Source organism: Lagenorhynchus albirostris, chromosome X (genome assembly GCF_949774975.1).
Source record: "Lagenorhynchus albirostris chromosome X, mLagAlb1.1, whole genome shotgun sequence".
NCBI lineage: Eukaryota > Metazoa > Chordata > Mammalia > Artiodactyla > Delphinidae > Lagenorhynchus > Lagenorhynchus albirostris.
In genome coordinates, this window is record NC_083116.1 from 63,063,747 (window position 1) to 63,135,835 (window position 72,089).

The 72,089-nt window shown below is 35.6% G+C and overlaps 1 protein-coding gene across 1 annotated transcript; it reads right to left on the bottom strand.

Moving 5' to 3' along the window:
• Window positions 1-29,634: 29,634 nt before the first annotated feature.
• On the bottom strand, window positions 29,635-55,961 carry LOC132513112 (sodium/hydrogen exchanger 2-like). Its single transcript, XM_060137305.1, is given in 5 exon segments — window positions 29,635-29,709; window positions 32,557-32,643; window positions 51,502-51,756; window positions 52,277-52,740; window positions 55,787-55,961. Coding segments are annotated over 5 exon segments (1,056 nt in total).
• Window positions 55,962-72,089: the final 16,128 nt, after the last annotated feature.

A 72,089-nucleotide genomic window follows, 5' to 3' on the forward strand; every position in this document is an offset into this window, starting at 1 on the left:
GACATTCCATCTAAAAACAATGGAATACACATTCTTCTCAAGAGTTCATGAAACATTCTCCAGGATAGATCATATCTGGGTCACAAATCAATCCTCGGTAAATTTAAGAAAATTGAAATCATATCAAGTATCTTTTCTGACCACAATGCTATGAGACTAGACATCAATTAGAGGAAAAGATCTGTAAAAAATAAAAACACATGGAGGCTAAACAATACACTACTTAATAACCAAGTGATCACTGAAGAAATCAGAGAAGAAATCAAAAAATACCTAGAAAAAAATGACAATGGAGACACAACGACCCAAAACCTATGGGATGCAGAAAAAGCAGGTCTAAGAGGGAAGTTTATAGCAATACAATCCTACCTTAAGAAACAGGAATTATCCCAAATAAACAATGTAACTTTACACCTAGAGCAACTAGAGAAAGAAGAACAAAAAACCACAAAATTGGGCTTTCCCTGTGGCGCAGTGCTTGAGAGTCCGCCTGCCGATCCAGGGGACACTGGTTTGTGCTCTGGTCTGGGAAGATCCAACATTCCATAGAGCGTTTGGGCCCGTGAGCCATGGCCAATGAGCCTTTGCCTCTGGAGCCTCTGCTCTGCAATAAGAGAGGCCACAACAGCGAGAGGCCCATGTACCAGAAAAAAAAATAACTAAAAAAGAAGAAGGATAGAAATCATAAAAATCAGATTAGAAATAAATGAAAAAGAAATGAAGGAAATGATAGCAAATATCAATGAAACTAAAAGCTTGTTCTTTGAGAAGATAAACAAAATTGATAAACCATTAGCCAGACTCATCAAGAAATAAAGGGAGAAGACTCAAATCAATGGAATTAGAAATGAAAAAGGAGAAGTAACAACTTACACTGCAGAAACACAAAGGATCATGAGAGATTACTTCAAGCAACTCTATGCCAATAAAATGGACAACCTGGAAGAAATGGGCAGATTCTTAAAAATACACAACCTGCCAAGACTGAACCAGGAAGAAATGGAAAATATGAACAGACCAATCACAAACACTGAAATTGAAACTGTGATAAAAATCATGCAAGAAACAAAAGCCCAGGACCAGATGGCTTCACAGGCAAATTCTTTCACACATCTAGAGAAGAGCTAACACCTATATTCACACATCTAGAGAAGAGCTAACACCTATATTTCTCAAATTCTTCCAAAAAATATCAGAGGGAGGAACACTCCCAAATGCATTGTATGAGACCACCATCACCCTGATACCAAAACAAGACACAGATGTCACAAAGAAAGGAATCAACAGGCCAGTATCACTGATGAACATAGATGCAAAAATCCGCAACAAAATACTAGCAAACAGAATCCAACAGCAGATTAAAAGGATCATACACCATGATCAAGTGGGGTTTATTCCAGGAATGCAAGGATTCTCAATATACATAATTCAATCAGTGTGATACACCATATTAACAAATTGAAGGAGAAAACCATATGATCATCATAATCGATTCAGAGAAATCGTCCAACAAAATTCTACACCCATTTATGTGAAAAACACAGCAGAAACTAGGCATAGAGGGAACTTTCCTCAACATAATAAAGGCCATATATGACAAATCCACAGCCAATATCGTCCTCTGTGGTGAAAAACTGAAACCATTTCCACTAATATCAGGAACAAGACAAGCCTCCCACTCTTAACATTATTATTCAACATAGTTTTGGAAGTTTAGTCATGGCAATCGGAGAAGAAACAGAAATAAAAGGAATCCAAATCAGAAAAGAAGTAAAGCTGTCACTGTTTGCAGATGACATGATAGTATACATAGAGCATCCTAAAGATGCTACCAGAAAACTACTAGAGCTAATCAATGAATTTGGTAAAGTAGCAGGATACAAAATTAATGCACAGAAATCTCTGGCATTCCTATACACTAATGATGTAAAATCTGAGACTGAAATGAAGAAAACACTCCCATTTACCACTGCAACAAAAAGAATAAAATATACAGGAATAAACCTACCTAAGGAGACAAAAGACCTGTATGCAGAAAATTATAAGACACTGATGAAAGAAATTAAAGATGATACAAATAGCTGGAGAGATATACCATGTTCTTGGATTGGAAGAATCAACATTGTGAAAATGACTCTACTACCCAAAGCAATCTACATATTCAATGCAATCCCTATCAAACCACCACTGGCATTTTTCACAGAAGTAGAACAAAAAATGTCACAATTTGTATGGAAACACAAAAGACCCCGAATAGCCAAAGCAATCTTGAGAATGAAAAACAGAGCTGGAGGAATCAGGCTCCCTGACTTCAGACTATACTACAAAGTGACAGTAATCAAGACAGTATGGTACTGGCACAAAAACAGAAAGATAGATCAATGGAACAGGATAGAAAGCCCAGAGATAAACCCATGCACATATGGTCACCTTATCCTTGATAAAGGAAACAGGAATGTACAGTGGAGAAAGGACAGACTCTTCAGTAAGTGGTGTTGTGAAAACTGGATAGGTACATGTAAAAGTATGATATTAGATCACTCCCTAACACCATACACAAAAATAAGCTGAAAATGGATTAAAGACCTAAAGATAAGGCCAGAAACTATCAAACTCTTAGAGGAAAACATAGGCAGAACACTCTATGACATAAATCACAGCAAGATACTTTTTGACCCACCTCCTAGAGAAATGGAAACAAAAATAAAAATAAACAAATGGGACCTAATGAAACTTCAAAGCTTTTGCACAGCAAAGGAAACCATAAACAAGACCAAAAGACAACCCTCAGAATGGGAGAAAGTATTTGCACATGAAACAACTGACAAAGGATTATTCTCCAAAATTTTAAGCAGCTCACGCAGCTCAATAACAAAAAAACAAAGAACCCAATCCAAAAATGGGCCAAAGACCTATATAGACATTTCTCCAAAGAAGATATACAGACTTCCAACAAACACATGAAATAATGCTCAACATAATTAATCATTAGAGAAATGCAAATCAAAACTACAATGAGATATCATCTCACACCAGTCAGAATGGCCATCATCAAAAAATCTAGAAAAAATAAATGCTGGAGAGGGTGTGGAGAAAAGGGAACACTCTTGCACTGCTGGTAGGAATGTGAATTGTTTGAGCCACTATGGAGAACAGTATGGAGGTTTCTTAAAAATCTACAAATAGAACTACCATATGACCCAGCAATCCCACTACTGGGCATATACCCTGAGAAAACCATAATTCAAAAAGAGTCATGTACCAAAATGTTCATTGCAGCTCTATTTACAATAGCCCAGAGATGGAAACAACCTAAGTGTCCATCATCAGATGAATGGATAAAGAAGATGTGGCAAATATATACAATGGAATAGTACTCAGCCATAAAAAGAAATGAAATAGAGCTATTTGTAATGAGGTGGATAGACCTAGAGTCTGTCATACAGAGTGAAGTAAGTCAGAAAGAGAGAGACAGATACCGTATGCTAACACATATATATGGAATTTAAGAAAAGAAAATGTCATGAAAAACCTAGGGGTGAAACAGGAATAAAGACACAGACTTACTAGAGAATGGACTTGAGGCTATGGGGAGGGGGAAGGGTAAACTGTGACAAAGCGAGAGAGAGGCATGGACATTTATACACTACCAAACATAAGGTAGATAGCTAATGGGAAGCGGCCGCATAGCACAGGGAGATCAGCTCGGTGCTTTGTGACCGCCTGGAGGGGTGGGATAGGGAGAATGGGAGGGAGGGAGACTCAAGAGGGAAGAGATATGGGAACATATGTATATGTATAACTGATTCACTTTGTTGTGAAGCTGAAGCTAACATACAATTGTAAAGCAATTATACTCCAATAAAGATGTTAAAATGAAAAAAAATCTAGAAACAATAAATGCTGGAGAGGGTGTGGAGAAAAGGGAGCACTGTTGCACTGCTGGTGGGAATGTGAATTGATACAGCCACTATGGAGAACAGTATGGGGGTTCCTTAAAAACTACAAATGGAACTACCATATGACCCAGCAATCCCACTACTGGGCATATACCCTGAGAAAACCATAATTCAAAAAGAGTCATGTACCAAAACATTCACTGCAGCGCTATCTACAATAGCCCAGAGATGGAAACAACCTAAGTGTCCATCATCAGATGAATGGATAAAGAAGATGTGGTACCTATATACAATGGAATATTACTCAGCCATAAAAACAAACGAAATTGAGCTATTTGTAATGAGGTGGATAGACCTAGAGTCTGTCATATAGAGTGAAGTAAGTCAGAAAGAGAAAGACAGATACCATATGCTAACACATATCTATGGAATTTAAGAAAAAAATGTCATGAAAAACCTAGGGGTAAGACAGGAATAAAGACAGAGACCTACTAGAGAATAGACTTGAGGATATGGGGAGTTGGAAGGGTAAACTGTGACAAAGCGAGAGAGAGGCATGGACATATATACACTAACAAACATAAGGTATATAGCTAATGGGAAGCAGCCGCATAGCACAGGGAGATCAGCTCGGTGCTTTGTGACCGCCTGGATGGGTGGGATAGGGAGAATGTGAGGGAGGGAGACTCAAGAGGGAAGAGATATGGGAACATATGTATATGTATAACTGATTCACTTTGTTATAAAGCAGAAACTAACAAGCCATTGTAAACCAATTATACTCCAATAAAGATGTAAAACCAAAAAATAATTGGGTAGTTGAAGAAAAAGAAAGTGAGCCAAAGCAATCTTGTGAAAGAAAAATGGAATTGGAGGAATCAGGCTCCCTGACTTCAGACTATACTACAAAGCTATAGCAATCAAGACAGCATCGTACTGGCAAAAAAACAGAAATATAGATCAATGGAACAAAATAGAAAGCCCAGAGATAAATCCATGCACATATGATCAACTTATCTTTGATAAAGGAGGCAAGAATATACAGTGGAGAAAAGGCAGACCCTTCAATAAGTGGTGCTGGGAAAACTGGAAAGGTACATGTAAAAGTATGAATCTAGAACACTCTCTAATGCCATACACAAAAATAAACTCAAAATGGATTAAAGATCTAAGTGTTAGGCCAGACACTATCAAACTCTTGGAGGAAAACATAGGCAGAACACTCTATGACATAAGTCACAGCAATATCCATTTTGACCCACCTCCTAGAAAAATGGAAATAAAAAAAATAAATAAACAAATGGGACCTAATGAAACTTAAAAGCATTTGCACAGCAAAGGAAACTATAAAGAAGACTGAAAAACAACCCTCAGAATGGGAGAAAATGTTTGTAAATGAAGCAGCTGAGGAAGGATTAGTCTCCAAAATTTACAAGCATCTCATGCAGCTCAATAACAAAAAAACAAACAACCTATCCAAAATGGGCAGAAGACCTAAACAGACATTTCTCCAAAGAAGATTTACAGATTGTCAAAAGACACGTGAAGAAATGCTCAACATCTTTAATCATTAGAGAAATGCAAATGAAAACTACAATGAGATATCATGTCACACCAGTCAGAATGGCTGTCATCAAAAAATGTAGAAACAATAAATGCTAGAGAGGGTGTGGAGAAAAAGGAACACTCTTGCACTGTTGGTGGGAATGTAAATTTATACAGCCACTATGGAGAACAGTATGGAGGTTCCTTAAAAATCTAAAAATAGAACTACCTTATGACCCAGCAATCCCATTACTGGGCATATACCCTGAGAAAATCATAATTCAAAAAGAGTTATGCTCCAAAATGTTCATTGCAGCTCTGTTTACAACAGCCAGGAATTGGAAGCAACCTAAGTGTCCATCAACAGACAAATCGATAAAGAAGATGTGGCACATATATACAGTGGAATATTACTCAGCCATAAAATGAAACAAAATTGAGTTATTTGTAGTGAGGTTGTTGGACCTAGAGTCTGTAGTCCAGAGTGAAGTAAGTAAGAAAGAGAAAAACAAGTACTGTATGCTAACACATATATATGGAATCTAAGAGAAAATTTTAAAAAGGTCATAAAGAACCTAGTGGCAAGACAGGAATAAAGACACAGATGTACTTGTGAATGGACTTGTGGATATGGGGAGGGTGAAGAGTAAGCTGTGACAAAGTGAGAGAGTGGCGTGGACATATATGCACTACCAAACGTAAAATAGATAGCTAGTGGGAAACAGCCGCATAGCACAGGGAGATCAGCTCAGTGCTTTGTGACCACCTAGAGGGTTGGGATAGGGAGGGTGGGAGGGAGGGAGACGCAAGAGGGAAGAGTTATGGGAACATATGTATATGTATAACTGATTCACTTTGTTATAAAGCAGAATCTAACACACCAATTTAAAGCAATTATACTCCTATAAAGATGTTAAAAAGAAAAAAAAAAGAAAAAGACCTAATCTAAGACTGGACACTATAAAACTGTTATAGGAAAAACAATCTTTGACATACATCTTAGCAAGATCTTTTTTTGACTCAGGCAAAATAGACTCTAATTTAAAGACTGTAACAACAGACAAAGAAGGATACTACATAATGATCATGCGATCAATGCAAGAAGAAGTTATAACGATTGTAAATATATATGCACCCAACATAGGAGCAACTCAATATGTAAGGCAAATACTAACAGCCATAAAAGGAGAAATCAACAGTAACACAATAATAGTGTGGGACTTTAAAACACCACTTTCATCAAAGTAAAGTTGATCCAGAGAGAAAATCAATAATGTAACACAGGCCTTAATGACACATTAGTCCAGATGGACTAATTGATATTTATAGAGCATTCCATCCAAAACCAGCACAATACGCATTCTTACCAAGTGCACATGGATCATTCTCCATGATAGATCACATGCTGGGCCACAAACAGAGCCTCAGTGAATTCAAGAAAATTGAAATCATATCAAGCATCTTTTCCGACCACAATACTATGAGATTAGAAATCAACTACAAGAAAAAAACTGTAACAAACACAAACACATGGAAGCTAAACAATATGTTGCTAAACAACTAATGGATCACTGAAGAAATCAAAAAGGAAATCAAGAAATACCTAGAAACAAATGACAATGAAAATATGATGACCCAAAACCTATTGGATGTAGTAAAAGCAGTTCTAAGAGGGAAGTTTGTAGCAATACACTGGTATCTCAAGAAACAAGAAAAATCTCAAATAAACAACCTAACCTTACACCTAAAGCAACTAGAGAAAAAAACAAACAAAATCCAAAGTGAGTAGAAGGAAAGAAATCCTAAAGATCAGAGCAGAAATAAATGAAATAAAAATGAAGAAAAGAGTAGGAAAGATCAATGAAACTAAAAGCTGGTTCTTTGAGAAGATAAACAAATCTGATAAACCTTTAGCCAGACTCATCAAGAAGAAAAGGTAGTGTACTCAAATGAACAAAATTAGAAATTAAAAAGGAGAAGTTACAACTGACACCGCAGAAATACAAAGGATCATAAGAGAGTAATACAAGCAACTATTTGACAATAAAATGGACAACCTGGAAGAAATGGACAAATTCTTAGAAAAGTACAACCTTCCAAGATTGAACCAGGAAGAAATAGAAAATATGAACAGACCAATCACCAGTAATGAAGTTGAAACTGTGATTAAAATCTTTCAGCAAACAAAAGTCCAGGACAGATGGCTTCAGAGGCAAATTCTATCAAACAATTGGAGAAGAGCTAACACCTATCCCTCTCAAACTCTTCAAATAAATTTCAGCAAGAGGAACACTTTCAAGTTCATTCTACAAGGCTACCATCACCCTGAAACCAAAACAAGACAGAGATATCACACAAAAAGAAAATTATAGGCTAATATCACTGATGAAACTAGATGCAAATATCCTCAACAAAATACTAGCAAACAATATCCAGCAACGTACTGAAAGGATCATACACCATGATCAAGTGTATTTATCCTAGGGATGCAAGGATTCTTCAATATATGCAACTCAATCAATGTGATACACCATATTAACAAATTGAAGAATAAAAACCATATGATCTTCTCAATAGATTCAGAAAAAGCCTTTGACAAAATTCAAGACCGATTTATGATAAAATCTCTCCAGAAAGTGGGCATAGAGGGAACCTACCTCAACATAATAAAGGTCATATATGACAAAAATACAGCTAACACCATACTCAACTGAAAACATTTCCTCTAAGATCAGAAACAAGACAAGGATGTCCACTCTTGCCACTTTTATTCAACATAGTTTTGGAAGTCTTAACCATAGCAATCAGAGAAGAAACAGAAATAAAAGAAATTGAAGCTGGAAAAGAAGAAATAAAACTGTCTCTGCAGATGTCATGATACTATAAATAAGAAATCTTAAAAATGCTACCTCCAAACTAGTAGAACTCACCAATGAATTCAGTAAAGTTGAAGGATATGAAATTAATACAAATAAATCTGTTGCATTTCAATAGACTAAGAACAAAAGATTAGAAAGAGAAATTAAAGAAACAATTCCATTTACCAGCACATTAAGAAGAATAAAATACCTAGGAATAAACCTACCTAAGGAGACAGAAGACCTGTACTCTTAAAGCGATAAGAAGCTGTTGAAAGAAATCAAAGATGAAACAAAGAGATGGAAAGATATACCATGTTCTTTGATTGGAAGAGTCAACGTTTTGAGTCAAGTTACTACCCAAGGCAATCTACAGATTCAATGCAATCCCTGTCAAATTGCCAATGACATTTTTCACAGAACTAGAAGAAAAACTCTCAGTTTGTATGGAGACACAAAAGACCCTGAATAGCCAAACAATCTTGAGAAAGAAAAACGGAGCTGGTGTAATCAGGCTCCCTGACTTCAGACTATGATCCAAATCTACAGTCATCAAAACAGTATGGGTACAGGCACAAAAACAGAAATATAGATCAATGGAGCAGGATAGAGAGCCCAGAAATAAACCCACACACCTATGGTAAATTAATCTACAACAAATGAAGTAAGAGTATACAATGGAGAAAATACATTTTCTGCAATAAGTGGTGCTGGCAAAACTGGAGAGCTAAATGCAAAAAAGTGAAATTAGAACTTTCCTTAACAGCATACACAAAAATAGACTCAAAATGAATTAAAGACCTAAATGTAAGACCAGATACTATAAAACTTTTAGAGCAAAACATAGGCAGAACACTCTTTGACATAAGTTGCAGCAATACAGCAATATCTTTGGATCTGTCTCCTAAAGTAATGAAAATGAAAACAAAAATAACAAATGAGACCTAATTAAACTCAAAATCTTTTACACAGCAAAGGAAACCATAAACAAGGCAAAAAGACAACCCACAGAATGGGAGAAAATATTTGCCAATAATTTGACTGACAAGGGATTAGTCTCCAAAATATACAAACAGCTCATGCAGCTCAATATCAAAAACAAACAAACAAATAAACAAACAACACAATCAAAAAATGAGCAGAACACCTAAACAGACATTTCTCAAAAACAGACATACAGATGGTCAAGAGGCAAATGAAGAGATGCTCAACATCAGTAATTATTAGAGAATTGCAAGTCAAAACTAATACAATGAGATAACCCCTCACACCAGTCAGAATTGATATTAACAAAAATGTACGAACAATAAATTCTAGAGAGGGTGTAGAGAAAAGGGGACACTCCTACACTGTTCATGGGAATGTAAATTGGTACAGCCACAAAGGAGAACAGTATGTAGTTCCTTTAAAATACTAAAAATAGAGCTACTATATGATCCAGCAATCCCACTCCTGGGCATGTATCTGTAGGAAAACATAGTTTGAAAGGAAATATGCACCCCAGTGTTCATTTCAGCACTGTTTACAATAGCCAAGACATAGAAGAAACCTACTTAAATGTCCATCAACAGATGAATGGATAAAGAAGAAGTGGGACATATATACAATGGAATATTACTCAGCCATTAAAAAGAATGAAATAATGCCATTTGCAGCAACATGGATGAACCTGGAGATTATCATACTAAGTGAAGTGTTTCAGAGGAAGTCAAATATATGATATTGCTTATATTTGGAATCTAAAAAAATAAAAGTGATACAATGAATTTAGTTACAAAAGAGAAACAGACTCACAGACTTAGAGAATGAATTTATGGTTACCATCAGGGAAGGGCAGCAGTGGATGGATAGGTTGGGAGTTTAGGTTTGACATGTACACACTGCTATTTTTAAAATAGGTAGCCAACAAGGACCTATTGTATAGCACAGGGAACTCTGTTCAATATTCTGTAATAACCTAAATAAGAAAAGAATTTGAAAAAGTATAGATACATGTATATGTATAACAGAATCAGTTTGATGTACACCTGAAACTAACACATTATTAATCAATCAAAATCATAATCATCTAAAATAAAATTTTAATAAATACATAAATAAAATAATAAATAATAAAATGCATAAACTTTAAAAATTGATTTCTAGAAATCAAGCAAATATGTGTTAATTTTTCAGACTCTGGGTACACAGTGATAATAATAATATTAATAAAAATAATACTAATCATGTTAAGATTGTATTGAGCACTGGTGTATCAGACACTAAGCACTTCACATACATTATCATATTTAATCCTCAAAACAATAACAGTAGTCCAAGTAAAATTATTTTTTCTATTTTTCAGATAAATGAACTGAGATTTAAAGTATGAAAATAAATTGCCCAAATTCACAAAACCAGTACCTGAGAGAACTAGGATTTAAATTTAAGTGATCTGAACCTAGGCTCTATGTTGTGAACTACTGTTTAGTATTGACATTTAATTAACTCTTGGATCAGGAGTTGGTTCAAAAGATGCCTATTTTTCCCCTATATTCCATGGCCAGACCCAAATATGTGCATCTGCTACCATTATTTTTATGCAGTCATATAATAACTTCACTCTTGACCCCCCCATCTTGGAACTAAATTATAATAGAGCTCGGTGTTCACTGTTTACATCTACTCATGTCTGAGAATCTCAGAGTGGGCAAATTATAAACTATGGTAGTTCTATCTGTAAGACAGACTACATTTGTTGTAGGCGTTCCATCTGGGCAATATCATTCCTACTGCTCTAATACCACCTAATCCACTAAGGAAGAAACTGGACAACAAATGTCTCCTGTTCTCTCATTGCAACCTAAGCTTCAGTTCCATGGCAAAGGAAACAACTGACCTTTGTCCCAAGGATGGCAAGTTCACACCCTGGTATATTCAGGGATATCAGATAGTTCTATAAATCAAGTCCAGCTTTAGCATGACCAGTAGCTCACATTACTCACTCCTGGTATAGAGTGTAACCTAGTAAATCAATTCATTCATGCACAAATGCATGTTTTCATCACAGAATTTGAGCACCTACAGTGAATGCATTTGAATTCTGATTCTTGGATCAGTTATCCACTTTTCCTTACTCATCAGTTTCTTCATTTGTAAAATGGGCATAATGATAGTTACATCAAAGGGAATTGTGAAGATTACATGAGATAATATAAAATGTTTTAAATGGTTACTGAATAGATAGTAAAAATTTAGTTAATGTTACTTATGATGTCAACACCACTATTAGTCATTGCTACATGCTAGGCACTATTGCCACGTGCTGGAGACAGAGTTGTAAACAAGAAAATCATAGCCCACTATTTTATGAAATTTAGAATCTAGCCCACAAAGACTACATACATTGAAGCCAATCACAAACTGCCTAACTTTTTCCCCAATTTTTACCTCTACTAGCTGGATTACTACTTAGAAAATCCAAACCTTAGACTTCACCACCAAGTTTTGCCACTAGCATTGCCTGGGGGACTACAGGACTCCCTTTCTATCTATCTTCCTCCCCTATGTCCATCCTAAATTAATATGGTAGCAACAGGTAGTGTTTCTAAATAAGGAGATAGAAAATATAGCCCTATACCAAGAGTATTAATGAATTGTTTATTTGGGACCCAGATCCCAAGGCCCTGCTATATGGTCATATTTAATTCCAATATTCAAACTGAGGTCTTCCAGAACTGTATCAATAATAATTTGTGACAAGAGTAAATCAGACCTTTCACTTCCTCTGTTAAGGCCTGACTACAAAGAAGCTGTTAGAAAAAGTTCAGGTAATCCTGTTTCTAGTACAGGGGACGGAAGATGCCAAATAAGAACTAATTACAACAGAACAGCTAGAAGAAAGAGAAAACAACTTTATATATACCTCCTTTTGAAACTGATTAGAGTCACTTTGAGAAAGACTTGGTTTCAGACTCTTGTGTCGGTGAATGAGGATTTCCTTTCCTTGTTCTGCTGTTTCTGCTTCTCCCAGAAGGGTATACCTGTTATATTTTGGATACTGGTTAAAATATACAACACAGAGGTTCCAGAATTAAAGTTCCAAGAATATGATTATTAATAAATAAACACAATCTATACATAAATAAAATTATTATAACTTAATGTGTGAAGGGCATTAGAATTCATCAAAGAAGTTCAAGAAAATATGAAACTTCTTTTTACCCTTTTTTATAAGTCTCCACTGAGCTAAGGAGTGAGGCATATTTCTCAAGCTAAAAATATTCAGAATGTCTTCAGTTAAAAGAGCTCAAAAAATGTAACAGAACAAAAACTTACATTTAACAACATTTAAACCATATTTATTTTATAACCATATTGCACCTTTAGAGATTTTGAGTGATACTTTTGAAACTGAGTATATATCCCAATTTTGATAACAGAATTAGATCACCATTAAAAAATAATTTGATTCTTTTTTCAAGAAGAAAAAATGGAATTACAAACCACCAACTAATTAAAAACTCATTATATTTAGGTGGAAGGAAAAAACAGTGTAGGAGGAGATAGCGATGAAAGCTAGACTTATCTGAATGTATCCTGCACTATACATTCAACTGTAGAACCAAGTAAATGTTTTACATAATTTTTTAAAAATATTAAAAAGGGAAAATAATTGAAAACAAACTGGGTTACAGCCAAGATGAAGTAATAGAGATCAGATTTAAATTCTCCCCTGAAACAAACAAATAAAAAACTATAGGAAACAAGGATGTGCAAAATGCTGTAAATCAAGCAATGTAGGAGAGTGAAGCCAGAAAAATGGGCAGCTAAAGAGATAAGCCATGAAATTGTCTCAGGTAATTGCCTTGAGAGAGCCCCCATGCTCTGATGCAGGGTGAGGAAGCCTGGAATAAAATGCATCAATTAACAATGATAAAGCAGTCCATCCTGGAGTGACATCAGCAAAGATGGCAGAATAGGAAGTGCCCATCCCTTGACCTCTACAGAAACACTGATTATTAGCTATCCATAGATGAGAATGCCTTTTGAGTGTTCCAAACTCCAGGAGAGAGATGACAGCACTCTAGTAGAACACTAAAAAATGAGAAAAATGCATCCAAAGAGGTTAAGAAAAAAGATTTACTTTTTTCACATTGTTCTTCCCCCAAATCAGCACAGTACGTCTAAGGATATATACAGTTTGCAATTTCTCTGTGGAGCAAAAGATAGACTGAAGTGGACACTGAACTTTGCCAGCATTTGGGAAAATGCCTCTGAGGTCCATTACTGTGGCACCTCATGTAGAACGCTGAAGTAATTAGTACAGGTAGACTACCTGGGGACACCTAGATAAAAACTAAAAGGGGCAGGGGCCCTCAGGAGTAAACATGCACAGATCTTAGAAGTAGCCCTGCAATCCCTGACAGCTGGGTGGCAAGATCTTGCCTCCTTCACTTAACTCTCCCCTCCCCCCACCTTCTTCCCCTCTGGCAACCACCACCTTGTTTTCTGTATCTATGACTGTTTCTGCTTGGTAATGTTTGTTCATTTGTTTTGTTTTTTAGATTCCACATATAAGTAAAATCATACACTGTTTGTCTTTCTTCATCTGTCTTATTTCTCTTAGCCTAATACACTCTAGGTTCGTCCATGTTGCCACAAATGACAAGATTTTATTCTTTTTAATGGATAAGCAATATTCCATTATATATATATATATTCCATTGTATATAATGCTGCAATATATATATATATTATTGTATATAATGCTGCAATGAACATTGGTGTGCATATATCTTTTTGTATTCGTGTTTTATTTTTCAGATAAATATCCAGAAGTGGAATTTCTGGATCATATGGTTGTTCTATTTTTAATATTTTTTAGGAATCTCCATACTGTATTTCATAGTGGCTGCACCAATTTACAGTCCCACCATCAGTGCTAAAGGATTTCCTTTTCTCCATATCATCAGCAACACTTGTTATTTGTTGTCTTTTTGATAATAGCCATTCTGACAGGTGTGAGGTGATATCTCATTGAAGTTTTGATTTAGATTTCCCTGATGATTAGTGATGTTGAGCACCTTTATCATGGGCCTATTGGCCATCTGTTTGTCTTTGGAAAAATGTCTATTCAGGTCCTCTGCCCATTTTTTTAATTGGGTTGTTTGTTTTTATGATGCTGACTTGCATGAGTTCTTTGCATATTTTGGATATTAACCCCTTGTCAGATATACCATTTTGTTTGGTATAGTCCAATTTATTTTGTTATAATCTTCTAGTTTTATTTCCTTGTTGTCAGAAAAGACACTTGAAAATGAATTCCATGTTCTTAAATTTGTTGACATGTTTTTTTTTATCTAGCATGTGATCTATCCTTGAGAATATTTTATGGGCACTTGAAAAGAAGTTGTATTCTACTACTCTTGTGTGGGATGTTCTGTATATATTTGTTAGGGCCATTTGATCTATAGTATTTTTCAAGTCTGCTGTTTAGTTATTGATTTTCTGTCTCAGTGATCTGTCCATTATTGTAAGTATTGAATTGAAGTTTCCTACTTTTCTTGTATTGCTGTCACTCTCTCTCTTCAGGTGTGTCACTGTTTGCTATATATATATATGTGCTTTGATGTTGAGTACATATATATTTATAATTGTCATATCTTCTTGTTGAATTGACCCTTTTGTCACTATGTAATAAACTTCTTTGTATCTGTGACAGTTTTTTACTTAATGTCTATATTTGCTGATATAAGTAAAACCACCCCATATCTCTTTTGGTTAAGAGTTGCAATATATATTTCCATCCTTCCACTTTCAGCCTATATGTGTCCTTAAATCTAAGGTGGGTCTTTTATAGACAACATATAGTTTGGTCTTTTTTTTACACATTGAGCCACTCTATGTCTTTTGATTGGTGAGTTTAACCCATTTACATTTAAAATAATTATTGATAGTTAAGGACTTACTATTGACATTTTGTTAATTATTTTCCATCTGCTTTGTAATTCTCTTATTCTTCTCTTCTTCTTTTGCTGTCTTTATTTGTGGTTTGACAATTTTTTGTAGTGATATGATTTGATTCTCTTCTCTTTGTCTTTTGTGTATTTGTTATAGTATATTTTCTTCGTTGTCACCATGAAACTTGCGCCAAACATCTTATAGTTATAATAGACTATTTTACGCTCATAACAACTCACCTTCAATTACCATAGAAAGCTCTACACATTTGCTCTTGTCCCCACACTCCGTATTACTGATGTTAGAGTTTAATTATTTTTATATAGTGTATCCATTAACAAATTTTTGTGGTTATAGTTATTCTTAATACTCTTGTATTTTAATTTTGTACTAGTAATAAAAGTGATTTACATACAGCCATACTCTCAAAAGGAGTGATTTTATCCTTTCCTAACAGTGCTCCATGATATGTCAGGGTTGTTGGCAGGATTATGCTGTCACTCAGGGACTGGAAGCAGGACTTCAGAGTTAGGTGAGTTGGCTGCATGGGCTTCCTGGTCACGTGTGGCCACTAATAGAGCTCCATGAATGGGTAGGTAATTATGGATGGGAAGAGCCTACTGGCTGGTTTCTGTAGTCAAGTGGGGATTGTTGGGCTTTACAGTTGCATGGGGTAACTGGCAGGGTCTGTGGTTTTGTGATGCCACTGGTGGGGCTCCATGGTCAGGCAGGTGTGGTAGGCTTGGTTCCAAATTTGGGTGTAGCTGACTGGCTTGTCTCTACGGTTTCGTGGGTCGCTCTACAGGGACCACTGTTGCATAAAGCTGCTGGTGGTGATCCAGTGTTGGGATATGCTACTGGGAGCCTCCGCTTTTGGGCAGGTCTATGTGGCACTGTTCTGTGGTTAGGTGAGGTTGTTGTTAGAAGTCAACATCTGACCACAGATCTCAGTAACAGGCCCAGCCCATCTGCACAAACTGGCAGCCGTTCTCAGCTACTAGCAGACCCTGGAAGAATGCACTGCCTGCCTATGGACAGAGCCAGTTGGCCTTCTCAGAATCCAAGTCTCTGCTGATTAATAACTATCTTGTTCTGCTGAAGTCAGCCTGTTAGACTAGAAGAGGTGACCACATCTTCAAATGTTCAAATGTCAACTCAAGTATGCAAGGATCACAAAGAATCAGGGAAACATGATATTGCCAAAGGAAACTAATAAAGCTCCAACAAATAATCCTACAGAAATGGAGATCAATGAACAACCTGAAAAATAATTCAAAATAGTCAACTTAAATAAGTTTAGTGAACGAAAAGAGAACACCGGAAAAACAACACATGAACAAAATGAAAATTTCTACAAAGAAAAGAAAGCATGGGGAAAAACCCCACAGAAATCCAAGAGCTGAATAATATAATTACTGAAGAGAAGAATTCAATACCAAGCTTCAATATCAAATTCATTACAAATAGCTCAATTTCGTTTCTTTTTATGGCTGAGTAATATTCCATTGTATATATGTGCCACATCTTCTTTATCCATTCATCCGATGATGGACACTTAGGTTGTTTCCATGCCCGGGCTATTGTAAATAGAGCTGCAGTGAACATTTTGGTACATGACTCTTTTTGAATTATGGTTTTCTCAGGGTATATGCCCAGTAGTGGGATTGCTGGGTCATATTGTAGATCTATTTGTAGTTTTTTAAGGAACCTCCATACTGTTCTCCATAGTGGCTGTACCAATGCACATTCCCACCAGCAGTGCAAGAGTGTTCCCTTTTCTGCACACCCTCTCCAGCATTTATTGTTTCTAGAATTTTTGATGATGGCCATTCTGACTGGTGTGAGATGATATCTCATTGTAGTTTTTTTTTTTTTTGTGGTATGCGGGCCTCCCACCGCTGCACCCCCCCCACCACCATGGAGCACAGGCTCCAGATGTGCAGGCCCAGTGGCCATGGCACACGGGCCCAGCCACCCCATGGCACGCGGGATCTTCCAGGACCGGGGCATGAACCCGTGCCCCCTGCATCGGCAGGCAAACTCCCAACCACTGCGCCACCAGGGAAGCCCTCATTGTAGTTTTGATTTGCATTTCTCTAATGATTAATGATGTTGAGCATTCTTTCAGGTGTTTGTTGGCAGTCTGTATGTTGTCTTTGGAGAAATGTCTATTTAGGTCTTCTGCTCATTTTTGGATTGGGTTGTTTGTTTTTTGTTATTGAGCTGCATGAGCTGCTTATAAATTTTGGAGAGTAATCCTTTGTCAGTTGCTTCATTTGCAAATATTTTCTCCCATTCTGATAAAGAAGATGTGGCACATATATACAATGGAATATTACTCAGCCATAAAAAGAAACGAAATTGAGCTATTTGTAATGAGGTGGATGGACCTAGATTCTGTCATACAGAGTGAAGTAAGTCAGAAAGAGAAAGACAAATACCATATGCTAACACATATATATGGAATTTAAGGGAAAAAAATTCATGAAGAACCTAGAGGTAAAACATGAATAAAGACACAGACCTACTAGAGAATGGACTTGAGGATATGGGGCGGGGGAAGGATAAGCTGTGACAAAGCGAGAGAGTGGCATGGACATATATACACTACCAAATGTAAGATAGATAGCTAGTGGGAAGCAGCTGCATAGCACAGGGAGATCAGCTCGGTTCTTTGTGACCACCTAAAGGGGTGGGATAGGGAGGGTGGGAGGGAGGGAGACGCAAGAGGGAAGAGATATGGGAACATATGTATGTATAACTGATTCACTTTGTTATAAAGCAGAAACTAGCACACCATTGTAAAGCAATTATACTCCAATAAAGATGTAAACAAAAAATCAAATTCATTCAAGAAATAAAAGACTTAGTGAACTTGAAGCCAGTTTATTTTAAATTACATAATCAGAGGAACAAAGAGAAAAAAGAATAAAAAAGAGTGAAGAAAGTCTATGGGCCTTATCGGAAGCCATCAAGTAAAAAATATATGCATGAGAGGGGTACCAGAAGTAGATAAAGGATAGAGGCTTATTTAAAGAAATAATGACTGAAATATACAAATATTGAGAGATAAATGGACATTCAGATTCAGATGAACCCCCAAATATGTTAAACCTGAAGATGTCTATATAAGACACATTATAATTAAATTTTCAAAAGTCAAAGACAAAGAGAATTTTGAAAGTAGCAAGAGAAAAGTGACTCATCACAAATTTAGGAGGGCCACTATAAGAATATATACTTTTTCTCAGCAGAAATCTTGCAGGCCAGGAGAGAGTGGGATAATGTATTCAAAGTACCGAAAGGAAAATTATGACCAAAGAAGCATACTGTGGATGGCAAAACTGTTCTTAAAAATCAGAAGGAGAGACAAATACCTTTCCTAAATAAACAAAAATTGATGGAGTTTGTCACCACCATACCTGCCCTAAAAGAAATGCTAAAGGGAGTTCTTCAAATTAAAATGAAGAGACCTTAAGCAGCAAAATGAAAGCATATGAAAGTATAAATTTCACTGGTAAAGGTAAAAGCACAGACAAACAGAGAATATCATAATACTGTAATGGCAGTATGTAAATCACTTTTATTACTAGTATAAGATTAAAATACAAGAGTATTAAGAATAACTATAACCACAAAAATTTGTTAATGGATACACTATATAAAAATAATTAAACTCTAACATCAGTAATACGGAGTGTGGGGACAAGAGCAAATGTGTAGAGCTTTCTATGGTAATTGAAGGTGAGTTGTTATGAGCGTAAAATAGTCTATTATAATTATAAGATGTTTGGCGCAAGTTTCATGGTGACAATGAAGAAAAATACTATAACAAATACACAAAAGACAAAGAGAATCAAATCATATCACTACAAAAAATTGTCAAACCACAAATAAAGACAGCAAAAGAAGAAGAGAAGAATAAGAGAATTACAAAGCAGATGGAAAATAATTAACAAAATGTCAATAGTAAGTCCTTAACTATCAATAATTATTTTAAATGTAAATGGGTTAAACTCACCAATCAAAAGACATAGAGTGGCTCAATGTGTAAAAAAAAAGACCAAACTATATGTTGTCTATAAAAGACCCACCTTAGATTTAAGGACACATATAGGCTGAAAGTGGAAGGATGGAAATATATATTGCAACTCTTAACCAAAAGAGATATGGGGTGGTTTTACTTATATCAGCAAATATAGACATTAAGTAAAAAACTGTCACAGATACAAAGAAGTTTATTACATAGTGACAAAAGGGTCAATTCAACAAGAAGATATGACAATTATAAATATATATGTACTCAACATCAAAGCACATATATATATAGCAAACAGTGACACACCTGAAGAGAGAGAGTGACAGCAATACAAGAAAAGTAGGAAACTTCAATTCAATACTTACAATAATGGACAGATCACTGAGACAGAAAATCAATAACTAAACAGCAGACTTGAAAAATACTATAGATCAAATGGCCCTAACAAATATATACAGAACATCCCACACAAGAGTAGTAGAATACAACTTCTTTTCAAGTGCCCATGAAATATTCTCAAGGATAGATCACATGCTAGATAAAAAAAACATGTCAACAAATTTAAGAACATGGAATTCATTTTCAAGTGTCTTTTCTGACAACAAGGAAATAAAACTAGAAGATTATAACAAAATAAATTGGACTATACCAAACAAAATGGTATATCTGACAAGGGGTTAATATCCAAAATATGCAAAGAACTCATGCAAGTCAGCATCATAAAAACAAACAACCCAATTAAAAAAATGGGCAGAGGACCTGAATAGACATTTTTCCAAAGACAAACAGATGGCCAATAGGCCCATGATAAAGGTGCTCAACATCACTAATCATCAGGGAAATCTAAATCAAAACTTCAATGAGATATCACCTCACACCTGTCAGAATGGCTATTATCAAAAAGACAACAAATAACAAGTGTTGCTGATGATATGGAGAAAAGGAAATCCTTTAGCACTGATGGTGGGACTGTAAATTGGTGCAGCCACTATGAAATACAGTATGGAGATTCCTAAAAAATATTAAAAATAGAACAACCATATGATCCAGAAATTCCACTTCTGGATATTTATCTGAAAAATAAAACACGAATACAAAAAGATATATGCACACCAATGTTCATTGCAGCATTATATACAATAATATATATATATATATATATATATATAATGGAATATTGCTCAGCCATTAAAAAGAATAAAATCTTGTCATTTGTGGCAACATGGACAAACCTAGAGTGTATTAGGCTAAGAGAAATAAGACAGATGAAGAAAGACAAACAGTGTATGATTTCACTTATATGTGGAATCTAAAAAACAAAACAAATGAACAAACATAACCAAACAGAAACAGAGTCATAGATACAGAAAACAAGGTGGTGGTTGCCAGAGGGGAAGGAGATGGGGGGAGGAGAGAAATAGGTGAGGGAGATTAAGAGGTACACACTTTCAGTTACAAAATAAATGTCATAGGTATGAAATATACAGTGTGGGGAATATAGACAATAGTATGTAATATCTTTGTTTGGTGATAGATGGTAACTAGACTTATAATGGTAATTTTTTTTGAAATGTATACACATATCAAACCACTAATTTGTGTATCAGGAACTAACATAGTGATGTAAGTCAATTATACTTCAGAAACAAACAAACTTATAGAAAAAATGATCAGATCTGTGGTTACCAGAGATGGAGGTGGGAGGAGGGGGAATTGGATGAAGGCAGTCAAAAAGTAGGAACTTCAGTTGTAAGGTAAATAAGTACTAGGGATGTAATGTACAACATGATACATACATATTGCTGTACCTTATAAAGAAAAGTTGCTGAGAGACTAAATCCTAAGAGTTCTCATCACAAGGAAAAATATTTTTTCTATTTTTAATGTAGTATCTATGTGTGATAATGGATTATTAAACTTATTGCACTAATCATTTCATGATGTACATGTCAAATCATTATGTTGTACAGCTTAAACTTATTCAGTGCTGGATGTCAATTATACCTCAATAAAACTGGAAAAAGAACTATACACAATTCTTTAAAATGAGTCTGACTTAATGAAGAATATAGACAAATTTGTTTACAACACATTGAACGTTATAATTACTTCATACTCTAATGTAATAGGTAGTATTTAAAAATAAGAAACCCAGGGAACAAAGATATTACATTGATATGCCAATTTGAGAAAATAATTTGGATCATGTGCAAGCTTGTGTTAAAAGAGTAATATTCATTTGTTATTATTAGACATTTATTGCTCTAATTATTTTCCAGCTTTTTCCTCAAGAGCTCAAAGTGCTTTTCATATCTATTGAGCTTTATTCTCTAAGACTCTCCACCACACAGTAACTCTGTTATCCAGCATACTACTAAACAGAATGCTTTTGACATTTATGTTAACTGGCATTTCCATTACATTTCTTTTTACAGGGTTGCAAAATGCACACAGGCAAAAAATTGTTTTAACATCAATGACTTAAAAATATACAAGTTTAAATTGGGCTGTTTCTAACCTAAAAGCCAACTTTTACATTTCAAAATGAGATTGCACATATTAATCTGCAGACAAGATTTTTTTTCATTGAATAAGGAAAAAAGATAGGATTCTAATGTGCTTAGAAATTTTCAGATTTCTGAATTATTCAAGGAATATTACATACTCTCAATCTAGATGTATTAGGTCTATTTTATCATGTCTAAATTGTTTAAAATTTGGAATTTGGCAGCTCTCTAGTAACGAAAAATAATTTGCTAACTAAAATACCCCATTTTTGTAATATGCTAAATCGAATAGGGTTTACTGTCAAAAAAAAAAAGTATACTTAAGAAAATGCCATCATCTCTCAAGACTCTTGGACATCATGTAATGCGCTGCACTGGCAATTAAATAGAAAATGTTAAAGCACTTTCCTATGAATAACAAGTTGGAATGTGACTTAAACACTGACCTGTCATTTCGTTTACCCTGCTAATATTTCTGTGACATATATGGGGGCAAGTTTCATTTGGAACTATAAAATGAAAAGAATATAGATTTATTCCATTTGTGTGACAAATAAAGTAGTATGTACTGAAAAAGATCTTACCACTCCTTGATTTTATAAAGGTTTATGGTCAGTATTTCTTGAATATTATCCATAAGATCTTGATCCAGAGGTGTTGGGGATGGGGCTGACTTGGCTGTTCCATGACTGTGGCTTCAAGAAAATGTACCTGGATTTATTATGTGCATGCAACACATAAATATAGAAATTCCATAAATGAATTCATGAAAGCTAAACTATCAATAGATGCATTATGAAGGTGGTCTGAAAGGCTAATTGAAGGTGGAGTGGAGAGGAAGAGTGTAGAAAGGCTCATTGTAAAGAAGAAATCTGAACTTTAAGGGTAGCAAATTCAGACATTCAGGGAATTTCTAATTTTAAGTCCATTTATCTCAATATTGGGCTAAAAATATTTCAAAGGACAGTTCTCTTTTTGAGTACTAAAATTTTTATAATTCATACCTCTGTTTACTCTATATACAACTACATAAGTATTTATACAGTATTGATAGTACTTCCTCAAAATGGCTTTAATAAAGATATAGATTGAACACCTGTTGAAATTTAAGTTAAAGTACTTATTCAGTCATTATGCAAGGAAAATGGTAAATCAGTTTAACTTATGATGACTGAAACCAGGCATCAGAATTACGCTGTTTCATACTAGCATTTCAAATGGCTTTTGAGATTTTTCTTTTACTTTTTTCATTTTAAGCAGTTTTAAAGGTACAGTTCAGTAGCATTTAATATATTCACAGTTTTCTGCAACCATCATCACCATCCATCATTAGAAATTTTTCATCTTCCCCAACTGAAATCGTACCCATTAAATTATAACTCCAGATTCTCACCTTCCCCTAGCCCTGGAAACCACCGTTCTGCTTTCTGTCTATGAATTTACCTATTTTAGGTACCTCATATAAGTGGAATCATACAGTATATATCTTTTTGTAACTGGCTTATTTCGCTTAGCACAATGTCTTTGAGGTTCATCCATGTTGTAGCATTGTTAAAATTTATTTCCTTTATAAGGTTGAATAATATCCCATTGTATGCATATATCACATTTTGTTTATCCATTCGTCAATATCCACTTAGGTCACTTCTACATTTTGCCTACTGTAAATAATGCTGCTATGAATGAGGGTGTACAAACATCTGTTCAAGTCTCTGCTTTCACATCTTTTGGGTAAATACCCAGAAGTGGAATTGCTAGATCATATGGTAATTCTATGTTTAATTTTGTTGAGGAATCACTGTATCATCTTCCACAGCAGCTGCACCATTTTACATCCCCAACAGGAATGTACAAGTGTTCCAATCTCAGCACAATCTGGCCAACACTGGCTATTTTCTGTTTATTTATTTATTTATTTTTAAATAGCCATCCTAATGGGCATAAAGTGGCTTGAGATTTTTCTTAAGTATGCTACCATCTATTAATAATTGAATTGACTTTTCCTATATATACAAGCCTACAACAATATTTTTATGATAATTATGCAATTAAAACATTAGTCTCCATCTAAATTCTGACATATTATCATTAATAAAGGCTTATAAATTCTTAAATATTTAGTATACTTCTTATCCTAATATTAATGCCAGATTTATACTATTACATCAAAGGGAAATGTCAATATTTCTGTGGTCATTTCAGACAATGATGAAAGCCAGTTTGTGTGATCTACATAAAATGAAATTCACATTTAGGGTCCTGAATTCATCAGAATTGCTATATATATAACTCAAATATATCAAATTTATACTTAGTTCTCAACTTTGTTTTGATTACATATACCTGGCTTAATAAAAAATTACTAACTTTCCTAATAGGTCCAAAGCCTACTCTATTCAAGGATTTACAGCATAAAATTGTTACCCATCTATCTGTCCTTCTCTGTAGCCAGTATACCCTTACCTGATACAGAAGATCCAGCTAATAGCAGAAATACTTTATAGCAGAAAATACTTCAGGAGGTCATCTGGTGCAGTTCACTTTAAAAAGTCAAGTCAAAAACTCAACAATAAAAAAAAATATGTTCTAATTAATAACCTTTTTTTTTTTTTTTTTTGGTACGCGGGCCTCTCACTGTTGTGGCCTCTCCTGTTGCGGAGCACAGGCTCCGGACGCGCAGGCTCAGCGGCCATGGCTCACGGGCCTAGCCGCTCCACAGCACGTGGGATCTTCCCGGACCGGGGCACAAACCCGTGTCCCCTGCATCAGCAGGCGGATGCTCAACCACTGTGCCACCAGGGAAGACCTCTAATTAATAATCTTTTAAAACAAAATTATTTTGTACTATATTTTGATATCCTATTCCAGTGTTTATTTGCTAACTTATTCTTGAAAAGGCATCCCTTAACTTTAGTCAATTGTTTGGAACCCAGAGGATTCGCATTCTTCAACTGCGGAGTTTGGGATTTTTTTTTTTTTTTTTACCTTAAGTTCTGTTTTGCTTTTGATTTTGAATTTCCTTTCCTGGATGCCTTTACATTTTTTTTCTGGTTATAAAATTAATAGATACATACACAAAAAATATGAAGATAATACAAAACTCAAGTAATTACTTAGAGACAATTACAATTAACTCTTGGTGTATACATTTTTAGAATTTTTATGCACATATACAGATGGAGGTATATAAATTATATTTTCTACAAAAAATGGTCATGCTATACTTTCTATTTTTCAACCTTCTTATTCTAACCAACATTGTGTCCTGGATATAGTTCCATGTCAACACATACCATATATATCTAAGGGCTGCAATAGTGTTCTAGCTAATTACTATTAAACAATGGCTAAACTTTGAGGCCTTGACTTCTGAATGTAGAATAGAGAAATGAGTTATCCAGTGGTGAAATGTATTCCTGTCAAATCAAGCACTTGCTGATTGAGAATGATGGGTCCAAGCATAAGTTAGTTAATCTTTTTGTCCTAGGCTAAATACACAACTACAGTTACCTCTTACCCATTAAAACAAATTATTCTGGAAGGATTTTTAAAATTCTATAAAAATTTAATAAAAAGAACCTCCCTGCCTCAAAATCTCATGATGCAGGAAAACACCAATTCCTACTCAAACACCAAATACAGTAAATAATTATTTATAGTAACAATTTTTCTTCCTTTATTACTTTCCCTTTGTTATATTTTCCCTTTCCAAGATCTCTCTACAATTGTCTCCTAACAATTGTCTGAAGACCTACATCAAGGAAAACTCCAAATTACATTTTTGTGTATTGACTTTCCCCAGCAAAATAATAATAAAAAAACTAAATACATTTTAATACTCAGTTCAGTCCTTAATCAACAAAAGTTAATGAAAAATTATTTTACCTAACACGAGTCTTTAAATGAAATAAAAATACAAATGTACTTCTTGGAAGATAGATAACTTTTTTAAACTTTTAGAAACTAAAGTTTCATAGACAGAATTTATTTGTTTCACAGACAGAGTTTATTTCATTAAGCTTTGTTCACCACTGTATGCTAAACAATGCAGCCTGTGGTACTCAAAGAAATGTTCTCCATTGTATCTAAGCTCTTCTTAATATTTTCCCAGGAGGTGATGCAAGGAAAGACAACTGTGCTTGAAAGGGAAGGAACTTTAAATAATTCTGTAATTTTTTGTGATATCTCATTAAACAAATGAAGACACACAAACATGCACAAACACATGGGTGTGCACATATACACACACACACACACTTACAGAAAAGATGTACTAGATGGTGTGTATATTAACTGGCCTGTTTCTGCTAGTTCAATGACATGTTTTCTTTCAAGCTTTTCATAAAGAAGCACAATGCTTGATTTGGGCTGGTCATATTATCTGAGCAATATCTTCTGCAGATACTTGCTGTTGAAATACTCCAATCAGTTCAAGAAGCATATAAAATAAAAATTCCAAAAAATTACTGCCATTTTTTTCAGTACTTTTATACTCTAGCTAGAAGGTCCCAGAACTGGTTCACCCACTGCTTATTCCAAGTGTGCTTTGTTTAAATGGAAAAAAATAATCTATGGTGTAAAGAGAAAATAACTTATAAGAAATTTTTACTTAATTTCAAATACGTCTTTATTAGGAAATTGAAATTTTAGGTTTATCCCATTAATGTCAACCAAGCCAAGGGAAACACAGACTATGAAGATAAAACATTTGCACCAAAGACAGAAATATTGGCCAAGTAGGGTCTATATTTCAGAGAAGACCATTGAAGGAAGAGGGCTTATATAGTTCATGTCAATGAATGGGAAAAGGAATAGAACAACTGTGTTAAATGTTTGTTTAGGGAATCTGAATTTAAACTCACACAGTAAACTCACAAAATGAAAAATAAATCATGTTAAACCACAGTTTCATAACACCTGAGTGAAAATGTTCAGCTAAATATAAACTTATTGTCAATAAGTTGATATTTTAAAAAAACATACACCATAATCTTGAATACTTTCCTGAGGTCTACTTCTTTTTCAAATGTTTACATATTAAAAGGCACTTTCTCTGCACTCTTATTCTATAAAAACAGAAAAATTGGAAACACTCATAATGCCTAACAATAAAAAGTGGTTAATTAAGTGCACTACAATTCCTTCATGTCAGGAAATATTTTAAAACCATTTAAAATGATTTTCATTAAGAGTTTTAAGAATTTGTCAAAATGTGCATAACTATTCTAAGTGAAAAAGAAAAGCAAAATTATATATATGGCATGAGCATAATAATAATAAAATAAGCATAGGCAAAAAGACTGGGAAGTATACCAAGTGACTGTTACTTAAAAATAAGACGATATTTTCTACTTTTCTGAATTTTTAACATTTAAAACAACAAATCATATTTTATTTCTATAAAGGGAAAAATAAACTGTATTACATTTAAAAAAGGCACTTTCTGATGCTCCAGGAGTTTAAGGTCACCTTGACTCTATGCTCAAGTTGTCAACCTGAAATTGGCTCAAGAAGACAATAGTTGGCAGTATCAGAAAAACAAAAAAAAAAACTGTAGAATGTTAAATAGCAATTTTTATCAATGAAAAAAATCAGACCCAGAAATTTATGGAGCTTGGTAGAGATGCTATTTTAGAGGAAGAGGATATTTGTGAGAATAGGTGAGAGCAAAGGGAAGAAGAAGGAAAGGAGATGACCAAATCTATGTAACCATGAAGTTTTTTTTTTTTAACATCTTTATTGGAGTATAATTGTTTTACAATGGTGTGTTAGTTTCTGCTTTATAAAAAAGTGAATCAGGTATACATATACATATATCCCCATATCTCTTCCCTCTTGCATCTCCCTCCCTCCTGGCCTCCTTATCCCACCACTCTAGGTGGTTACAAAGCACCGAGCTGATCTCCCTGTGCTATGCAGCTGCTTCCCACTAGCTATCTATTTTACGTTTGGTAGTGCATATATGTCCATGCCACTCTCTCACTTTGTCACAGCTTACCCTTCCCCCTCCCCATAGCCTCAAGTCCATTCTCTAGTAGGTCTGTGTCTTTATTCCTGTCTTTCCCCTAGGTTATTCATGAAGTTTTCAAAGTCTGTGTGTGTAGCTCTTCCACAGACAAAAGTCACTGCATAAAACCACATGGAACATAAACAGAAAGCCAAGTAATTAGCCCAACTGTTTACTGTAAAAAATATTTAATTGTTTGGCCATTTGAATTATCAGGAAGTACAAGACAATAAGTGTAAATAGTCCCATTCATGGTTTACATTCCTTCTCTGTGATCAAAAACAAACATCCAAATCAAACATGTGGAAAAGACCGATTTTTGTTAGATCTTTTGCATTTATAAGAAGGGTAAATTAATCTATTCTTTATCAGAGTTTAAAATAAAGTTGCTTTGGGGGTGACCACTATTATAATTTATCTTGGTTCTCTGACATTAACTTCACCTTAGAAAACATCTTTCCTGGATGGTGGCATAAAAGGATGTTGACAAAGTATCAACTCTACCGCTTGTGCCAAGGGTTTGCTGCTAAAACCGTATCTGCCAAGCGTATAGTGGATAGCTAGTAGGAAGCAGCCACGTAGCACAGGTAGATCAGCTAGGTGGTTTGTGAACGCCTAGCGGGGTGGGATAGGGAGGGAGGGAGACGCAGGAGGGAAGAGAAATGGGAACATGTGTATATCTATAACTGATTCACTTTGTTATAAAGCAGAAACTAACACACCATTGTAAAGCCATTATACTCCAATAAAGATGTTAAAAAAAAAGTATCTGTTGTTTTACACAGCTCCTTCAAGGAATCTAGACTGAAGCAGCAGATTTAATAAAGGTTGCTACCAGGGCACTTAGGAATAGATCATAATTTAGAATAGTTTAAACATTTGGATTTAAAATCTAGGACTAGATTTAATATCAACATTAAAAATATCCCTTTTATAATTCATTTAGTCATTCATTCAAAAATATTTATTGGGTACTTACTATGTGGAAGGAACTTTTCTAAGTGCTGCAGTTACAGAACTTAGTGCAGACAAGGTCTCTGCCCTTTTGCCACTTACATTTTAGTTGGAGAGAAACATACAATAAGAATAATGATATATTTATAAGAATTATATTTTTCCAAATTAAAATAAAATTTTATTTAATAAACAAGATAAGACATTAAAATATTAGAGAGTTATATGTTATTCAGAAAATTACAGTACATTGATATAATAGAGAATTATTGAGTAGCAAGGGAAGAACTCTTTGAGGAAATGAAATTTTAGCCAAGGCTTAAATGACACGAAGGTACTAGGCATGCAAAGATCAGATAGAAGAGCATGCCAGACAGATGGAACATTACATAAAGGCTTTAAGTTAGAAATGTGCTGAACTTAATGTGTTAGGAAGGACAACATGGCTACAGTGTAGTATGTGGCAGAGAGAACAGAATGAGATGTGGAAGGAAAGCTAACAGTAGCCAGATTCGTAAACTGAGGTAAAAAGTTTGGATATTTTTTAAGTGACAAGATAATAGAAACCTTGATTAGGATAGTAACATGATCTGTTGTAAAATCCCTTTCTCTGGAACTGGGCATAATATTCCCTATCCCCAAAAAAGGGAGGTCTGAGAATTTTATGGCATACAATTTAGTTTTGGGGTCTGGACTTGGCATCAGTCATGTCCTTCATTATAAAAAGAAAAAGAAAGATCTTTGTCTTTGTTTTTTAGCTGCATCTTTTTTATAACATGTGGATGAATAAATCTCAACTATACCCAAGAGAAACATACAGAAAGAGATACAGGCTCACTTCCACTTTTCTATACATGTACATAAGCATACTTTTGGCAAATTTTCACTTGTCTTTCCAGTAATATTGTCCCCAGTGTCCCGATATGTCTTCTATGCCAGCCAGCAAATGATCAAATAACTGCAATAGAACAAAACATATGGCTAAATATACAGTATGCTTGAGGAACTTGGTCAATTACTACCAAATAAAAGAATCCATCAAAAGTGTCTTCGAAACTGTTGATTTCATCCCACTTGCTTATTTTTTTAATCTTAAGCTCTTTTCAGGGTAAGCATAAAAAGAAGCATCTATATATATATATATGTAAGAATATCTGCAGTAATTCTAGTATAAGCATTGGAGACACTCCATTTAAAATTGAAAATGCACATATCAATCAGTATCATATGATAGAGTCATTCATCTACCAGAAATCTGGGTCTGGTAAAGGGAAGGAAATAAAAGTAGTAAAAGGCATGGCCCTTGCCTTTGAAGGACATAGAACCAAATTGAAGAGGCAAGACTTAAAGAAGTGGACAGGGATCAAAGCATGTGCAGGATAATACAGTTCAAACTTGGCATGTGTACATGTATAAATGCAACAAGAAAAGGAAAATTTAGGAAAGAAATAGAAAAAGATGGAGTTAGAGAAGGCTTATATGAAAATGTGCATTGTGAGCTGGCCCTGAAGAAATGGGGTTACATATGGAAAAAATAAATCATTCTATGTAATGGGAATATTGTGAGTAAAATGTATGGGAGAAAACAAGGAACTATATAAGAGATTTATGAGAAAAACAAGGTTGGATAGATGTAGGTCAAGGGTGGGGAAGAGAAAATAGTTAACAAAGGACTTTAAATACTAAGATTAAAAGTTTAATTTGGGGTTTTCCTGGTGGCACAGTGGTTGAGGGTCTGCCGATGCAGGGGACACGGGTTCGTGCTCCGGTCCGGGAAGATCCCACATGCCACGGAGCGGCTAGGCCCGTGAGCCATGGCCACTGAGCCTGCGCGTCCGGAGCCTGTGCTCTGCAACGGGAGAGGCCACAACAGTGAGAGGCCCGTGTACCGCAATAAAAAAAATAAATAAAATAAAGTTTGATATAACATCACAAAAAATAACCTGAATATATTTATGAGGAAATAATAAACCCAATTTGAGTGATATTCTACAAAGTAACTTCATGCACTTTTCAAAAATGCCAGTGTCATAACAAACAACAAAACGCTGAAAAATAATTTTAGATTAAAGGTAACTAAAAAGATATGACAACTAAATACAATGTATGATCCTAGATCAGGAGAAAACTACTATAAAAACATTATTGGGACACTTGGAAAAATTTTGAATATGGAGTTATATTAGATTACACTATTGTTTCAGTTTTAAACTCTGAATTTGATTTAAAAATTGTGATTATGTACTAGAGCGTCCTTTTACTTAGGAAATATTAATACATGCTGAAATATTTAGCAGTGAATAGTCAGCTGTCTACAACTTAATCTCAAATGATTCAGCAAATGACAATAATAATATATACATATATAGACAGAGTGGTAAAGCAAAGATGGCAAAGGTTACACTGAATCCAGGTAGAGGGTATATACATATTCATTGAACTATCTTTGAAATCTGTATGCTTGACATTTTTAAAATAAAAAGTTGGAAAAAAGAAAATAAAGTTTGACTCTGTCCTATAAATTGGTTAAATAAATTAAATTATGTCTTATCAATATAATATATATTATACAGTCATTAAAAGTCATCCATATGGTAGACATAATACAGTAAAAAATATGATTTCTCCCCAAAATAGCCTAAAAATGTAATTCCATTATAACAAAAACCCCAACATATTTTTTTTTTTACAAATTGGGCAATCAAGTATTAAAATTTGAAGAAAATAACATAAAATGTTGAATTAGTCACACTTATCTGTACACATTCTTAGGCACATAGTTATTAATAAAACTTAAGTGTTTATGTATAGAAAGCCATTACATGTGCTGAAAATGTATCTCAGAAAATTATGAACTGGGCAACATTGAAGTTAGAAGCAAGGTAGACAAGCTAGCTCTTCTCCTATTTGACTAAAATTCCCAGAGCTTTTTCCACATTAATAAATCTAAGGGTATCTTGAAATCATTCTTAACATTCTCTATATTTCAATACTACTATTGTTATATTTTATAAAAGCCCACTTGGGATAAGCAACAATTCAAATTCTATTTCTATAAGAAGATAAAACCAAGTGATATAGAGGTCACATCTTTAAATTTCTCTGAACTTCTCCTTACTTCTAACGTAGAAATGAGTCATTTTCTTCTAAACTCTGTGTAATTTTGAAACCCTATTTCAAAGAGTATATTTTGAAATTTGAATATGGAAATTTTAACTTCCTCAATACTCGATGGTACAAAAAAAACTCCACCAAAGACTAAACTACCCCAAGAAAAATTTTCCAACTACATAAGGATTACATAGGTCATCTTATAAGCAATTGCTTTATGATATCAAATAGAGAATTAACTAAGTTACTGGATAATTTAGTCTAGTATTAAGAATTAATATGTTAAACCAAAAACAGTTATAATTTGAAGTAAAATAACTCATAATTCATAGATTATTCAACCTGGATAGGACTTCAGAGATCATTTAAACAACCATTTAAATTTACTGATTATGAAACCAAGGTCACAAAAAGTTAAAAGACTTTTCTAAGATAATGAAGGAAGTTGGATAGTAACAGAGCAAATGCTAGAATTCAGACTTCCATTGTTCTTACCTCTTACCAGAAGAACTGACTTATTGATTTTCAAATTACAGATTGTCACAGTATAACAAATACCTGTTCAGAATTCATAAAATCACATCTCCTTTTATTAGAGAAATTCAAGTATAAGAAGACCTAACATGTAAGGACCTAATATACAAGGGTTAGTTCCAGTCGACAAAATGACCTACGTGATGTATAGACATCTTACCCGAATGAGAATTTGTTCGCTCACAGTTGGAGAAGTCTCTCTTCTAGTCACATCTAATAAGTCAACAAGAGGATGAATGGCCATCCCCTACAAAATGAAAAACAGAAAGCTGAATTTCTTTCATATGAAATTAGTGCTTGAATATTTCCCTGGTGTGTGTGTGTCTGTGTGTGTGTGTCTCTCTGCATGTCTGTGTGTCTATGTGTGAGTGCATATGCACATCTTTCTTAATCTGGCCATGATAGGAATTTAGAATATTCTCTTAAAATTCAGAGGCAACATTGGTCTAACACCAGAGAGACATGCTGTGGTTTTCTCTCACAAAGATCAATGGGGAATATATATATATATATATGTATTGTTTACAAATATGTGGGTCATTTAATGAATCCTAAAAAAAAAATCTGGGGCTTCCCTGGTGGCGCAGTGGTTGAGAGTCTGTCTGCCGATGCAGGGGACACGGGTTCGTGACCCAGTCCGGGAGGATCCCACATGCTGCAGAGCGGCTGGGCCCGTGAGCCATGGCCGCTGAGCCTGCACATCTGGAGTCTGTGCTCCACAACAGGAGAGGCCACAACAGTGAGAGGCCCCCGTACCACACACACAAAAAATCTACCACTATATTTCAAAAACAGAAAGAAGTAGTCAAATCACAGAGCCAAAGTGCTGTAAGAGATTTTCATTTCAATTATTGCCAAATACCTCAGATATACCATTTTGTCTTTATTATTCATCATCCATTATATATGGGATTACAGTCCTCTCCACATGTTACTTTAAATTTTTCTTAAGAGGGATAATAAAAGAAGCAAACATTCTATATTAATAAATATTCATCGAGTTGTGCCACAATATTTATTGAACATGTATTATTGCCAAATTCTATATTAGGCACTGGAGTTACAATGGGAAAGTAAAGTCGAAAGGGCCCATAGTCTTATGGAGGTTACAGTGTAGAATGTCTCAGGGAGAGAGCCATTAGTTTAATAATTGCATTAATGAATGAACAACTAAAACTTGAGATAAGTGTTCTGAAGGAAATGAATCTGGTTTATGACAGAGTAACATAGTTTAAATTGAAGGATAAGTTTTTCCTAAGCTAAAACCTAAAGGATGAGCAGACTTTAGCTATATGAAGGGGAAAGAACCAGTCTTGGCTCAGGGAATAATAACACTGATAACACTCCTTGGCATGGCATATTAGAGAAAATGAAAACCTTGTGTAGTTGGGTTGTAGAGTACAAGGGAGATCATATTATTATTAAGACTGGAGAGAGAGGCTGGGGTTAGACAATGCAAAGCTTTCCAGGCTGTGTTAACCATTTTTTAAAAATTCTAAGACTAATTGAAAATTGAAATGGCTTGACCAGATTTGTGCTTTAAAAAGATAACTAGCTGCAGTGTGGAAAATGTGTTGAAAATGAGCCATAATGGATATGAGGAGATGGTTTAGGAGACCGTTTTTTGTATTCCATGTTAGAGATGGTGATAGCTTAGACAAAGATGATGGCAGAGCAGATACAAAGAAACTGACTTAGTGACCAAATAGACATAAAAAAGGACAGTATGACAGAAAGGATGACACTAAGATTCCATGCTTGAGCAAAAGGGGTAGAGGATGGTAACACTAATCTAAATGAGGACGACTAAAGATAGGAACTAGATTGACAGGGAAAATCAAAAGTTTAATTTTAAACATACAAAACTTAAGATCCCTGTGAGATGGCCAAGTGAGGATGTCAAGAAAACTGTATGTTCTAGAACTCAGATATTTAGGCTGGAGATATAAATTCATAAGTCGTATGTATACAGTGAGTAAATGAAGACGTTATGTGGGTATGGATGAAATCATTAGGGAAAGAGTAAAGAGTGAGAAGAGGAAAGGCTCTACAGCAATCTTTGAGGAACTCTGATATTTAGTGATATAACAATAAGAATAAGCTTGCAAAAGAGACAGAGAAAGAGGAACCAGAGAGGTAAGAGGAAAATCAGAAAGTGAGTTGTCACAAAGCACAAAAAAGACAATATTTCAAGGAGGTGGAAGTTTGACTCATGTGGAATCCCTGTGAAGGCTCAAGTGAAATGAGGATTGCACATGCCATTAGTAACCTTAATAAAAGAGATGGGAGCAACAAAGATTTATGAGGTCAAAAGAGAGAATTACTTTAGATTTGTAGTTGTGTTTTTTTTTTTATTGTGGTATGCGGGCCTCTCACTGTTGTGGCCTCTCCTGTTGGGGAGCACAGGCTCCGGACACACAGGCCCAGCGGCCATGGCTCACGGGCCCAGCTGCTCCACAGCATGTGGGATCTTCCCAGACCGAGGCACGAACCCGTGTCCCCTGCATCAGCAGGCAGACTCTCAACCACTGCACCACCAGGGAAGCCCTGTGTTGTGTTTTAAATAGGAGTAACTTGAGCCTGTTTAAAGTTGATGGGAAGGATCTAGTTGAAAAGAAGAGTGTGAATATACATGAGACAAAATGAATGATTGAAAATGCAAGACAAGAAAGGAATAGATTACAGAGCATAGCTTGAGATAGGAGACCCCAGCTCTGTAATAAGAAGAAAGAAAAGGCTAGGAGCAGATGCAGTTATGTTGGGATGTTGAAGGAGCTTCCATGGATGACTACTATAAAACAAGTTGCTCTTTGCAGAGTTCTCTTTTCTTAGTTTTGTTTTGTCTTTTTAAACAAAAGTATGCTTGAATGAAAAGTAAGAGAAGTTGAGATTTGCTCTAACATTTACACGTGGGAACAAGGACTTTAAGAAAGAAAGCTGTCAACTGAAGTATAAAACATGAGGTGGAATATGGAAAAAAACTGGCTGCAAATAAACAACAAAATCTATTGCTTTCAATGAACTTCCACACTACTTAGTCATTTTCAAAACACTTTGAAAATGCATCCCCATAAGGTTTCTATTTTCACCTTATTTCAGAGATGTGGAAAGAAGCAGGTAATAATTCCCATTAATGTTAAGGTTGAAACTTAAAAGAAACTCAGGGTGTCCTAGCTCTTCATCAGCTCTTCAGCACTGTTAAATGACAAAAATGTCTTACTTAGGCCCTGGTTTCTTTAACATACCAAATGAGCATGTCACCCCAAAAGCTTCCTTTACAATTTGGAACGCTGTAATTTTTTGCAAATGCACCTGAATTGCCCAAAGTCAGGAGATCGTCCTATTCATATGGTTTTCATAAGTAATTTTGTGTAATTCCCACTTTTTAGATGACATTTGAGTTGTGCGATTCCACTAAATTCATTCTGACATTTGAAAAATCATCATACAATGCTTTCATGGGATAGAACTACATCCTTTAACAGTGTTTATCACAGGCAAAAAGCTTCCTAGTGTGAGCAGGTCTGTCTAATGACCTGGCATTTTGAAAGGTTGACTCCATATTTGCATTTTTAAACCCATCCATGCAACTCTCCATCTTCACTTACTTTAATTCATTTCATTCAGTCTACCATGGATAGATCAAAATTAATGCTTTTAAAATAAAGATGTCAAACCAACCTGACCCAGTGACATATCCTCTTATAACCCATTTTATGTATTTTGTACTATTATATTCTGGTCTTTTGAAGATGTAAAATATAGGTGAGAGACAAAATTTTATTCCACATTTTGAATCTCTGTAGCATAGCTGGTTAAATGAAGTCTTGAGTAAATCAATAAAAATCATGTTTTTTTAAAAAATGGTCTCAAGTTCAAAGCTCTACTATATATGTTCATAATTTATATTCATACTCCAAATTAACTTTTATTTACTATTTATCCATTTATTTCACAGATATTTATTGCACATTTCATTGGAGCCCACACTAGTAGACTCTGAGTATATAGTGGAGAATAAATCATATATGTTTTCTGCATTCATGGAACTCAGCCTAGTAGAGGAGACAGACATCACCCAAGTGGAGAAGAAAATAACTAAAAGATTGATAGGTAGATAGATAGATACATACATACATACATACATACATATAGTGATACATTCTATGAAAGTGTTCAAAACAATAGGCCCAAAATGGAGATGCTTATACTAAGCCCTAAACCATCAAAACAAGACATAGTTTAATTACAGTTTCGGCTCTCCCAGAAATAAAATCAAACGCACTTACATAGAAGGTCTGGGAAGGCTTCTCTGAGGAGGTCGTATATAGCTGAGGATTAAAGGATAAAAGGAAGACAGATATGCAAGGAACTTAGGAGATAGTGTTTTAGGGAGAAGGAATGACCTTTTGGAAAACCCCAAATTGAGAAAAAGTTTGTCAATTTGAAGCAGTTAAAGAGTCTTTTAAAACACAGTGATCAAGAGGGAGAATGGCCCAAATATGTGAAGCTTCAAAGGTAGACATGAGCCATATTTGTCACAGCTTATAGTCATGTTAAGTGTTTTGGAATTTATTAAAAGTTCAAAAAGAACCAATAGAAGAATTTTGGAAAGTAATAAAATTTGTGTTTTAAAAATATTGCTTTTGATTCTGTGGGGATAACAGATTGAAAGGGGAAAGGAAAATGGAAAATTTTAAGGCAGTTCAGGAAACAGATGATAGTAGCTTGGACTAAGATAATGGCAAGAGTAATGGAGAATAGCATAGAGATTCTACAAGGAGACAGATACAAGAATATTTTAGACAACACCATTTGTAAAAGCAAAAAAGAAAAAATATCAATTGAAAGGACAATGAATAAATAAATTGGTGTATAATCATAAAATGCAGTATTGTAGAACACTGAAAATGAATGAGCTACAACTACTCACAACTATGTGAATAAGTATTAGTAATAAAATGTTAATAGACCAAAAAATTCCAGAAGGCTACATGCAAAACATACACATACACCCCCCCCACATACACACTTTTATAAAGTTAGAATACAATTTAAACTGATCAATATATTGTTTATGTGTGTCTATGTGTGTAATATGTGATTTCAAAAACTATTTTTTAAAAGACAAGAGATTGGTAAATGATTCATTCAGGATATCAGTTACCTGTGAGAGAGAGAGAGATGAAAGAAAACAGGATAGGAATGCATTGCACGGGTTATTGTTAACTTTCTCAAATTTAGTACTGGGCTCACAACTGTTAGAAGTATTAACTGAAAGAATGAATGAATGAATAAATAAATGCCATGTATGGGCCAATGATTCTAGTGTGTCATAAATCAAAATATATTATTAATACAATTTTGTATATCTAGAAACTTTTTAAAAGTTAAATGCATATACTGAAGATCTATTTTGGAGTTAGAAACCACAGGGTTTGACGTGAAGGATAAGTAAAAGGAAGTAATCAAAGATGTATTCTACATTTCTAGCCTTAGTAAATGGATGGATATCAGAGCCATTTACTAAGACAGAAGCAAAACAGATGAGGATCAGATTTATCCTCTGTAGATATATTGCCTGTGTGGACGAAAACAAATGTTGCCTGCCATTCCCATAGACAATGAATGTTGCCTGCCATCAAGCCATCAGCCACTGCAGCTACCCCCAAAGGTATGCCCTGAGAGGAATTCAGGATGGAGAAAAAGAGTACAGTGGCCCTAGAAAGTTAAGATGCATGTCTAAGGAATAATTTCAATGAGCTCAGACCCTTGCATCTTCCCATACATAGAAAAGCACTAAAATCATTAACTTGGGATGTCTGCTTTTTGTGATTAGCAGTAATGTTTTGATGTTTGACTACATTTTTTTTCAGCAAAAACTCCTATATATCCTGGCTCCTCTCTTACCTCTTTGAAATAGTTCCTCAGAGTTATCTGAGAGGCTGTTCCCAGGCTATAGTCCTCAGTAAGGTGCCCAAATAAAACATAACTCACAACTTTTAGGGTGTGCTTTTTTTTTTCAGTTAACAGCTGTGATATTTTTGTGAGACATCCAAGTGTAAGTATGAAGTAACAGTTGAATGTAAACATCTAGATCTCAGAGTAGATAGCTGGACTACAGGTAAAGAGAAGTCATCAGAATTTATATTATGCTTGAAGCCATGAAAATGAATATAAACACCTAATGAAAAAGTATAGGGAGAACAGAATATTCAGGACCTAATACTGGAGAACCCTTACATTTACAGACCCAATAGAAAAGGATCAGCCTGCAAAGATGTCTATGAAATGCCCAGAAAGACAGAAACACTAGCAGGGTATGATGTCAAAAAAAGCAAAAAAAAAAAAGCATTTCAAGAAAGAAGTAGCCCACTGTATAAAACTGTGCTGACAAGTTTCATAGTGTTAGGACAAAAGAATGTGTCCTAACTTGCCACTAAGGAGGCCAGCAGAGACATTTTGGCAAGAATAATTTTGGTGGAACAGTGAGGGCAGAATCCAAATTGTAGTTAAGTGAAACTGACAAGCTGACACAGCATGTGAAGATAAATTTCTTGAGTGTGCTCAGTCATAGTAATAATAAAAATAATACCTTATAAACACAAAATGCTTTTAAACTTATATTACTATTTGATCTTTATAACAAACAACCCTGAAAGATAGGTCCTGTATCCTCTTTCTACAAAAAAAGAGATACTGAGTAATCAGTAAAATGTCCAAGATAGAAAGCTCATCTGGAATAAAGTTGTGAATAGCACCCAGGTCTTCTGATTTTAACTCTAGTCCTCTTTTCCCCTCAAGAAGAATAAAGGGGTAAAAATGGTCAGATCACTACAGAGCATGTCCAGTGTATCACAGAAAAAATTTGAAAGACATGTTCTACTGATGGTGGACCAGGTACTCATTTGCATGAAGCACATCATGGCAATTTTATCAATCTCCAATAAGTAAAATATAACATTGTACTTTGAGGTTTTTTTTTCCCCCAATGGGTCTTAATTCTTAAATAAACTTTAAATTTCTGAAAATATTTTAACCACTAGATGGTGTTAGAATAACATGAGATGTCATTGTACAATCTGTCTACAATTGCAATCATCCAACAACACCTCCCCCAAACACCTAAACTCCCCAATCAGGGTCTTAAATGGATTACAGTATTAATCAATGGGAAAATGTAAACATCAAATGATGAAGTCTCTAGGAGTAAGATGCATTTGAACACCTGGAAGAAATGCAAAATTAAAGGAGAACATGAGTGTTACTGATAAATTATCAGAGACATTAAGAATTCTAAAAGATATAGGAATTGAAAGTTAATTCTTTAAAATGACTTTGCATTTTGAAGTAACATTGCACTACATGACACATATTAAAGTGAAAATTAGTGCTTAGATAAAAACACAATTTGATTTGGGACTGGTTTAATACAATTCATTAAGTTTTAAATGAGAAGAAAATAAATGTTCAACCTTAATCAGTCATTTACAAACACAATAAAACAAAACAAAAAATTCAAAGCCTAAGGAATGATCTCACCCATTCTAGAGAAATAATTATTTTGTTTAAGGGAAGCCTGCCAGATTCACATCTTCTGACTTGTCTTATTCCACCACACACACACACACACACACAAATATCCACCATCATTATGCTCGTTAAAACATTTTAGCCAAAATTTGAAATACTATCTCATTAAGTTGCTGAATAGGTTTTTAGACATTATTTCAATATTCTTTTGCCCAGCTTTATAAAACTGAAGTGAAATGGCAATTAGAGGGAAATGGTGATATGGAGAGGATAAAGAGATAATTCAAGAGAAAAGCTGCCTTAGAATGAAACTCCTAAAGCATTATATTTATTTCCTCTTCTGTTCTCAACCTCAACCTTACCTTTTTTTTTTTTTTTTTTGCGGTAACTGGGCCTCTCACTGTTGTGGCCTCTCCCGTTGCGGAGCACAGGCTCCGGGCGCACAGGCTCAGCAGCCATGGCTCACGGGCCTAGCCGCTCCGCGGCATGTGGGATCTTCCCAGACCGGGGCACGAACACCGTGTCCCCTGCATCGGCAGGCAGACTCTTAACCACTGCGCCACCAGGGAAGCCCTCAACCTTACCTTTTTAAGTAGCTAAAATGCAGTCTTTGCTGTAAAGCTGTTGGTGTCAACCACTTGAATAAATGGCAATTCTTCCATTCCCCTATTGATTTAAAAATAAATCTCATCTCAAGTTTTGCAAATGTTCTGTTTGAGTTATGGTAGAGACTATTTCACATGCTATAATTGTCTCTCCTAAATATACACTCATTTCAAGTTTCTGAAGGAGAATGTTGGCCCATTCATATCCATCTAAGTGTAAGGTTTCAAATTGCACTACTTTGTTTTGTTTACCTGAACAATAACGGTAAAGAGGATAACAACTGTGGTTGCTCCAATGAAGAGCTTCTTTCTGGAAAACTCTGGGAGCAGAAAATCAAGGGAGAAACAGATTGCTCCCCTCAGTCCTCCATAGGCTATAATAAATTGGTCCTTTCTGGTGACTGTATTCACATGACATTTGTTCACGAAGAAAATCAGCACAAGAACTCCTAAATTTTCCAATAAGTAGAATACTTGAGTAATCAACAGAAGGAAAATGCTACAAACATGTTATAATAAATTAGTGTTAAACTAGATTGGAATTCTAAGGATTTGTGATGAATAGTTTAAAAGCCTAAACTAACTAAACTATTTAAAGGTTTATTTCCTCAGAGAGATTTCTTTAAATAGTTACATTTTATTTTGGTTGTGCTTTGGTTTTTCCTTTGATTTTTCTGTTTTTTAGGATGAAAGCAGTGCAATTCCCTTCCTTAGGCCCATGTGGACTAATCTGGGGCATTCTGCAAAAATAGTCTCTACAAACAGAATGTAACTTCTCTTCAGTCTTATAAATACTAGTGAGGTGACCCAAGCTGGTGAACTAAAAGTTAAGTAATGTGACCTGTGTTGGTTTTAATCTTTGATGAGCCAGGATTCCATGTTCTTCAAGGCTTTGAAAAAAGGTTTCTTTTTACTCCTGTCACCCAGAGTCTAGAGTTCTGAGACTCAAGCCTCAGCCAAAGCTTTTTATTCCTCACATTTGTCTGTAGTCTCAAAAATGAGCCTTAACCACGAGAGAAGTGCTTGCTCAGGTACTAGTACTATTTGAAGGGCACCAGTTAAACCTTTGTCCCATAGATCTTACTCCCAGTGATTATGTTTCGAACATCTTATTGTGAATGAGTTTATCAGATAATTTACTTCAAGACCAGAAAGAGAATGCAAGGTTACTTGACAGATGGGCTGAAAGTGGGGATTCTTACACAAAATTTGAGCTGAAATAAGTTGGCTAACAGACAATTTAGCCAAAATTGATTTGTTTGGAAAATATATATATATGGCAATTTGGAGGCCGTGGGAGTAGTCTGGCAGCCTCTGTATATGACTAAGAATTTTGGTCCATATTACTGTTTTTAAAAACATTTTAATTCAATTTAAATATTTTACACAGTGCCAGAAAATGAAAACTTAGTCAAACTATTAGAGCAGTATGATTAAAATAATTGAGAGCTAAATCCACTGAAAATTTTAGAGCTTTTAATTTTCTTTTAAAAACTAAGTTTCTTTACCCTTTTAATTTTCTTTCTTATTACTACAAAAGCAATGGAAGCTCTTAGAGAAAAATACAAATATGCAAAGGAAGCATATAACACCCATAATCCCACCCATCCAGAGAGAAAATTATTGCTAACACTTTGGAACAAAACCTTCCAAAGCCACACATGACTTTATATTATTATTTTTCTAATAATAACTACTTCCCCACTGTTGAACATTTAAGTTGTTCCAATACTGCTTAAAGATGTATAATCAAATTTCTAATCATTCTTATGCTGTATTAAAATTACCAGAACTCAAAGTTAGTGACAGGATATTCATTTGAGGCCAAATTACCATTTGGCTAAATGGAAATTCAACCAGAATACTTTGAGTCAAACTGCATTTTGGCCAGCTTAGGTGTATTGCTTCAGCAATATTGACATATTGCCAGAATGCTGACTTTTCAGTTTTGTTTATTACTTATCCTAAGTGGGTCCCCAAATCTAAAGAATGACAATATTCTACAGAAATCTAATTTAACAGAATTGCAAATAAATATATCATTTAATATGGCTAAAATCCAAAGGGAAAAAATTCCTAGCCTCATATGGTCTGTATTCAGCTCATCTTTCCTATGTATATCTAGGCACAAAATTAAACTAAATTGTGATGCCAGGCTTAAAAGAGGTACAGATACCTCATTGACTATTTTATGATAAGGATCTTTTTCCTTTTCCCATACCAGATGTAGTGGTTATCTACATATTATAATTTAGAAATAAAATGGTATTGGAAAGAGGATTTGTTTCATCTCATGAATTTTCACACGAAACTATACATACAAATCTACAGAAATCCTTGCATTCATCTTTAACATTTGCTCTTGCTAGGTCTTAACATATTACTACTCTTTCTTTTTTTCAATTGAAGTATAGTTGACTTACAGTGTTGTGTTAGTTTCTGGTATACAGCAAAGTGATTCAGTTATATGTATACATATATATTGTTTTTCATATCTTTTTCCATTATGGTTTATTACAGGATATTGAATATAGTTCCCTGTACTATACAGTAGGACCTTCTTGTTTATCTAGTCTATATATAGTAGCTTGTATCTGTTAATCCCAATCCCTCCACTATCCCTTTTCGCCTTTGGTAACCGTAAGTTTGTTTTCTATGTCCATGAGTATATTTTGTAAATAAGATCATTTGTATCATATTTTAGATGATACATATAAATGATATCATATGGTATTTGTCTTTCTCTTTATGACTTACTAAACTTAGTATGATAATCTCTAAACCAATCCATATTGCTGCTGGAGAAAGTAGAGGGGAATATCATTGGAGCAAGTGCACACTCCTCAGTTGTGCCTAAGGAGTCAAAAGACCTGTATGCAGAATACTATAAGACACTGATGAAGGAAATTAAAGATGATACAAACAGATGGAGAGATAGATCATGTTCTTAGATTGGAATAATAACATTGTGAAAATGACTATACTACCCAAAACAATCTGCAGATTCAACGCAATCCTTATCAAACTACCAATGGCATTTATAACAGAACTAGGACAAAAAATTTCACAATTTGTATGGAAACACAAAAGACCCCAAAGAGCCAAAGCATTCTTGAGAAAGAAAAACAGAGCTGGAAGAATCAGGCTTCCAGACTTCAGACTGTACTACAAAGCTACAGAAGTCAAGACAGTATGGTACCGGCACAAAAACAGAAATATAGATCAATGGAACAGGATAGAAAGCCCAGAGATAAACCCACACATGTATGGTCACCTGATTTCTGATAAAGGAGGCAAGAATATACAATGGAAAAAAGACAGCCTCTTCAATAAGTGGTGCTGGGAAAACTAGACAACTACATGTAAAAGAATGAAATGAGAACACTCCTTAACACCATAGACAAAAAATAAACTCAAAATGGATGAAAGACCTAAATGTAAGGCCAGACACTAAGACTCTTAGAGGAAAACAAGCACTCTATGACATGACTCACAGTAAGACCCTTTTTGACCCACCTCCTAGAGAAATGGAAATAAAAACAAAAATAAACAAATGGGACCTAGTGAAACTTAAAAGCTTTTACACAGCAAAGGAAACCATAAACAAGACCAAAAGACAACCCTCAGAATGGGAGAAAATATTTGCAAATGAAGCAACTGTCAAAGGATTAATCTCCAAAATTTACAAGCAGCTTTTGCAGGTCAATATCATAAAAACAAACAACCCAATCCTAAAATGGGCAGAAGACTTAAATAGACATTTCTCCAAAGAAGATATGCAGATGGCCAACAAACACATGTAAAGATGCTCAACATCACTAATTACTAGAGAAATGCAAATCAAAACTGCAATGCAGTATTACCCTCACACCAATCACAATGGCCATCATCAAAAAATCTACAAACAATAAATGCTGGAGTGGGTGTGGAGATAAGGGAACCCTCTTACACTGTTGGTGGGAATGTAAATTGATACAGCCACTATAGAGAACAGTATGGGGGTTCTTTAAAAAACTAAAAATAGAGTTACCATACTATCCAGCAATCCTGCTCCTGGGCATATACCCTGCGACAACCATAGTTCAAAAATATACATGCACCCCAGTGTTCATTGCAACAGTATTTACAATAGCCATGACATGGAAGCAACCTAAATGCCCATCAACAGATGAATGGATAAAGATGTGGTATATATTTATAATGGAATATTACTCAGCCATAAAAAGGAACAAAAGTGTGTCATTTGCAGAGACGTGGATGGACATAGAGACTGTCATACAGAGCAAAGTAAGTCAGAAAGAGTAAAACAAATAACGTATATTAACACATATATGTGGAATCTAGAAAAATGGTATAAGTGATCTATTTGCAAAGCAGAAATAGAGACTCAGACATAGAGAACAAACTTATGGATACCAAGGGGGATAAGGGGGGTGGGATTAATTGGGAGATTGGGATTGACATATATACACTACTATATATGAAATAGATAACTAATGAGAATCTGCTGTATAGCACAGGGAACTCTACTCAGTGCTCCGTGGTGACCTAAATGGGAAAGAAATTCAAAAATGAGGGGATATATGTATACATATAGCTCATTCACTTTGCTGTACAGCAGAAACTAACACAACATTGTAACGCTACTATTCTCCAATAAAAATTCATTTTAAAAAACATCTAAAAATAATTGGGCATCAAAAGCCTTAAGTGAACTCTCAAGTGCTAATTAATCTCCAGAGAATATATTTCCTTTTTATTTTCACTATGTTTAATAATTTCTTCCAATAAATAGCATTTGGTTACTTAATAATTATCATAAATTTCTTGTTTTCCAACCTGTTACATGAAGGTTTTATTCTGTAAAAAAAAAAAAAAAAGCAGCTCTATAACCACAAATGTCCATTCTCTTGGGTCAATTTGAGATTGTTTGAGAGAAATGGAATAATGAAATCCTCAGGGAGTAAGATTCACATAGATCATCTGCTGAAATTCCTGAAATACTACATGCTGTCTGGTGTCTTTCAGCACAAGAGAGTTCTACATTTGCATCTTAGAGGATCTTAGAGGTGGTAACTAATTAAAATATTACCCAGAATATATTATTGCCACCAGACATGCACTATGACCACATCTAAGGCAATTCCCAGTTGATACTGCTTAATATTTTCTGATCAGTATGGTGCATTGTGTGATTTCTCCCCCATACATAGTTCCTACTCTTTTTTTAATTGAATTTTATTTATTTATTTTTTTAAACAGCAGGTTATTATTGGTTATCTATTTTATACATATTAGTGTATATATGTCAATCCTAGTCTCCCAATTCATCCCACTACCACCACCACCCCACTTCCCCCGTTTGGTGCCCATATGTATGTTCTCTACATGTGTGTCTCTATTTCTGCCTTGCAAACCCCTTCATCTGTAACATTTTTCTAGACTCCACATATATGTGTTAATAGACAATATTTGTTTTTCTCTTTCTGACTTACTTCACTCTGTATGACAGTCCCGAGGTCCATTCACGTCTCTACAAATGACCTAATTTTCTTCTTTTTATGGTTGAGTAATATGCCATTGTATATATGTACCACATCTTCTTTATCCATTCATCTGTCAGTGGATATTTAGGTTGCTTCCATGACCTGACCTGGCTATTGTAAATAGTGCTGCAATGAACACTGGGGTACATGTGTCTTTTAGATTTATGCTTTTCTCTGGGTATAGGCGGAGTAGTGGGATTGCTGGGTCATATGGTAATTCTATTTTTAGACATGGTTCCTACTCTTAATCACTTTATGATCATAGGTAACATGAAGTCACTCTGACAGTATATACATTAAGCTAGAAATACAATTTGCATATAAACTGATTATTTTCAAAGATTGATTGTAATTTTTCTTTCTATTCTGTTTTCTAACTATAGAAAAACATACCTTCATACATCTCATAAAGAAAGACAATAACCAGATAAAAGATGAATGAAGTAGCTGTGGTTTTAAAGTACCCCTCCACAACACTTAGGTCATTTCTAATTCTTTTTTAGAAATGACACCAAAAAGAAGGTATAAAGAGAGGTGAGAGTGAAAGATCAATTATGCAAAACCAGAACTATAATTTGGTCATTTCTTTTAGCTAGGGTAAGAAGAGCTAATGAAGGTGGCAATATCAGGTAAAGGAAAAGCTATTTAAGTAAAATTTGGGGATAAAGCAGGATTAAAATACATTTTCATTTATTAACTATTAAATATAACACATTCCTAATAAAATGGTTAGAACTGCTAATATTGATACTGCTAATACATGATACTCACATTTCATGAATTATTCCATTTAATCTTCATAAACTCACAAAATACACAAAATGTAAATAAGTTAACTAACTGGCCCAATGTTAAACAACTAGTAAGTTGCAGAGCATATATTTGAACCCAACTCTGACTAATTCCAGTACTTATGGCCTTTCTATCACCCAATGCCACACCATGTTAAAATAGAAAAAATTATCCTGCATAGATCACTTATTTTTCATATAGTACAATGTTATTAATATCCTTCTCATACAAAAAAAAGTTACTGTAAGCACCCCAAGACTGTGCTTTATAAGGAAGAAAAGCCAAAGATCTAAAACACAACAGAATCTAGGTGGAATATAGGCATACCTCAGTGATATTGCAGGTTCTGTACCAGATCACTCTAATAAAGTGAATATTGCAATAAAGCAAGTCACATGAAGTTTTTGTTTTCCCAGTGCACATAAAATTATGTTTATTCTGTACTGTAATCTATTACATGTACAATAGCATTATGTCTGAAAATCAATGGATATACCTTAATTTTAAAAGTCTTTATTGCTAAAAATGCTAACCATCAACTGAACCTTCAGTGAGTTGTAATCTTTCTGCTGGTAGAGGGTTTAAAATATTGCAAGAATTATCAAAATGTGACACAGAGACAGGAAGTGAGCAAATGCTATTGGATAAATGGCACCGATAGTCTTGCTCAATGCAGGGTTGCCACAAATCTTCAGTTTGTAAAACATGCAATAACTGTGAAGTGTAATAAAATGAAGCACAATAAAGTGAGATATGCCTGTACTAAACTCAAAAATTTTCAGGTATTTTTTACTTCATAACTCTGCATACCTTATGATTTCTCTTTACATAACAAACTGTATATGGTGCAATAGTAAATTACTATAAAATTAAGTTGTAACTATTCACCTTTTTGGGTAATGGCTAGGACTAAAATTTACAGTTTAGAACACCTGTCAAAAAAGATCCATGTGAGACCTTTACCAGTAATAATCAAATATGGTTCCTGTAGCTCTCCATGCAAAACAAATCAAGCCTGCCTACATAAGTTAAATTTGTGTTCTTATATTGATAGTCTGGCACACCCCATGTGCTAATTTGGCAATAATTCTCACCTACTTTATAAGGTTTCCTGTCCCTACTTCTTTTATTTCTTTTCCCTTCACTATCAGCTGTCACCCAACAGACTTTTGGTCACCCATTTTTTCCTTTTCATTTCTTTCTCTTTTCACTGTACAAATCCAAAGTTTTAATTCAGCAAAACATTTAAAAAAGGGGAGACAAATAGTATTGTTTTGAAGTACAGCCACTTAGGAATCAAATTCTAATACTAGTTTTTTTTAAAAAAAATATTATAACAAGGATTTTAAGGTGAGAACAGCTTTCTTTTTAGACCACTTAGACTATCAATTTCAAACACTTATTTGCTTTCACCCTTACTATATAAAGTGTTGAAGTAACAGCAAGCTCTAATAATTAAAAAAGGAGTTGTATCTCTGTATACAAATTTTGTATGTAGCACCTAGCACTGTTACATGGGCTACTAGGTATTTAATACACCTATCAAATTGTAAGCAGCTCTTTGCAGGAAACAGATTTTTGCAGGAAGCAGCTCTTTGCAGGAGGCCCTTTGTCCCATCACTTTAGCAGCTGTATTTTAACTTAACCTTACACCAGGTGCCCCCATGCTTCACTAATCTCTGGCCCAAGCATATTTCTCAAATATTTTGATCACATAATGCCTTGTCTAACCTGTTGATTTTTTTTCTTAGACTGAAGTAGTAGGAATGAAGAATAAGTAATTAACCGATGACTAGATCTTTTCCCTATTTTCCCCTTCAGTAACCTCACGAGCAAACTGCATGAACAAGATAGCATCTAAAGAAAGATCACAAGGAGTCAGTAAGTCTGCACACAGTGAAAGATGACCAAGATTCTGACGCCCTCCCCAAATAATTAATTGCAACTAGCTTCCCCTTTCCCCTTTAAAAACTTTCATGGCTGAGCAGAATCTGTGGAATTGGTTCTTGGTCCACCTTCTCCCCAGGTTGCCAGCCTCCTGAATAAAGCAACTTTTCCTTTTCCAACCAACACTTGTGTCTCCAGTATCAGCTTTCAAGAGGCAAGCAGCTGAACTTGAGTTTGGTAACAAAATAACAATATTTTTACCAGTCCCCAAAGCATTTTACCAGTCTAACTTTTCTCTAGGAGGCACACAAAAGTAAAGTAATAATAATACTAAATAAATAAATTAATAAAACTTATCTTCAATAAATATTTAGCATCTATGGTATGCTAGTTAATTAGTTAAAACAGAAAAGTACAGAGGATATTGTCACTATCTTACAGGAGCTCACAATCTTTGGGGGTGGCGATGGATAAAACATGCTCACATATGCATAAGGTAAAAATAATTAAGTACCTTGTGGCCACTTTCTGGAAGATTTAATGAGTAGCTGGTTACAAATTGTCCTCACACTTAAGGCAGTTAATATGAATCAAAAACTGTGCAATATTTAATGGCACTAAAGATTAAAAGAAGTTATTATGGAAGGCAAAAGGAGGAAGCAGGCAGAAAATTCTGTAGCCTCTAGGTCTTCAGTGTTGAGAGAGCCATGAAGCCAGCCTCCTCTTCTCCCTTTTCTACACCCCGCCCCCAACTCTTGCTTTTCCCCTAGGTCTCAGACCTTCCCTTCTCCACAAGGAACTCTGGCCCAGGCCCAGGCATGACAGCAGATAAGTGCTCTTCATTGTTACCGTACATTTGAGTATTTCCCATCTTTCTTTCTTGTTAACCTATTATTTCATGTGTATGTTTTTCATCATTAAGTAGATTATAAGATCTCTGAAAGCAAGAATTTAATTTTTTTAAAAAGTAACTTTTATCACTCCTAACAATGAGAATAGCACTAAACATACAGGAGCTCATAAATACTTGTCTGTTTTTTTTTGTTGTTTGTTTGTTTTTGCGGTATGCAGGCCTCTCACTGCTGTGACCTCTCGCGTTGCAGAGCACAGGCTCCGGACACGCAGGCCCAGCGGCCATGGCTCACGGGCCCAGCCACTCCGCGGCACGTGGGATCCTCCCGGACCGGGGCAGGAACCCGCGTCCCCTGCATCGGCAGGCGGACTCTCAACCACTGCGCCACCAGGGAAGCCCCTTGTCTGTTTTTTTAATTAAAGTGTCTCTCAGGGACAATGGAAAAAGATTGACTGGGATTCATTTTAACCTGAGAGACCCCCTGTTTCTTTCAGGACTCAACACAGACATGGCAATACTCTCCACGTTGCAAAGTTCTTTAAAAGACCAGGGTGCTCAAAAGAAGGAAGCCACTTAAAAGATACTGTATTCAAAGCTTTGGAAAATGCCCTGGATTAGAAGAATTAAATTTAAATTTCCTAATCCAATTCCTTTATTGGATTTTTTTAACATGTCTTTCATTAATAGGTAATGCAAACAATAAAAATCAAAGACAATTTAAGCACAAACTACATCCCTCAACAAGTTAAAATACAATCACCCAGACCCTAGATAGAATCCTTGCTTTCAACCTAGAACATTTTATTTAAAACAGACTAATTTCAAGCACTATACTGTGACTTTTATCATGTACAGTAATTCCATTTAGAACTTAGAGCAACCTAAAATCAAATGGCATTAGTTCTATAGAACTTAATTTAAAAATCAATCTTTTCGGGCTTCCCTGGTGGCGCAGTGGTTGAGAGTCCGCCTGCCGGTGCAGGGGACACGGGTTCGTGCCCCGGTCGGGAAAGATCCCACATGCTGCGGAGAAGCTAGGCCTGTGAGCCATGGCCGCTGAGCCTGCACGTCCGGAGCCTGTGCTCCGCAGCGGGAGAGGCCACAACAGTGAGTGGTCCGCGTAGTGCAAAAAAAAAAAAAAAAAAAAAAATCAATCTTTTCTCTTTTTCGTTTTAAGCTTTCAGAAAACATGCAACATTTGAAAAAAAAAAGCATTCTATTCCTTTTAAAAACACAGAACGTGATGGTCTGTCTGAACCCTAGTACAAAAGCATTTTGGTGTTAATACTTACCATGTGGGCATTTAGCCTTACAAGCTAATTACTAGATATGAGGTACTATCATCATTGGTTAAATGCCAGTGATGGATAAGAAAAAAAAAATAACATGCCATATGGTTTACAAAAGAAGTAATAAAATTACTTAATTGTTATGGCAGAAAGTTCATCTATACAAGGACTAATGCCAAGCTTATTTATATGCTGGGCCATCTAATTACTTACCACTGGAATGCTACTGGGCTCAGATAACTAATCCATTAGGAGAAATGATTCTCCCCTGCAAAGATAGAGAACTGCCCTAGGTGGTCCCATGCCAAATTCTCAGCATTTTTGTTATACAATGGAAGAGTCATACTGACCCCCGCCCCAAAATAGTCAAGGTAGTTGGGATGTAGTCATTTAGTCTCTACAGGGAGCCCATGAACTTGACCACAATAACACTTGCAGAGCTATGACTAAGTGACTATTAGAGATAACAGGAAACCCTAGAAGAACATAAAGGGAGGGTCCTTCTCCCATATCTAGGTAATGCAATTTCCTAGATTTCTAGTGGGAAATCAGACTCAATTCCTAAAAGAAATTCAATAAATCAAAGACTTTTCCAGATACTTATGCCACAATCCCTGAGAGATGGAACATTTCAGCTGTCAGGTAGGAGAGATAGCTATATAAGAAGATAAAGAGAAGTTTGATGACCCAGCTGGTCTTGGTAAAGTGTGTGGTAAAGGCAGCAACCATGCCAAACAGGAGCCCAGTGAAAATGCCTCCTATTCCAACCAAAAAATATTTCCCTATCCCAGCCAAAATATCCAATGGTTTGATAGATGGCATTTCAGAGAAAGATTTGAACAACTTATAGAGCACCTTCATAAAAAATGATTAGAGTGAATTTACCAATCAGAAAAGTCTCAACTTATGCCCTATGTATCCTTCTATTTTGAGGTTTCTCAACTTTGAAGTCCTCCAACTCCCCATTTCCTTCCCAACATGAGTTCCTAGAAATCTTCCCTACATCAAAAGATATTTCTACAAGTCAATATCAAATTATGTATGATTCTGTTTGAAAATTGTCTGATGGGCTGTGAATATATGCTTCATGGCTAAAATATTCTTATTTGACATGACTAGAAAGACTGTGGCCTCCAGAAGTTTTATCCTAGTTTAATAAACTGATACAAGATTAGTATAGTATCAAAAAAGCATGGTTATTTTTGAAAACATATTAATGACCAGTAAATCATATTCTCTCAATTCATAAACTTATTCCTAAGACTAAATTGCTCAATCATGGTCTAAACCAGAATTCAATTCTTATTTAAATTCCAAGGGTGACCATAAGAGAACCTAATTAATTACCATGAAAGCTCATGCTTCGGATACTTACAACAGTAACAGCATCATTAAGGAGGGATTCTCCAAACACCAAAATATGAAGCTTTCCATTCACATGAATTTCTTCAAATACAGAGAGTACAGCCACAGGATCTACTGCAGCAATCAAACTACCAAACCAAAAGTTATGGAGCAATGACACATCTTGAAGTTTGAAGTACTTCACCTGACATATGCCATAGAGGAAAAGGCCTATCCCAAATGCATTCCACATGGTTCCAACTACAGCATATGACAGAATGGTCCCTATGTTTTCAAAAAATGGCCAACTAGGCATAAAATATCCTGCATCAAGGACTATTGGTGGAAGTAAATACAATAAAAATATATCACTGTTTATGACTGGTGGGGATTTGTCATTTAAACTGTAAATTAGTCCTCCCATGATGAGACCTACAAATATCAAGAGGCAGCTTTCAGGTACAACTGCAGGTAACTTATTATAGAGGTGAAATCCTAGAAGAGAGAAAAAAGATAGACTATTATAACATCTTTATTATCAGTCATCTCTATATGTCAGCCTTCTTCTCAAGCCTCATGATTTCAGGAAAATAGCTTCTCAGTCATTTTGCATTTTACATTTTAATAATGACTTGATAAAGATGCAGATGCATGAGTGGAGACAATTTTCTTTATAATGGAAAATATTTTTTTCAGTGTCCACTGAATCATTTTCAAATGTGAGTACATGTTTTAAAATGGAAACAATGCATTTATCAGCTGGCAATATTCTTCTGCTCTTCTCATGATCATAGTCAAAGACATCAGAAACTTAAAAATATAGAAATGACAACCATAATTCAAATGTCTGCTTTGAATAATAAGAGTTGAAAAGGGCTTTAGTAATAATAACTAACTCTTCATTGATGAGGAATCACAACTACTTATAAGGAAATTGAGGCCAAAGAAGTAAAGTGACTTTTCATGGCTAAATGGTAATTATGTGGCAGAACTGAGGTGACAACCCAGCCAGGTCTCCTGACTTTTAGCTTAGTGTTCCTATAATTACCCCAAACTGTCACTTGGTCTGATTGACAGATATGGTCTTAACACTAATGCATACTACTGAATTATCAAAATACAATCCCAACTATAAAGTTAGTTTTTTCTCATACAATGATATGAGTCTTTCATCCCACGAGGGAAATGCAGCCATATCTAGCAACCCACATAGCAGCAGTTCTCTGTTTTATCCTGTATTCTTTTACCTTTGCCCACATTATATGCCACATCATCATGCTCTAGCTTACATGAAGCCTATAAATAACGACTCTAATTGTCATCAATCTTCTCTGCTATAGAAAGGACCTTAATGGTCATCTGAGCTAATCTATCCCCTTCCTCTCTGCCCCAGTCACCACAAATACACTGCTGAGATCCCTTTCTAAAATATTTGCTAATTAATTTGACTACAACTTTCTCAAGGATTGAAGCTAGTTTTTACATTAATCCCCTAGCACACTGATAGCACATAGAAATAGCTCAAAAGATACTTATCAAATAAATAATAAATATATTTTTAGAAAAGAAAGTCAGTTGGTTCCTAAGCTAGACTTTAAATAGTTTCAAAAGTGCTTTCACGTATACTCTTCTATTTGATTTTCTCATCATACCAACACAGCGATGTAAATACTGTTATCCCCATATTAGAAATGATAAATATGAGGCCAAAGAAGTACTTCAATCATCTAACACATACTGATTGCCTATGTGCCAGGCACTGGCTCCTAAATTTGAGCAAATATTAAATAGCTCAAAGTAATCTTATCTTTCCACTAAACCATGCTAGGTCTCTCTTCATCCTCTACAGAACCACTTATTTCCTCTAGGCATTGAAATAATTTGAAAACTCCTCATGGGAAAGATGGGGTCTTATTCATCTCTGTAGCCCATGGGCCCAATATAATGCTCCACACATAAAATGTGCTCAAAAATATTTGTTGAATGAATGCTAACAAGGAATTTTTTTTAAATTTACATTTTCTTACAAGGTCACAGCAAAATATTATCTGTCAGTGATGGCTCAATAAAGTCCTACTTAAACACATTGGGATGGAAGACCTACTGGGAAGTCCCTTTGTCCTGTTATCCTGAAATTAACATTTAATTAGACTATTTATTACAATCAATATATCTAGTACTGAAAAAATAATTTAAAAGAAACCTAACCCTAATAACCTTAATTATCAACCCTAATAATTTAAAAGAATCCACAAGTGCTAATTACTATCACCCAAAACAGCATGTATTTCTAATCAAGGAAGCATGAGACTAGCATTCTAGTTCTGGTTTGTTGAACTTCACAAAGCATCTTCTCTCCCTGGGCCTCTGGATAAGAATGATTTCTAGGGTTTTTCCAGCTCTGACAATCTATCGTGCTATGAATCTATGGATTTTCTGTGTCATCATTAAATATTACATTTCATGAATGATAAAGCTTTGGTGTCTATAAAGTCACTTAAATAACACTTTGAAATGCTGAACATGATTTATTTTAGAATAAATTCATTTTAAAATGACAAAATTCTACAGTCTTTTATGTTTTCCTGGCATTGTTTTTGGTTCTCAACCTACTTAAAAATGTTAACTTCATCATAAATACTTTGAACTGTTAAAGGACTCTCATAATTTTAATACCACCAAGGCAAAGGTCTGATAAATTATTAAAGAACATAAGAGGAATAACTGATAATAAATCTCCTTAGGAGAATCACAACACTAGTAAATCAGGGTGTTCATAAAGGTGAAATAGTTAAAACATAGCAGCTCTTCTTTTCTTGCTGGATTTAGTCTTTGTGTTTCCACTTAAATTCTGAGTGGTGACAAAAAGGCCTATCTTTTAAAAAATAGGAAATGGACTTGTTCCACTTTCTCACTACCTGGCAACTATAATGAGCATCCTGTGAGGAAAAAAGGTTGCCTAAAGACTCAGATCAGCTAGAATCATTCTATTAAGATTTCTCTGTTCTCCCTTTTAAAGTTATGCCTCATCTTCTCAACCCTTGAACAGCTGGGACCCTTTGCAGTCTAAGTTCCTGTGCTGAGCCCATTAATTCCACCTCCTTCTGCTGGGAGACCACCAACATTTGAACATAATCACTGCAAGAGGGTTTGAGGTATGAAGATAAAGATCCTTGTGACAGAGCTCAGGAGGCAAATATTCCACTTTGCCTTTCTCTGGTCTATTAAGGAAAAGGTGCCTTTCTTAACATCTGGAAAGGCCCTGAAAGTCCCCTCCTCCATTAGGCAACTCCCTAGGAGAGCCTTGGGAAGTTTCTCAATTATCTTTTTTTTTTTTTTGCGGTATGCGGGCCTCTCACTGTTGTGGCCTCTCCCGTTGCAGAGCACAGGCTCCAGATGCGCAGGCTCAGCAGCCATGGCTCACGGGCCTAGCTTCTCCGTGGCATGTGGGATCTTGCCGGACCGGGGCACGAACCCGTGTCCCCTGCATCGGCAGGAGGACTCTCAACCACTGTGCCACCAGGGAAGCCCACTCACTTACCTATCTTTGCCAGAGAGGCTAACATAATCCAGAGTGTGATCTCGAAAGGAATTTGCACATGCTGGTAATACAGGGAAAAGAGGAGTGTGTGAGCAGACACCATCGAGGCATTTTCCTGTGTTCTTTTGGGTCCCCAGCTGCTATTTTTTGCCGTCTGGTCCCAGTAGTGCAGCATGTTACCCCCAGAGGTGCCCAGAAGCTGGGAGCAGAGCTGCCCCAGTAGCAGAGGTAAGAGGAGGCCCAGCCCATGGGCCACCACCAGCTCTGCCAGCTGTGCTTGCTAAAGTACTTAATCTCCCCCCCACCCCGCAGCTGCAGTTGCTCACAAATGCAGTTTGCTGTCCCTGACCTTTAGTCCTGCTGTCTAGCATTTAATGGATCAGTGAAAATTCCAGCAGCTCCATGGAGTCCTAGAAGAGAAATGCTGGGCTGTTATGCCCTGGAATGAAATTAGAGCCAGAGCCAGCAAAGGGAGGAAGCTGGGACAAATTCATTGATTGACATGGAATAGGATTTTACCCCCAGTCCTAACTCTCAAGGGAAGAAATTCACTGGGAACTGGATTCTGGCCACTTAGCAATCTATTTTCTTACTAAAGATAACTCCAATTCAGAATGGATATGGAAAACTATTCAAGAATAATTCCTAAATCTCCAGAGACTATCAAGACTTCTGCGTACGAGAATCCTAACTAGTATGCCAAATTCAAGCTGTCTTTTGGGGAAAACTCTAGAGGTAGAGCTCCTTATTTCCACAGAGAGAGGCGAAGGGGTCAACAAAATTAAATCAGCTGCTCCTGGAAATTCTAGGAGAAAAGTCTTTTCTTTTTTATGAATAAATGGCCTAGTACTTAAGAGGGGAATAGAAATACTATTTTTATTTTTTTACCGTAATTCCTATCTTCCATGTGATATCTTTCAATAGAACTTCTGAAAAAGGACAAGCACCTTCTACTCCAACTTCCACTCCATGTAAATTATGCCTACTTTACTTGTTAATCAATTTTCTCAGGTTTCACCATGAAAAATATGTATTGATTGCTTATAAACTCAGTGAGATTTCACTAGAGAGGCCAATCTCCAGAATAGTTACATATCCTTTTGTATCATTGTGCCCTTTTCATTTTTATTATCCTCAAATTAGGCATAATTTTAAACCTGGTGTCTTCTTTTCTGTTGCTGTCCTTTGTCAAACTCTTTAGAGGACATCTTGTTACATAGATTACCAAATAGAATAGCATCAAAAATTTAATATTTACATATTTATTTTGTTTGTGGCAATTGGGGAAAAATGTAATTAAATGTGAAATGTGATGAAATAAATTTTCACATATTGAGGTATGGGGAAGTCATTCTGTCTTATACATAAGTAAACTTGAATTTTATGCTAATTAAAATAGGCTGTTTGTGGCCTATCAAACATACATTGTACATCTGCTTTAATTATTAAAGAAAAGGGCACATTAACCAGAAGTAAAGAATGTCCATGTTAGAAATAAACATTAGCCTCCTTTCCTGAACACTAATGCTGGTACTCCTTTGATGATAAGACTCCCTACCCAGGTGCCAAAGCCATAGTGACTCACTGTGTACATGTAAATCTGCTTTTGTGAAACTTTGAAGGAATGTATCCCTGACTTGTTTAATGTTCTTTGTTCTGAAAAGATATAAAATTGTACTGAAAACCATGCTTCTCTGGAGCATTTCCTCAGAGTTATCTGAGAGGCTGTCTTCCGGGCTATAGTCCTCTGTTTGGCTCAAATAAAACTCTTTTCAATTTCTATTATAAATTGCTTATTGATTATTTTCATCAACAAATATATTGTGTTATTAGTTTCAGAGAAAGAATAGAGCCAATCTAAAAAAAGAAAAAGTTTTCTGAAATTTCCATGTGATTTCTTTCCCTGAACTTTCAATGCTAAGCATCCACATCACATTGTCCATATAACTAACTGTTAGTATGAATAATATACATATGAATCCTGTGACAAGTTGATAAAGATGGTGAATTTTCTCTACTATTGCATTTTTAACTACATCTTTGTATTTGTTCTGTATTATTATAAAATCCTTTATTAGTATTGTTTCTTAATTATAAATATTTTGTACTTTCAGCCTGTGAAATTAAATAGACCAGAATAGATCCCCATTTTCTCAGGGTAAAGACATTGCATTATAGACATTGCTTATATAAAGACATAGGTTTATATAACAAAGCTTGCAACAGCTACTCAATAAAAATATTTCATGGGGGAAGGTGATAAGTCTATTTTAAAATGATGTACACTTTGAGTATTATAGCAAATATAAATATTTGTGATACCAAGGAAAATTATTTTTTCTTGTTTTCTTTGTGCTCAAAATACTGCAAAATTACACAGTAAAAGTAGAAAAGTATTTTCCTGGTAAATTCTTCTTTTTAATAATAATCATCCTTCCCTTTCTGACAGAAAGCAAAAACTATATATACATATACACACATAGAAAGGGAGGAAGGAAGAAACTAAGGAAGGCCAAAATAAGTAAATAAGTACTTCACAAAACAGGATGTAGGACTGCTATCATATTTGACTATTCACAGAGAACACAAGTAATTAAAATACGGGAGCCCTAGGATATTAAATAAATTGATGACCTAATTTTTTTCTTAGTTGCTTACACACCATCTATCCTAACAGCTAATGATAAATCAGTGACCCATTTTTCAACAAAAAGGAATAATTTGGAGACACAAACTCACCAATGCATAAGCCTTTGATATGTCAACAAGCAGTCTTCTTGAAAATAAATCTAATTTTTTAAAGTGGGGTATAAGTTAAAAATCTGACAACTTAGAATTTAATTTCCCTGTAAATTTCTCCATTTGCAATTTCATTTACCATGATCCTGTACACAGCATTTAGCTATTTACTTTGTTTTTAGATCAGAGACTGCAAATTTGACACTAACCACTATTCTCAGTAATTATTTTCCAGGTTTATGTTAGACCAAGTTCTAGAGTAATCATATCAGGTGTGGAATATTCAACATTGGTGTCCATCATTATCTAGGTCTAGATTTTTATATAAGAGGCATATAATGTGATTTTAGGATCTATGGAAGGTTATTCCATGAAAAGAAAAACACCTCTCCATTCTTTTCTCTTTTTACTGATTATAATTTATATTTAATAAAATGCACAGTTCTTAAGTGTTCAACTTGATGTTTTGGCAATTTATATACACCTGCATAACTACTACCCAAAGAAAGATATTGAACCTTTGTCTCATGCTCCTTTTCAGCTTATTCCCACCTTAACACACAGACAACCACTGTTCTGATTTTTTTTCAATAGATTAGTTTTTACCTATTATTGAACTCCATATGAATTGAATCATAAAATATCTACTCTCTTGTGTCTGGCTTCTTTTGATCATCATAGTATCTGTGGTAATTATCCACATTGTTATATGTATCAGTTGTTCAATCCTTTTTACTGTCAAGTGCTGTTCCATTGTACAAATATCCCACAATTTGTTTATCCATTCTTATGTTGATGGACATTTGTGTTGTTACTAGTTTTGGCGACTGTGAAAAAGGCTGCTATGAATATTATTGAACAAGCTTTGTGTAAACACATGTTTTTATATATTTTGGGTAATTGTTTATGCATGTAATTGATAGGTATTTCCCTCCTTTTAAAAAATACAAGACAAATATTTAATTCTATAACCCATTGTTATTAAGACATATAATGTAAATCTGTAAAGAACATAATTATTAACTTAAATTCATAATATGTGGACTTTCCTGGTGGCGCAGTGGTTAAGAATCTGTCTGCCAATGCAGGGGACATGGGTTCAAGCCCTGGTCCAGGAAGATCCCACATGCCGTGGAGCATATAAACCCATGCACCACAACTACTGAGCCTGAACTCTAGAGCCCGTGAGCCACAACTACTGAAGTCCACATGGCTGAACCCATGCTCTGCAACCAGAGACGCCACCACAATGAGAAGCCCCAACACCACAGTGAAGAATAGCCTCTGCTTGCCACAACTAGGGAAAGCCGGTGCACAGCAATGAAGACCCAATGCAGCCAAAAACTAATTAATTAATTAATTAATTAATTAAAAAAATTCATAGTATGAGATAGATGACTGATCTCAGAGGACTTGGTAAATATAAAAGTGCAATAAACTATGAATTAGAAGACCTCGATTCTAGTGCCACCATTAGGTGCTAGTTCTGATTTCGGACGCACGCAGCAGGAAGCAGCAGCTTGCAGCAAGCAGCAGTGAGTAGTAGCTGGAAGCAAGATCCTAGTTCCCGGGCCAGGAGTCCTAACGGCTAGACCACAGAGGCCAGTGGCTAGCTCCTGGATCCCCCAGTTCTTGCCTGCCTTGTCAGGAAAGAATTTGGGCGAGGAGACAGAAGGTAAAGAGAAAAGTTAAAAGTTTATTGGAAAAGTAGAGTACATGTGGAAAGACACACGGGCAAACTCAGAGAGAGAGAGAGTCGCCCCTTTGGGAAGTTTAAATTCTTTATAAAGGGGTGGTTTGCTGGGTTTTTGTCTCCCATCTGGCCAATCATCTTGTTTTGTCCCCCTTGGCTAATTTGTCTCAGGACCCTCCCCTTAGGTGCGCACGCACCTCTCAGCCAAGATGGATCTTGACGTGAAAGGGTCTGGGAGAATCAAGACTCACTATGGCCTGGCAGTGTTCCCTGACTTTTGACCCCCAAGGACCCCTTCTGCACATGTGCAGTGTCTCTCTTATCTCAAGGAAGGGAAATATATAACCTCTTGATCTTTACTCAAACGGGGTTTAGCCCCTCTCTGTCCCTGCCATGACTGTTATCTTAAGGTGTCCACAGGAGACAAAGGCTGGCTATTTACTCTGTTTCTGTTGATACTTCCATTTTAGAGAGCAAACAGGAGGCTGATTGTAAATGCCTAACCTGGAACCCACCTATCTCCTGTCTCAGGAAATGCAAACAGGAGGTTAGTTGTAAGTGCCTGGCCTGAAATCCATCTTTTTATCACCCCAGTCAATGTAAATAGGAGGCCAGTTGTAAATGCCTAGCCTGGAGCCCATCTATCTCCTACCTCAGTTCTATGACCTTAGACAGTTTACTTAACCTTTGTGAACTTCTATTCACTCGTCTTCAAAAATAAGGTTTAGTGTTCTAAATCATTTGTATCTTCTATGCACCTATTATGCTATGTGGGGATAGAACTAGATGCTGTAGACATGAGGGGTAACACTGATTCCCTGCAATCAAGGAGCTTATGAGTTAGTGGGAGAAATAGACACATCGACCTGAAAGGTCATTAGAATATAATAAGTGAGATTCATTCAACAATAAGAATATAACCAATAGGTATCTATTGAGTGTATACCTTGTATTTCCTGCTAGGTATTTGGCATATGATGCTAAATACTTCCAATATAGGTTTGGCCTTTGTGGTACAGACTAATGGGAGATGCAAATTAAAAATCCAATCCTAATGTAGTACAACTAGATACTGGGGGAATACACAACACATGGGAGCACAGAATCAAGGTTCTTAACCCAGACTAAAAGAAGAAAGAAGACAGAGAAAACGTTCTGGAAAAAATCTGAACTGAGACTCAAAGGAAAAAAAGTTGGAGATAGTCTGACAAAAAGGGATGTGTTTCACTAGCAAAGCAAAATAGAGACATAAACAACCAGAGAAAGATCATGGCAAATTCCAGGAATGAAAAAAAAATTGTGTGACTGCATCTTAATTGAGTGGCATGAATAAAGACTTTGAGACCGATTAGGAGATGACAGTAACCTGAAATAGAGACACAACAATGAAAACATAAAGTTAACAGATTAGAAAGATTAGCAGCAACAAGAAGCTGCTACTACCCCTAGGCTGAAGAGACAAAGAGAGGAGATGGAAACTTATCACAGAGGCCAGAATAACCTGGCAGAAGCTAAAACATTAGCAGTAATGTTCAGCGAGAGCTAGAGTCATGAACAGTTGCTGCCAGAGACCTCCCCAAGGAAAATAAGAGAGAGAGAGAAATACTCTGGCCTCTCTCTTCTCTCTCTCCAAATTCCCATCACTACCTACAATTGTACGAGTCTACCAGGAAGCCAGCTGACACAGGAGCCTGAGAAACACAACCTAGAGGAGTCTGCCACTCTGCAAACAGAGCAAAGCAAGCAAATGTCAAGGAATGGATCTGAGAGCAAACAGGTCCAAGACTGGCACACAGTTTTAATTACTATATACTAATACAAATACAAATACAAATACAAATACTAATACTATCCTAGCTGCATGTGAGAAAAAGAAGGAGACAAAAGAAGAGAAGACATCAAAAAAAGAGCAAACACACAAGAAGTGAAAGCTTTCAATCTCTTCACTTCTTTGAATAGGAGAGGCCTGAGTGTACCCACACATAGACTGAAATCTTTATTTCTACACCCAATCAGTTAAGAATATGACACATCCCATCAAAATGTGTGGCTCAGCAGAGTAGTGATTTGCAAACAAGGGAGTGGAGATGGAAATATTAGGTATTCCAGAGGTTATGTGTAGTTTGAAGTGCCTCCCCAGCTTTGATGAATGCTCTTACACACACACGTGCATGCGCACACACACTCAGAATCACTACACTTTTTTATTGATAACATCCACATTATTAAAGAGGTCCGTATCAGAAAATCCCTGCCTGTACTTTTTCAGAGTCCTTTTGTTATACCAAGAGATATTCCTGCCTGGAGAAATGACTCTTTTCTAAGAAAATAAGATGGAGCATCTATTACTGACAGAAATAGAAAAGAAGAGGAAATTGATAAGTAGTCACCCACAGGGGCATATCCCAGACATAGGAATGTACAGGCACTGGAATATCCCTAAAGCAGATGAGCTTTCCCAAGAAGTCACAAAGGGGAATAACCATGGAGAAAAAGTTTGCATTTGCACATATGACACACCATGAGGGCATTTGGTGCCAAAATACACTGGAGCATTCCAGTAAGATATATTTTCTTCCCCTCAACTCCCCTTCAAACACCAACCCTCCTGCATGAGCTAGAGGCAGCCAAACAAGCAGGGAAGAAAGGCATAAAAAGGAATTTAAAGGAATAGGAAAGAAGCCACCCACACATAACCTCCTCTCTACCACCACTTCTCACTGCAGGCTTCCAATCATGAGTCAGACCCAAATACAGGAAGAGAGAGAGAGAGATTAAAAATATAGTAATAGACTAGATTGATGTTTGTCATACTTAAAATTAGACTGTTGATCCCTGAAAGTGACCAGTAAAGCAATGAGATATGCCCAAGATATAAACCATAAGCAGAATATGGATATTCTACAGAGCTTAGTTAAAAAGTAATAAGGATAATAAAATAGAGGAAGAAAAATAGAGCAAAGAAAACTCAGTCAACCTAATGAAGATTGTCAACATAACAAAGATCAAAAAAGATAGGAAAAAACTCTAGAAACTGCAAATAGGAAGACACAAAATAACATATAGGAATAGGTCTAAATATAATCATAATGATAGGCAATGTAAGTGGGATAAACTCATTATTAAATGGCAGATGCTCTCAGATTGGAGTTGCTAAATCCAGCTATATGTTGTTAGCAAGAGATAAACCTCAAATAAAAGTTGCAAAGAAAAAGATAGAAAAAATATACAAAGCAAATTGCTTTAAAAATGAAATATAGCAATATTAATATCTCACAAAAGAGATTAAAGGAAAAAACTATTTGATATAAAGCTGGAGATGACACTGATATTGAAAGACATGAAATACTGTCATTGTTCTCTGAATAAGACAGGAGCTTAAGGAGAACAGGATGATATGTGGAGTACTGGCCTAAGTCCATCTGAAAACGGGTCCAAATGTTCTATGGACCTACGTTGTTGTTATTTCTCCAGTCCCTGGGTAATAATTGGGTTGGGATATTCAACATTTGGCAGAAATCTTATATTGGCTCCCCTTCCAATATAAAAGCAATGCAGTGATTGGTGGTCCTCACCGAACGTTGGATACAGTAGTATATCACACTTAGAAATATTGTCCTTACCCATTTATCAAGAGATTTAAAAGGCGCAGTTTTGAGTAGGGCTCTGAGCAGTAAGAGAGGGTGTTTTGTTTCCCATTCACCCCATTAGTGATAAACACCTTAGAGTTATGGCAATGACCAAAAATACAACAACCAACACTGGACAGATGAAATCAACAGCAGTTTAAGAGTCATATATACTCACAGCCCAGGGGAGGAGGACACCATATGCCACACAAGACTACCTGAGTGTTGCAATCTGGAATGGAGTGAACAAGAAAGGGCTGTGGAAAACAGGCTTTATAGTATCAAGAGAGTGAGGTGCTGCCTAGTTCCTGTCAGAAGATGAAATTGGCTTGTTTGAATAATTCTATAGGCTGGAGAAGAACTAAAACCCACTACCCAGGGATAAGCAGGAATTGTGCCTGGCACCCTTGATAAGGAGGGTGGACTAACTAGGAGACCTTACCCACAAGGCAGAATACAGAGGGGAACTTTGCATTTAAGCCAAAGGGGCCTTTCTGGTTTCAGATATCAAGGCAGCATATAATATTGGGCCTTAATTTTAGACTTTATATCACAGAAGCTATGAAAAAGATCCAGGTGAAAGCAGCCCTTTTCTCAGGTCATATGATCTAGCAGATTTGATGGTGTGAGAGGTATCTGTAGTGGATGGGATGCTGTGTGCACTCTATAGCCCCAATTAGAGAGTTATAACACAGACTCCAGTGGTTATGGAACAAGGTCATGCCTTCTGCAGCAGATAACTCCTTGATGTTTGAAAAGAAGACCTAGATGTGCTACTAAACCTTAGTAGAGACTAAACACATGACTAAGGGACATCAGTGACTACCACTAGAGCTGACCATCGTGAGCTGGTTATTATCAGATCCACCAAGTCAATAGCAATCCATCATTCAATAGACTGGTCTCAAAATAAGTTGCACAAACAGAAGGCCTAGACTTCTTGTCACTTATCTCTGTTGCACTGATGTCTCTCCCTTGCCTAGGGTACCCTATGACCAGCTGTAAAAAAAAAAAGACAGAGAGAGAGAGAGAGAATATTCCAGGGCCTGGTTCACATATGGTAGGCTCAGTATACTGTTGTAAACCAAAAGTAGCCTGTTACTGCATCTATCAGCCACATATATAGATGTCCTTAAAGGGGAGAAATAAATGAAAATCCTCCAACTTGGCAAAATTTTATATAGTATACCTGGTTATCAATTTGATGTGTATAATACATTAATTATAAAAATGTCTGCAATTCTTTACCCTGTTCTTCCTGACTTTTCAACTCCTCCCATTAAGAGGTAAAGTCTATTTCTCCATCCCTTGAGAATGGGCTGGCCTTGTGATTTGTCTGGCCCGTTGCATGAAGCATTAAGTAACAATTCAGGGCCTGTACTCAAGAGGCTTTCTATGCTTCCCCTCTCTCTCAAAACCCTTATATGACTATATGAACAAGTCCAGGATAGTTTGCTGGATGATGAGTTGCATGTGGCCCCCAATTATCCTAGCCAATAGGCAACAAATTACCATACATGTGAGAAAAGCCCTTTTAGACCAGCCATCTCCCAGCTGATGTAGTAGTTGACCACAGATGCATGAACAAGCCCAGCTGAGATCAACAAAGCATGATCTAGAAAAACAGAATCATCCAGCTGACCAAAATCTCATGAGCAAAAATATATGTCTATTGTTTTAAACAGTTGAATTTGGGGGTGATTTATTATGTAACAATAGCTAACTGATACAATGTGGAAGGAGAACTAGATGGAAATATGGATATCCATGGCCTTCTGGGCAGTGATAATGGCTTGGCCAGCTGGTCAGAGGCCTGGAAATAGCAAGATTAAAATATTGGAGACAAGGAAGTCTAGGGTAGAAGTATGTGAATGACACATAGGAATGGGCAAAACATGAAAAAGTTTGTAACACACATTAATGTTGAGGATGTCCTCAACATTTAAGTGAATTGGATAATTCACCCTATAGCTATCAGCCAACCTCTCTTCTAGGCTATCCCAGTGCTCTTGTAATGGAACCATGAATAAATTGGCTACAATAGTAGCACTGAGAGCTAAGCAAAGGCTTTTCTTAACTAAGGCTGATATAGCTACCTCTACTTCTGAATAACCAATCTACCAGCAGCAGAGACTGATATTGAACTCTTGATATAGTATGATCCCTTCAAAGAGACCAGCCAGCCACTGTTGTTGGTTAATGACATAATTCTTCTTCCATCTGAGGTCTACTAGTTCTACCGTATGTCACATCATCTGAGATCAGTCAGTCTAATTAAAAGCCTAGTAGGTGTTCAATGAATGTTCCATTTGGAAACTACACCACACAAGGTTGTGGCACAATCCTCTAGTATAAAGCATATTCCTTGAACAAATAGCTGATATATGGTTCTTATCCTCAATACTAGAATAAATTGGTCCAGTGAATAATGGGATTGGCTCCTCTCTCCAACCCTTGTGAGCTGACTTTCTATTCTTAAATTCTTAGGCTCTGCCAGGTTCAAAACCCTTGTTTCAACTGGGAAACAATGCTTCTAAAAAAGAGGAGAGTGTAGGGTGCCACTGAACATGAAACTACAACCCCCACCTAGTCAGTTAGGACTTCTGATAAAAGTAGACCAGCAGGCAAAGGAAGAATTTAACATTAATGGTGGAAATTGACCATATTACTATGAAGAGCTAAGGTTACTCTTATATGAGTGAGGTAGGGAGAAATTTCTAGAACCCAGGGAATTTTACTAGGGTGTCTCTTTGTGTTTCCACACCTCATAATAATGCTTAATAGACAATTACAGTTATTATAACCAGGCAAGGGCAAGTCAACTAAGGATTCAGACCTCTTAAGATTGAAAGTTTGGATAATCTCACCAGACAAGCAACCTATCCCAACTAAAATACTGACTGAGAGTGAGGGGAAAATAGACTGCAGGTGGAGGAGTGAGACAATAAATATCAATACGGACTTGGGACCAGTTGTAATGGCATGGACAGTAGTAGCATGTTCCATTAATCTCCCCCATGTATTGTCACTTTTAGAGAATGCAGTTGGCCACTGCATTAAAAACTTAAGGGAGAGACAGAGAATGCAAAGGGTGGACTCTATAGGACACATCTTGAGCACTATGTCACAGAATCTCACCCTCAGGTCTGATTCCAGCCACATACTGACAAAAAGTGTTTTGCAAGCTTTGATCCCACTTCATGCTGACAATACCTCATCTCAATAGCATAATCCTCAACTAAATTAGGACCAGGAGTCAATGGAAAGACGATACCCCTTAGACAGGTGGTCATTCTGAGGTGCGTTCTATATATCTCCTCAGGATGGTCTATCTAGATTGAATATCAACTATCCACAGTAGTAACCAACTTGATTCCACATAATTGGATTTTTCTCCTTCCCTGTTTTACTCTCTCTGGTTCCTCATTCTCACTGCCCAGAATCACTTCCCAAACAAACTATCTGCATGAAAAAGCTTTTGAATCAGGCTCAGCTTTCAAGGTAACCCAGGATAAGGCATATGTATTTCGTTCTTGCTGTATTTTTCCCTTTCTTGGTCCTTCTAGTCTCAGGGAAGTGATGGAATTCAGTGTTAAACACAGAAGTTGCTTTCAGAAATTATAACATTCATAGTTTTTGTTTTCCAGAAGCCTAAGTAACCTGAGGTAAGTAGGCTTGGAAACAAAAAATAAAATGTATAAATTTGAGGAGAGAGAAGCATAAGCAGTGAAAGAGAATAAAATTTCTCAAGACCAGAAAGGAATTATGGTTTGGAGTTCTATAAGCAGCAGAGGACTTATGCCCTGAATCTGATGCCTTAGAAAGATGCCATGACTTCTTGGGAGTAGCGGTGTGATAGAACAATCTAGGGAAGCTGTATCCTAGACAGGACAGCTTCCAAACTTGTCAAATAAAGTCAGGCCAAATCTTGACACAAATGCAACAGGTCTTCAAGGTATCATGTAGACTCAGATGATGAACAAGTCAATAACATCAACATTGCAGCAAAGACAAGATTTCCAGGAACCATATATAACCTCCAGAATTTTCTGAGATTCTAAAGAAGGGGAAAGGTCCTCAAACACACACACACACACACACACACACACACACACACACATTCATATATGCAAAACACAGTGACTGAGATTGAAACACCAGTTGATTAGTATGCGTCCTCAAAAATCAACTTTAGTTTGACTTTTTAAAGTAAGTAGTGTGACATTTATGGCATGCCCAAGACTGTATTTGCAATTTCACACAACTATATATCTCTCCTAGCTCAGTGCAGGGCTTAGGCCTTCTTTATATATGCTGTTTCTACAAACATGTGAACATGCTTCTGTACACACACACACACACCCCATCTGTCCCAACCTTCCACATGGACCAAAAAGAAGTCTAAATGCATTCAAATGTTCCCCTTAAAAAGTATCAAGACTGAAATGGAAACATTTAAATCCAGAGAGCTATATCACTTAAAAAAATACTCATTTCTTAAAACATGCTACAATGTTTATAAACTCCACCCTCCAACTCAACCTGTTCAGAATTGGATATATTACCTCATATTTTCTTACTGTAACCCAGATTTTCTTCCTGTATTCCCTATGTCAGCTAGCAGTACCACCATGTCAAACATGCTAGAAACCTGGGAGTTATTCTTTACATTTCTTCCTTACCTTATATATCTAACCTATTACAAATCCTGTTAATTTCATTTCCTATCCGTTTCTCATATCTTTATCTTCTTCTCTATTTTCACTGTATCAGTTTGTGACCTCAACATCTCTCCCAGGACCAGTGTAATGGCCTCTTAACAGCTCTTCCTATATCTGGTCTCATCATCATCCAAACCATTCAATATATTGTTTGCCAAAATTATCTTTCTAAAATATCAAATTGATAATGTCAATCCCTGTCTAAAACACATCACTGACTCCCAACAATGAAAAGAATAAAATTCAAACATATGAAAAATATTGGTCATTACTTCACTCATACACAACTATCCACTCTCATTTGCTACCAATTTCTTTCTCTAATTTCATGCTTTAATGACACCAAAATATTTGTGGTTGCTTTCATAGAATATGGTATTCCTCACCTCTGTGCTGCGGTCATATGGTTATTTGTTTCCAGAAAGCCATTCCTACCTTTCTTCTCTGGATATTTTTTATTCCTCCTTCAAGATGTAATTCAGATGTCATTTTCTCCAGGAAATTAAATTGTATTAAGTACCCCACCTCAATGTCCCATATGACACCATGCCTCTATCACTGTATTTTATTTGCTATGTTGAAATTATTTTTATTCTCTACTGTCCCTTACACTATACTGAGAGCACCTTCAGGGCAATAACTTATTAATTTATAGATCTCTTGTTCTTAGCATTGTGTCTGGCACATAGGAGTGTTTATCAATATTTACTGAACTAAATAGTTAAGTGACCTACTTCTCCAGACTTATGCTGTACCATCACTTTCAATATACACTGTACTCTACTCTTGATAAACTACTTTCTGTATTCTAGACTTGGAATACAGAGTATCACAAGATTCTGGAGCAAAAATTCACAAGCAGAAAACTTTCCTGGGGCAAATACCAGGGTAGGAAATTTTAAACTTCAATTGACAAATTCCTAGAGGATCAGTGTGGATATGTTTAAAATTTTAAAACTCTTGTTGGGGGGGAGTTATAAAGGGGTTCCCATGATTTAACTCCAGAAAATCTACAAGGTTCTCACAGTGAATATGGAAGAAGAGAAAAATCCCCCTGTGCTACCTGGAGGGGGAAAGGGAAAAATAATCATTTTGAAATACACCAGAACATTCTGTTCTTTTAAACAAAGCCCGTCCTTAGGAGAAACTATTTTACCAAAGCCTAAGCTATTAGGAGACTAACTGACCTGGGGAAACTCGAGTCCTCTCTAGTCTTCCTCAAGGGGGAAGAGAAATACCCAACTTCTGCCCATGCTAGTTATCCTGTCCCATGTAAGAAGGAGAAGAAACTGATAAGTACTTGTGAGGTGCATAGCCCAGAGACACACACTCACTGAAAGACTGAAACCTAATCATAGAACTATAGACTGCTTCCCTCCCCCAATACCTTACCACTGTACCACCAAAAACCTATTTACCACAATGTGTTAACCCTAGTATATCATGTCTGGCTTTCAAAAACATTAAAAGACATACTAAAAGGCCAAAAACACAGTTTGAAGAGACAGAGCAAACATTAGATCCTAACTCAGATGTGGCAGGGATGCTGGAATTATCAGACTGAGAATTGAAAACAACTATTATTATTTTGCTAAGGGGGTTAAAGAAAAAAGTAGACAACATGCAAGAAGAGTTAAACAGTATAAGCAAAGAGATAAAAATTAAAAGAAACAATCAAAAAGAAATGATAGAGATAAAAAACAGAAATGAACGATGCATTTAATGGGCTAATTAGTAGAATGAGCACAGCTGAGGAAAGAATCTCCGAGCTTGCCGATATGACCTCAATAGAAACTTCCAAAACTGAAAAGCAAAAGTACAAAAACTGAAATAAATGGAACAGTATATCCAAGAACTGTAAGACAGATACAAAAAAATGTATCATATCCATAACAGGAATAAAAGGAGAATAGAGAAAATAACATAAGAATTTTTGAAACAATAATGAAGAAGAATGAATAATGAATAAATAAGAATAATGAAGAATTAATATCACACATTAATTCAATAGATCCATGAAGCACAGGGAATACAAAGGAGAATACATGCCCAAAACCTAAACCTAGGCATAGAATATTCAAACTGCATAAAATCAAAGATAAAGAAAAAATCTGGGAAGAAGCCAAAGGAATAAAACATCTTAACTATATAGGAGCAAAGAAATAACAGGAGTATTACATCTTACTTCTCCTCAGAAAACATGCAAGCAAGAAGAGAGTGGAGCAAAATATTGTGTTGAGAGGAATAAAAAAACAACCACACACACAAACTTAAAATTCTGTATCCAGCAACATTATTCTTGAAATTTGAAGAAGAAATAATTTCTAACACAAATAAAAATTGAGAGAAACTGTTGCCAGTACACCTGTCTTGCAAGAAATGTTAAAAGACATTCTTCAGAGAGAATAAAATGATATATGTCAGAAACTCATATCTATATAAAGAAAGAAAGAAAACTGGAGAAGGAATAAAAGAAAACCTTTTTTCGTATTCTTAATGGATCTAATGGGTAAGAGTTTGTTCAAAATAACAATAACAACAATGTATTCAATTTTGTATGCTTATGTATATTTATATACCTATGTATTTTATGTATAAGTAAAATGAATAATAGCAATGATGCAAAAAATGAGAGGGAGGAATTAGGAATGTTTTTAAGTGAAAAAGGAAGTATAATTAATATGTTAAGAAAGGAAAGTAAATGGAATCATACAAAATTTTCAATTAAAACCCACAAAAGGCAGAAAAAGAGTAAAGAGTGAAAGACAAAAATAAGAATAAAGAACAAAGACAATAAATAGACAACAATATTAAATATGGTAAATATTAATACAGATATATCAATAATCATTTTAATGTTAATGGTCTAACACACCAAATAAAAGATAGAGGTTATGAGAGTGGACCAAAATGAAGATCCAGATATATGCACCAAACAGAGCATCAGAATATGCAAGAAAAAAATGATAGAACTGAAAGGAGAAATAGCAAAATTCACTATTATAGTTAAAGACTTCAGCGCCCCTCTATCAGAAATGAACTGATCCAGGAGGCTGAAAATCAGTAGGGACATAATTGAACTCCACAACACCATCAATCAACTGAATATAATTGACATCTATAGACTACTTCATCCAACAACAGCAAAATACACATTCATCTCAAACTCATATGGGACATTAATCAATATAAACCACATTCTGAGCCATAAAACATACCTTAAATATTTTAAAATAATATATATAATACAATGTCTGCTTTTAATCACAGTGGAGTTAAACTAGAAATCAATAACAGAAAGACAGGTGGAAAATCCTCAAATAATTGGAATTTCAAAAACACACTTCTAAATAACACAAGTCAGGGGCAGAGTCAAGATGGCAGAGTAGGAAGACATGGAGTTCACGTCTCCACACAAGTACAACAAGAATGCATCAGAGCAATTCTCACAGGACACCTACTGGACACTTGTGGGGTACCTCAGACACCTAAGGGGACTAGAGGAATCCCTGTGTGACCAG